The sequence below is a fragment of the Panthera onca genome, chromosome B1 (assembly GCF_046562875.1).
Source record: "Panthera onca isolate mPanOnc1 chromosome B1, mPanOnc1 haplotype 2, whole genome shotgun sequence".
In the NCBI taxonomy this organism is placed as follows: Eukaryota; Metazoa; Chordata; class Mammalia; order Carnivora; family Felidae; genus Panthera; species Panthera onca.
Window position 1 is genome coordinate 110733718 of NC_138342.1, and position 72089 is coordinate 110805806.

At 35.5% G+C, this 72089-nt stretch overlaps 1 protein-coding gene across 1 annotated transcript; it reads right to left on the reverse strand.

Annotated features, from left to right (window-relative positions):
* Positions 1-3159: 3159 nt before the first annotated feature.
* On the reverse strand, positions 3160-39910 carry LOC144616066 (uncharacterized). Its single transcript, XM_078445149.2, has 3 exons — positions 39755-39910; positions 7226-7542; positions 3160-3269 (listed from the first exon to the last, which is right to left on the reverse strand). The coding sequence occupies exons 1-2, from the start codon at positions 39908-39910 to the stop codon at positions 7243-7245; spliced, it is 456 nt and encodes a 151-aa protein (XP_078301275.2). The 3' UTR covers positions 3160-3269; positions 7226-7242.
* Between the last annotated feature and the right edge of the window lie 32179 nt (positions 39911-72089).

A 72089-nucleotide genomic window follows, 5' to 3' on the forward strand; every position in this document is an offset into this window, starting at 1 on the left:
TACTTTGGACTTCCATATCCAAATATTCCATTCTGTATGAGAGAGTGTGTGTATATGTGTGTGTGCTGAAGCGATGATTGAGAGTACTACATCAGAATGTTATCACATGCCTTTTAATAGATGAAGTTACAATTGTCAAAGGGTTTATGAAAAACAACTATTTACCAGTCCTTAATTTCAATTCTCCTGTATTAAGTTGAATATATCAAATAAAGTTTAAATGAATTTCTTCCATTTCAAGCATCAACACTAATGTTACTTTTTTAATCTTATAGAAATAATATAATAAGAATGTTTCAACACGTTGGACAGTGAGCCCAATATTGTGGGGGCAAAGGCAATCAAAATGTATAATATATGCAAAAAAATCTCAGTTAAAGGTGGGGCAGATGTTGAGAATTTTCCAATGGAGTTAGTAAAGGAAAATTAATGGTTAGTTTAATCCTGTAAAATACCATTTATGCTGCTTTATATTCCCTAAATTTGGGGATGCTTTTTTACTGTTTATCTTTATGGAATATAAAACCAAACATTAACATCGTGTGCGTGTAACATGCTTTTCTAAACTTTATCAGCTCTTCGTTGCCAGAAGAGTTTTCTTTTAGGTACCAATCCTTGTAATTTAGAATAAAGCTGAATTTAGGGACTGTATTAAGTCTGAAGTATGTTGGAATCTTTCCTAGACAAACATTTTTATTATTTAAAAATTATTTATTATAACCAATTGCACATACTTATGTAAGCTTTAAAAATAATTTTTAAAACTTGTGGCTTTAAACTTTGTGGTTCATGCTTATTTAGTATTATTTAAAAATATTTACACATTTCAAACATTTCCAGTCTAGAAACATCTGCTTCAGACACCAATGGGTTTCCATGTTTCTGATCAACATCCCTGATTCAACCACCAGGAAAAGCCAGAAAAAATATTTGTGTGTATTAAGTCTTCAGAAAGTCTTCAAAGTGAAATGTGTGCATTTCACTCTTAAAGCACATTCCATTTCAGCTGTATTTCAAGTGCTTAGTACCCATATGTGAATGGTGGCTATTGTATGAGATAGCACAACATTAAGGCATTGCCAATTCTAAAATTTCTGTAGAAAAGTATGAGATGCTGAGCAGGAAGAAGTGGCGAAAATATATTTAAAATGTTTTAAAATTCTAGCATATTCTAAAAGTGAATTAAAAAGTCCTAATTTTATGGATTTTAATAAGTGGGACAAATATTTCAATCTTCAGTGTAATATTAAAGGAAAATTAAGAAAATGTATAATAGCAAAGGAAACAACCAACAAAACTAAAAGGCAACCAATGGAATGGGAAAAGATATTTGCAAATGACATATCAGACAAAGGGCTGGTATCCAAAATCTATAAAGAGCCCACCAAACTCCACACCCGAAAAACAGATAACCCAGTGAAGAAATGGGCAGAAAACATGAATAGACACTTCTCTAAAGAAGACATCCGGATGGCCAACAGGCACATGAAAAGATGTTCAACGTCGCTCCTTATCAGGGAAATACAAATCAAAACCACACTCAGATAACACCTCACGCCAGTCAGAGTGGCCAAAATGAACAAATCAGGAGACTATAGATGCTGGAGAGGATGTGGAGAAACGGGAACCCTCTTGCACTGTTGGTGGGAATGCAGATTGGTGCAGCCACTCTGGAAAAGTGTGGAGGTTCCTCAGAAAATTAAAAATAGACCTACCCTATGACCCAGCAATAGCACTGCTAGGAATTTACCCAAGGGATACAAGAGTACTGATGCATAGTGGCACTTGTACCCCAATGTTTATAGCAGCACTCTCAACAATAGCCAAATTATGGAAAGAGCCTAAATGTCCATCAACTGATGAATGGATAAAGAAATTGTGGTTTATATACACAATGGAATACTACGTGGCAATGAGAAAAAAATGAAATATGGCCTTTTGTAGCAACGTGGATGGAACTGGAGAGTGTGATGCTAAGTGAAATAAGCCATACAGAGAAAGACAGATACCATATGGTTTCACTCTTATGTGGATCCTGAGAAACTTAACAGAAACCCATGGGGGAGGGGAAGGAAAAAAAAAAAAAGAGGTTAGAGTGGGAGAGAGCCTAAGCATAAGAGACTGTTAAAAACTGAGAACAAACTGAGGGTTGATGGGGGGTGGGAGGGAGGGGAGGGTGGGTGATGGGTATTGAGGAGGGCACCTTTTGGGATGAGCACTGGGTGTTGTATGGAAACCAATTTGACAATAAATTTCATATATTGAAAAAAAAATTTAAAAAAATAAAAGAATAAAAAAAAAGAAAATGTGTAACTAGCAAGGAAATGAGGATAAAAATGGAATAGTAAAAAAGAGAGCCATCCAAAAGAAGGCAAAAAACAAGAGATCAATATAAAATAGGTGAGGAAAATAGGAAACAGAAAAATTATAGATTTAAATTAAAAAATATAGAAACTACTAAATCCTACTAAAAACATCAATTAAATACTAAGATCGTCATTTATAAAACATACAAGCTAACCAGCTTCCAGAACTGGAAAATACATTTCTGTTGTTTAAAAGCCACCCAATCTATACTATTTTGTTATGTCAGCCCAAATGGACTAAAACAATGACCAAATTGGATTAATACCTGGAATAAAAGGTTCTTTACCATCTAAAAATCAATCAACACACTCAAATACTTGTTTCAGTTATTCAAAATGAGTAAAATACTCCATAGCAGTATACCCTGTCTGCTTGTGTGATCCTTTTCAACAGTGTCTTCTACTTTTGCTGTAAATAAACCTACATAAAAATTAAAATGTTTGTGAACTCCTTTAAAATAAAAAAGGAGTAAAACAATGTAATTATCACCAAGGATCAGGACAGGAAATACATACACCCACCATCTATTCATAATGCAAAATCATAGAAATAAGAAATAGACGTTGTCTTAGGTCAGGTTCCTGAGAAGGACCTAGAATCCCTGAGATAGAGACACATATATATATGCTTTTTTGGAAAATCTGTTCTTCCAGAAAATACTGTAAAGGAGACAGAAACAAAGGCTAGGGAAAGGACTAAGCAAAAATGAGATATTTGGCAAAAGTTAATTTTAATGTCATTAACAGGTAGCTTCTGTAATATAAATAGCAAAACCAATTTTTCTACCTTGAAACAAGATGGCTGGGCTTCAAGCTTCGTATTATTCAGTTGTCTATCACCAAAGGGAGTATAACATCTTATATTTCTCTAGGCAAGGCAGCTTCCTTGAGTCAAAGACAATGCTGTGCAGAAGATCACAGTATTTAGTCATTAGCCCCAGTACTCACAGCAAAAAAAAGGATATTTTGGCAATGCACTATTTATTCTAACAAAGGAACATCCTTTAAAAAAAACCAAACCTTTGGCAAACAGCATAATTAATGAGCAAACATTAAAAGTTTTTACTTTGGAATCAATAGTGCAACTATCACCGTATCTTTTATACTGTACAAGAATTCTTTAACAGTTATACAAGGACAAAAACTAATCTTAATTTTTGTCATAGTTGTAGAGCTGTATACAGTTGGGTGTAAGTTTACTGCAGCTACCAGATCGAATACTCTTTTTCTAAAGTAAATTTCAGAGAAATTATATCCTAAAATAATACACAGGCAGAAAATTTATTGGAAAAATCACTATCAAACTTCTTAATAATTTAAAGTAAACAGATTTAATATGATTTTTGGAAATTATAAGAAAATAATAACTTAGTAAATTATATATATTTAACTATGTATATAATATATATAAATATATATATGCACATGTATCAGAAGGTTTTAAATGCTAGTGAGAATGTGATTCTATTATTTATGATGGACTAATTCAAATAAAGTCCCATTTCTTCAATAATTTTATTTTCAATGAAGTTTTATTACATTTTATAAACTATATTAAAATTATTTTACTGTGTTTAAAAAATCTAGGGACATTTGAGAATGAATTATTTCTCCATTCAAATTCATACTGAAATATATCAACCTATTTTTCATTTTAGTCTTGTTAAAACATGCTTTGCACATATAATAATAAATTGAACCACTAGCTTGAACTTAATATTGGATTAAGCATAGATTTATGTTCAAAATTTTTTACTAAGCTGAAATGAATTCAAAAAACATAGAATTAAATTTCAAGTAATACCTGAGATTTCTCAGATCACTGAGAAATGATATACTGGAAGTCTGAGTTACAGAATATATTCAAATAAGACAATAGTTGACTAAATGAAATTTCACGTTTCTTTTTCTAGTTTTGCTATATGTGTAGCTATACATATGTAGGTGTGTATATATGTATATTTGTACATATACATAATTGCATATCAAAACATAGATGTATGTATATATACACATACATGTACACATATGGAGAGAGATGGTTGGATTTTGCTTCCAGTTATTTATGATAAAACTTATTAACAGCACATGATACAAATAATCCAGTAAGGACAGTTTAAACAGAAGATTGAAGAAGATACAGTGGACTACTTAATGGTTAAAAACAATACACATCTATTATCTCACATTTCTGCAGACTGGAAGTCAGAAATCTGTTTCAAAGGCTGAAAATCAAGGCTGATGCAAGCCCATTGCTATGGAAGCTTTAGGATCTAAACTATTTCCTTGCCTTCTCTAGCTTCTAGAGGCTGCCTGCATCCTCTGGCTCATGTCCCCTTCTTCCATTGTCAGATCCAACAGATAGCATCTTCTCTCTGACCACTGACATTCTTATGTCTCTCTCTCTATCCCTCTGCTCTCTGTTTCCATTATCATGTCACCTTCAAAGTCTGTGATCATCCTGCCTCCCTCTTATAAGGTTACTTGTGATTACATTGGTCTCACTTAGATAACATAGGATAATCTCCCTATGTCAAAATTCTTAATCATGTTTGCAAGTCCTTTGGCAATGTATGTAACTTATTCACAGGTTTGGGGATTAGGACGTAAATATTGTTGAAAGGCTATTATTCAAGCCAACACAGCTATATTATAAATACATCCCAAAAATGTAAAATCAGAGAGAGATATAATTAAGTACCAGTCCTACAAGAAAAAGTAACTTTTAAATGATGATAAAAGAAATAAATTCCCTGACAAATGGTGTCTTATCTATGCAAACTCGTTAGCTAACTTGATGTCAACTGAATGATGGAAAACTTTATAATGGTTTTTCTGCCCTTATGATGAATAAATCCAAATAAATAAATCCCAAAATTAAGATATGAAATCAATTAAACTGGGTACGGGAATTAAAAATGTGTAACATCTATAGATTTAGTACAAGTCCAGTCAAAATCTCAGCAGATAATTTTGTGGATGTCAACAAACTGATGTGAAGTTTATATGGAAACACAAAAGTTGCAGAATAGCAAACACAGTACTGAAGTAGAATAAAGTCTAAGACTGAGGGGCGCCTGGGTGGCTCAGTCGGTTAAGCGTCCGACTTCAGCTCAGGTCACGATCTCACGGTCCGTGAGTTCGAGCCCCACATAGGGCTCTGGGCTGATGGCTCAGAGCCTGGAGCCTGCTTCCGATTCTGTGTCTCCCTCTCTCTCTGCCCCTCCCCCGTTCATGCTCTGTCTCTCTATGTCTCAAAAATAAATAAACGTTAAAAAAATAAAAAAAAAAGTCTGAGACTGATACTGCTTGACTTTAGAATTTACTATAAAGCTACAGTAATTAAGGCAGTGTGGTACTGGCAAAAGAACAAAGAGATCAATGCAGAAGAGCCCAGAAAAAGACCCACTCCTTTGGCGTAGCAGCAAAGCCAATATAATGAAGAAAGGATAGTCTTCAACAAATAGTTATGAACAACTGGATATCCACATGCAAAAAACAAAAAAACAAAACACAAAAAAACTTAAAACGAAAATTAACTTAAAATGAATCCTAGACATTAATGTAAAATGCAAAACTCTAAAATTCTTAGCAGACAACATAAAAGAAAATCTAGAGCTTGGCAACAACTTTTTATATACAACCAAAAGTATGACTCACAAAATAAAAAAGTTGATAAGCTTGACTTTATTAAAATTAAAAACTTCTTCTCTGTGGGAAGACACTATTAGGGGAATGGAAGACGAGCCACACTGAGAGAAAACATTTACAACAAGCATATATGATGAAGGACTATTGTTCAAAATAACACAAAGAACTCTTAAAACACAACAGTATGAAAACAAACAAGTAGGTTAAAAAATAAGACCTGAACAGACCCATCACCAAAAATGGTATATAGATGGCAAATAAAAGTATGGAAAGATGATCCACATTATAAAGCACCAGGGAAATGAAGTTTAGAAAAACCATGAGATACACACCTATTAGAGTGAGCAAAATCCAAAACACTGACAACACCAAATGTAGACAAGGATATGTAGCAATAGGAATTCACTGCTGGCAGGAATGTAAAATGATACATCCACTCTGTAAGACAGTTTGGCAGTTTCCTATAAGTATAAATCTACAAATGGCATTGTCTTTTGGTTTTTCAGGGCTAACTGCCAATGTATGTGATTAAGTCCTCTCTGCTTCCTGTGGGAAAATGGCTAATTACTTTATATTCTCCATTAAATTTTCATTTTCTCTTCAACCACCATTTCCTTCCATAGTACACTTCAACACGAACAGACGCGTGGTCTGGAGTTTCTTCTTCACATTCTACTTATTGGACACTTTCTTGAAAATGCCCCCATATCATTTCAAATTCATTATGTATTAAACAAGATAAACACCTTTCTCTCAAAAGGAATAGCTCTATCTCATGTCCCCATTTATATACCATTATATATCCTAAAGCTAGACATTGCCAAATAAAGTTGAATTTTCCCTGGTCCTTTCTACAAGTAGCCAACCAAGACACTTAGTTTACTATTTTTTCAGAACGTCTCTCAATCAATTTTTCCCAATTCTCAATGTCATTGTGGTGCTTATCAACTCATTACTCCTTGCCTGGGTTGCTGAAAAGGCTCTTTGAATAGTCTGACTTTTGATCTTTCCTGTTCCAATTTGTATGCCTGAGAGCATCTAGATCAGTCTTTAATAACAGTTTAGTCTAACATGCTTCTTAAATTCTGTCAATGTCCCATCCTCTTTGTGGTCCTGCAGATCAATGGAATCAAATTTTCCCCAAACATGCCAAGTGTATTCTTAAAGCTAATGTGAAATTTATGTTATATTTATTCTGAAATGCCCACCTTACTGTTCTCCCCCTTCACCTGCCGCTGAGAGGGGGCACGGTGGGTGGAAAGGACGCGCCTGGAGGCGGTGGCTGCAGACTCTGGGCGGGAGGGAGCAGAGGAGCCATGAAGAAAGGAGCCCCGCCGCGGCTGTAGGAGCTGAGCGCATGCGCGGATGTGGTCTGCCGCCGCCGCCGCCGCCGCCGTCGCCGTCGCCGTCGCGGCCGCTTCCACCTCCCGCCCGCTTGGCTGCTCCGGTCTCTTCCCGCCTTGGTCCGCCCAGGCCCACGGCGTCTCTCTCGCACTGGCCAAAAGCTTTCCTTGCTTTTGACGAACTCCAAGTACGAGAAAAATATAGTGCTGCTTGGTCAGATTTGAACTTAAGATGATCTATTTTTATTGCTCACGTTTAAGTTTTCTCTTCCAATCAACAGGTAGGTTCCCACTCCCCCTCCCTAATTCAATACTCCAGATTTCATTATTCCTTTTACACTTGGTTACAAACTATTTCATGAACGTGTCTTCATTATGAATGCATGTTACATAACTGAAGCTTAAGATGAATATTTCCCTTACACAAATACTTTTATATTCTAATTTTGCAATTTAAAATAATCTAAAATAACTGCCTAGGCAGTTGATTTTAATCTTTTTTATGTCAGACAAATGAAGGAAGATTTTCGGGGAAATCAGTAATTTAACACACTTTACAAATATATATACAACAGTTTTAAAAAGCAAAATTATATTTTCAGTCAAGTGAAAATTGTGCAGCTAATCTAGATGTTAAAAAGTAGAGTGATGGGGGCGCCTGGGTGGCTCAGTCTGTTAAGCGGCCGACTTCGGCTCAGGTCCTGATCTCGCGGTCCGTGAGTTTGAGCCCCGCGTCGGGCTCTGTGCTGACAGCTCAGAGCCTGGAGCCTGTTTTCAGATACTGTGTCTCCCTCTCTCTGACCCTCCCCTGTTCATGCTCTGTCTCTCCCCGTCTCAAAAATAAATAAACGTTAAAAATAAATAAAAAAAAATAGAGTGATGGCTCACATTTAAAGAGCTTTTTACTCTGAAGACATAAAAAAATTGCTGTGAACTTTTATGTGTCATAGCAGTTCCTTTTTGAAATGATGAAGAACATCCTTGAGAAGTTCATCTTTAACTGATGCTCACTGTTTGAAAAGTTTTATGATTATAGCCAAAGGAGTATGTATTATAGCTTACAACAAATGGTATTGCTTCATAAGACAACGTAGCTGCCCAGAAATGTCAATTATGGAAAAAAAAAAAAATCTTAGCAAATATTTAAGAAATAATGTGTCTTTCAAGCATGAAATTTCTTTAAGCCTCGTGTTTTGTCTTGGCAAATAGAAGAAAGGCAGATGCATTTACTTTAATGATATTTAAATGGGGAAGTAATTTTGTAAATCTTTACCGGAGCAACATATGGACTTTTATCAGTAAATGCTATTTTACATGGGATCAAAATAATTTAAATCAGTATTGTCCTTATGCGCACTCACCTATGTACTAATAAGAGCTGAATTTTCAGTGGTATGGCATAGTCTAGGGACGGCAGAGCTTGAGTTTGGATTTAAGTGGGTAAAGCTTAAGGATGTAGGAGGGTTAAAAGACAGGGTTCCCTTCATGAAATCTATCAGGAAGGCAAAAGAGATTGAGGCATCAAGATTTCTTTTAAGAGTAGAAGTGTGACTAAGTTCTGAGGGAGAAAGTAGGAAGAAAGGAAGAAACTCAGTAGGAATAAAGGTTTTGGAATGAAGCATGAAAACTAACATTTATTTGTCTGTTGTATGCCAAATACTGGACTTTGTGTTTTGCAAAAGTTATTTTTATTTTATTTTTTAAAGTTCATTTATTTTTGAGAGCAAGAGAGCATGAGTTGAGGAGGGGCAGAGAACGAGGAGAAAGAGAATTCCAAGCAGGCTTCACTCTGTCAGCGCAGAACCCAATGTGGGGCTCTAACTCATGAACCTTGAGATCATGACTTGAGCTGAAGTCACTGTTACAATGGGAGGAGAGCAACAGCTCAGCTTCAACAATTTATTTTCTGCTCATTTTTTGTTTAATTTTACTAACATTCCCATACAACTCCACACATTGAATATGTATCTCCTTTACATGGCAGCTGTCTTTGAGTTTCCATCTTTTATGCTGATAAAGGTTCATCAGCATTTGTGGCTATTTATTTACAGATTTAAAGTACTACTACCTAGTAACTGTTTCAGTTGTTCTCCAGGCCTGAGAAATTAATGAATTAATTAATTAATAAAACAAGCACACAATATATAGGTTTCAGATATGTCACTTTTTTTTAATGTTTCTTTATTTTTGAAAGAGAGAGAGAGAAAGAGGGAGAGAGAGTGTGAGCAGGGGAGGGGCAGAGAGAGAGAGGAGACACAGAATCCAAAACAGGCTCCAAGCTCTGAGCTGTCAGCACAGAGTCTGATGCAGAGCTGGAATTTGCAGAGCTGGGAGATCATGACCTGATCTGAAGTCGGACACTTAACCGACTGAGCCACCCAGGAGTCCCTCAGATATGTCATTATTAATGTTTGGGGGCATGTAGCACTTTCCAAATGTCTTTCCTTGGGAACTTCTCTCCCTCAAGTGATTCCTGCTTTGTTTCACATTTCTTTTGTCTTCCTTTATTTCCTGCTTGTTGTTGTAGAGAATTAGCTCTGTGCTATAATTTCAGGTTTATTCTCTCATTTCCAGTGCTTCCTTCAGGAAACCAAGGGGAAAAAAAAAAAGTCGAATATTGGAAGTTGTTCTTACTGGTCAGTAACAGTTTATTGCATCTGTTCCATCAGAAGGGATCTTTCTTCTTTGAGACTCTATACTTTTTGTGTTGGCTCACTAACACTACCCACCAGGTTGCCTATCTGCCTCTGTTACATCCCTTCTCTTCAAATTGGAGAGGATATATTTAATGTATATTTTAAAGAATTTTATCTATTCAATTTTTCTCTCACTACACAACTTTTCACTGCATGTATAAGGAATATTATGATTTAGGTAAAAATTTGTAGCATCTTCTGTTTTGCGTCAGGAATAACATTGTTTGCATAAAAAATTTGCATATATAAAATGGTGAATTTATTTGATTAAATCATTTCCCCTCATGACCTTTCATCTCTTAAACCAAGAGATTTATTTCTAGGCAATAGAAGGTCTCTTTACCAAGGAATTATCTACTTTATGGTAGACAATTCTATTAAGTTTTGTCTATAGCAGTGCTATATAGTAGAACTTTCCACATTCATATAAATATTCTGTATCTTCACCATCCAATATATTAGCCACTAGTCACATGTCTACTGAACACTTAAAATGTTGTCAGTACAACTGAAGAACTAACTTTAATTTTCATTATTTTAAGTAGTCACAAATGGCTAGTGATCATTAAACTATATTGGAGAAGACAGAATTGTATACAGAAGGTTTTGGTGTCCATTGTTAAGACTTTAGCATAAATTTTGGTCATATAAAAGGTTAATAGGACATTAACAAACAAAAATTCTGAAACCAAGGATATTTTGAAGAATGTCAGTACTGTTTCTCACAGTGGCTACACTAGCTTGTATTCCTGCCAATAGTCCATGACAGTTCCTTTTTCTCCATGTCCTCACCAATACTTGTTTCTTGTGTTTTTTATTTTAGCCATTCTGAAATGGTATCTCATTGTAGTTTTGATTCTCATTTCCCTGGTGATGAGTGTGAGAAATTAACCCACTGGCCCAATCAAAGGAGGGATGTGGAGACTTGGAGCACAGTGAAGTGAGGCTTTAATCAACGTTCTTGCAAAAGTGGGTGTCTGATGGACAGGCACACTTGGGGCAGTTACAGCAGGCATTTTATCTCCTAGCATGCAAGTCACTCCCCTGATTTCTCATTGGCTAAGTATACAGAGGTTACAGCCTTACCTGGAAGTTGCCTATGCCCATGGAAGGCAAAAAGTACATTCCTTGAGGTGATGCGGAGACTTCAATTCTTTAGTGCGTGCTCATTGCAAAGCCAGTGAAAAATAAGCTGGGAAATGGAGAGGGGAAGAAGAACCATGAAGTGAAGTGTCTAAGGGCCTGGGGCTCCATTGTTGGGGGGAGCAGGTTTTGTACATATTTCCAATAGATTGTAAACCTATTAACTAGACAGCACAGCTTTTATTTGGTATTTCTGAAAATGAATCATCTCACTTACTTCTCACAATGAGTGATGTTGAATATCTTTCCATGTGTCTTTTGGCCATCTCTATGTCTTCTTTGGAGAAATGTCTGTTCATGTCTCTTCTGCCCATTTTAAGTTGGATTTTTGGGGGGGGTGTTAAATTTTGTCCCTTCTTTATATATTTTGAATACTAATCCTTTATTGGATATGCCATTTGCAAATATCTTTTCCCATTCAATAGGTTGCCTTTTAGTTTTATTGATTGTTTCCTTCACCATACAGAAACTTTCTTTTGATGTAGTACCAATAGTTTATTTTCTTTTATTTTCTTTGCTGTACTAGTGATACTTTAGGGTGAACAATTATTCATTTGTTTATTTTATGCAACTGCCCTTGTGCATGACATCATATTTTACATGCTTCTTTTAGGAACTAAATTCGTGTGTGTGTGTGTGTGTGTGTGTGTGTGTGTGTGTGTCAAGGTCCTGTTCAATCCAGAAAATAATTAGGTTATTAAATACCAGCTGTGGCATCAACTGCCAGCACACTGCCCAGCATCAAGAAGTACAGAGAACACAACCAATTGATGGTGCAAGATAATTTAACCTACTTCCCCACCCTCATTCAACCAGACAGTGTTTTTGAGAAAGACTGAAGGAGTAAGATGAAATGAATAAGAGAGGTTGTTTGTTTTCTATCAAGATAGAGCACTGAAAAAAAAAATAACATTTATTTTTGAGAGACAGAGTGCCAGCGGGGGAGGGGCAGAGAGAGAGGGAGACACAGAATCCAAAGTAGGCTCCAGGCTCTGAATTGTCAGCCGAGGGCCCAATGTGGGACTCAAACTCACGAACTGTGAGATCATGACCTGATCTGAAGGTGGAAGCTCAATGGACTGGACACTCAGGCGCCCCCAAAATAGAGGACTTTAAACTTTGAACTATATAAAACCAAAACTTACATTTCTGCTATTTGGCAAGTAAGATTTCATGATTAAGATCATTTTACTTTATTATCTATGTAGTCCAGATTAGATGTCAGCAAACTTTATCCTGGGTCATATCTGGCCCACTGCTTGTTTATGTAAATAAAGTTTTATTGAAATGCAGCTCTACTCATTTGTCCATGTACTGTGTGTGTTTAGCTTTTGTGCTAAAAAGGAAGGGTTGAGTATTTGAGAAAGAGACTGAATAGCCCACAAAATCTAAAATATTAATCATCCTGCCCCTTGTGGAAAAACTAGATTTTACTGTATACAAAACAAGGTACCCACAAAAATCAGTGGTTTAATACAACAGAAATTTACATCTTGCTAATGCCTTGTGTCTATCACAGATTAATGAAGCTATGCCTCACACAGTTGATCAAGAACCCGAATTGACAGAAGCTCAAGCTTCATTATATGTGATCCATGATGATCTTGAATTACACAACAGAAGAAGAAAGAGTTGAAGGGAAGAGGTGTTACATTATGAGTTTTACATGCTTCTGCTTAGAAATGATATAATGTTCTTTCATTCATAACCCATTTCCCAGGTTTAGACCCAGAGATTGCCTAACAATGAAGAAAGTGGGAAATGTTGGAGAGCTCATGGTTATGGAGTAAGTAGTAAATAATTCTGTAAAAATTATGTAAAAAATGATGAAGGTATATTTTTCTGCTCCTCTAGTTGGTATGTGAATGAATTTCAACCCACGTGCATGTCATATTTTCTCTGACTTCTTTCTTAACTTTAGGGTTGCTTTTATGTTTCATGTGTTGATTATATATTTGTATATACACATATATATGTATACATATACATATATATACATATGCATATACATATACATATACATACACACACACACACACACACACGTATACATATATATGCATTTTAGATGGGGATATGTTTTACTCTAACTTTTAGTTTGTTATCTTTTCCTGAGAATTCAGTTTCTTACACATTAAGGTTATATTTTATCACTTTGAGATAAATTATTATTACCTTAGTTTGTAATTTCTGTTATTTTATCCTTTTTTTTTTTCATCTATCTACTATTTACTTATAAAGACCACTTTTACTTTGGCTTTACTTTCTGATGTGGCACAGATGGTATTTGTTTAATGTATTTGTTTAATGGGAATGTTTAGTATTAAGTTTAAAAATACACATTTTAATCTAATTTTTCAAATTCCTCAAATTATCAAGAAGTGAACCCATATCATTTTAGTTTTCCCAAGTTATATTTAAATACAGCTTAATTTTAAATTCCTCCGGTTGTATATTAATCATTTTTACAATGCCACTTATATTACTTTTTTAGTACTTTCTGTGAATAGTACCTTCTGAGTCTACTAAAGTTGCCTAACAGAATTCCTACTGAAGGAAGACCAGGGGTGATGAGATGCTAAGGCTGGGGAGTGAGAAATTTTAATTACAAGCATGATTTGTTTCAAGGGTAGGGGTATTCTTGCTTAGCTGACTTCTCAGGATGCTTTCTAAAACTGTATTTTACAAGAAAGTGTACAGATGGGCCTAGGAGAAGGTTCAAGAGCCTGACTAAAATTTGATCAAGCAAAGAATATTTGTCAATGCCTACTCATTACGTGAGACCGATCCTGGGTAACATTTTTTTTGGTAAAAGTTTCCATGACCATTCTCCCATAAAGGCCAGTGCACGTTTCTATGAAAGCATACATTATACTACATTACAAAACAGTCTTTTATAAACATTTCTGTAATCTTTTTCTACAGCTAACCCATCAGTTCTTTAGAGCATTAATTTTGCTGAGTTCTCAATTCCAGGTATACCATCTCATATGTAGTAGATGCTACATACATTTTCTTTTGTTAAGAAAATGAATATTTACAGTTATATGGATGATAGCGTATGTTTTCCACTAAGTAATTTTTGATAGAAATATGATGCAGGTAAAAATTAAGGAAAAATCAGAAAGGGAAAATAATATTTACTGAAAGTAATTCTCTTCTAAATTACAATTTTACAAATAGCTCCTCTGCCTACATAACACAAATCTGTGAGCAGTGATTTTTCTTGTATTCATAATATAGTTTTGTGAATTTTTATATTACCATGACACAGTTCATGTTTCAATAGTTTGTAATGCTAATCTAATATTTAGTAGCAACAGTGGTAATGAAACATACTAATATCAGATACTTAAAATTGGTGGTTAAATATATACTACTCAGTAGATTTTCTTACCTGCGTCTTATAAATATGCTGGTGATTTGCAGTGATAGGAAAGATCTCTAAATATCTTTACACAGGGAGCCAGATGGCCTTCTACCATGACCTTTGCCCAATGCTATTAGCATCCAAGGGTGCTGAGAAGCTCTGGCTCATTATCCACAACCAGATGTTTTCTACTTCTCTATCACTATTGCTAAGTGGTGGTTAATGTCTAGCACAATGGGTATTTGCTTGAACCTATGATCCATGAAATGTTGTCTCTTAAAATACAAATACCACCCACTGGCAGAGACTGCTCCCCATGCATTTGTAATTCAATCATTCTTCTTTATTAGAAATCCTGCTATAATCTCAGAGATATTTTATTTAATATTTTCTCAACTTTCCCAGCTGGCAGCAAGTAAGAATATTCTAGCCTAAGAAAGAATAAAGTTAAAAATTGGAATAATCCAGAAATTACTTCTTGAATATTCATTGTTTCAGATAAATAACCACAATGAGTTAACTCCATAAACGTCACATAAACTTCTAATTTCTCCATCACCTTCCAGAAAGCCTGTTACTAAGAAAAGGAGTGGAAACTGTTTCAGTTACTAGAAAGCTGTATGCCCTAACAGGATTAATAGTCAGTTTTCTCTAAGTTGACTAATGAAAGTCAGTCTTTCACAGTCTGGTCTATTCTGGATGAACTGATGTAACTGAAATTATAGATAGCCTTAAACTTGGAGGAACAAAGTATGCTGACCTAATTAAGGCATGGGGTGTAGTGCATATTTATCTTACTTCGTGCCAAGCTACACAATATATGAAGTGTTATGTCTGGTGTGATTTTTCCAGGATTGTCTTTTAATTATAAAGGTTTGTCTACTTGTCTATAATGCCAGAAACAGTAGAAAGAAGGCTACTTATTACTGGTAAGGTGGATTCATATATCAGGATCCAAAAAATGGAGACCACTCTTGTGGCCTGGCCCACATCACACATCTAAGCCTATGTCAGCTTGCACTTTGTGGTAACACCTGTCAAGGAAACCTAATACAAACCAACCAATCTGTCCAATTCCTCTAATTCAACTTTAGATAGCTTACCCTAGAAAATATGACCTGCTAGCCTTGTAAGGAAATCCTTGACCTTCTAGCCAATCATGCCCTGTTTCTGCACTGTCTCTTCTCACATTCTATAAAACTCGCTCTTGCCCAGAATCCTTCAGGAAGAGTGTTTCACTGCTTGTGAGGCACTCTACTCCCTTTATTCATGGATTGTTTTCCTTTGAACTTGTTACTCAGTTGTTTTAGTTTTGTCATTTGACACTATTAGAAACTTCAACAAAGACTTTTGCAATTTTTTAAATTGGTAAGATAGGTATGCCACAAAACTAGTTCTTTTTTGTAAAAATATTGCATTATGTAGTGGACTATAGACTGATCTGTCAAATTTTATTTATTCATCCATTAAGTATTTGTTATATGGTGGACATTCTATGATAAACTGTTTATGTATTGGTAAGCATTAGAGTTAGGAATCCTTTTATGGAGAATTCTAAAACCACATTTTGATGAGAGGATCTCTCTCTTTCATTCTTCTTACTAAAGTATGTGGCTACATTCTTCAATAACAAGTTATTTCCATTTCATTTGACTATCTTATAAATATATTAGATCAAATTTTAATGACATGATGAGATTACAAGACTTTTTTTCCCTTTGGAATTGTTTTTCACAGTGATTTTAAGTTTAATTTTTCATATAACAATACAGATAGATAAAAGGTGAACCTGTAGATAGGGCTGTGAATAACCCATATCAAGTGCATTTCATAAAATATATCTGAGAAGATACAGCTCCAAATCAGGGCTAATGGCTTATTGAGAAAATATGATTGAGGCTGGATTTTATACAGTACTTGTGCTTAATTCCTAAATTGGGAGACTGCAAAATACAACCTTATAGCTATATGCAGAGATACTGCCCTCAATGGGATTTGTTCCATAATTGAGCCCTACTAGATATGCTGTTTGAATGTGGCTTACTTTGATTTTATAAGAATGAGATTCTTCTTTGGATTAAAAATGATGCCAATATTGTAACACTTTTTTTTAATGTAGCTTTTAGGCAAGCTACAGGTTAGCTTCTTACATCATAAAACCATGATTGTCCTTAAGCAAAATTAACCATGTGTATTGTCCTAGGTGTTCCAGAAACAGAGCCAGAGACACAGTTTCAAGTGTTAATAGTTTGTTTGAGAAATGCAGTGTGAGGGTGGTAGAGATGAAGAGAAAAAAGGCAAGGAAATGCAGCAACATGGTGCTATAACCTTACCTGCCTGCTTGGTATGAACTGCAGAAAGGAACAGGAGGCTGGTCCCCAGCAGCTCAGCATGTTTGCTTAGCATGGGAGCTTATCCGGGAAAGTTTGTAAGGAGAATGTATACCTAGCTGTATGCCACGGACGAGAAAAAGGCAGAGGGATGTATAATCAGCCCCTGTATACTCTTTCTTTTGTGTTAGTGAAAGTAGGACACAGGTAGCTAACACTCCAGATTGCATCATCTTCCATCTCAGAGTTTGGACAAAAAACCAAATTGCATACCCTGCAGTAGGACATTTCATCCAGATCTAAACGTGGAAGGGTGATTTGTTTCAAGTAAGTAGTAAGGAGGAAAAAGGCAGAGGCAGTTGATAGAGGGAATCTGAGAATGTGCACAATATGTGCATCCAGTAACCATTCTTCCTGAGCATTTCCATAGTACTGAATTCTAGTGGCTAAAGGCTATATTCAGTAGGTCTTAGTTTTTGAAATGTCTGTTTCTCACAGTAGCCTTCAGGGTCCTTGAAAACCTATATTGTTCTTCATTCATGTTTAGGGTATTGCCTAATACATAATAAGTATAGAGTATATAATTGTTTAATGAATGGTTGGTTATATGAGGTAAAAAGTGAAGAGAGATAGTAATTCTCACACAAGGAGTAGTTTTAAATAGCAATAGATCTAGCTATTGTGTTTAAGAGCAGAAAAGGAGAGAACATTAATTCCTCATGCCTTAGGGCAGACCTTTGGTGCCAGTTTGTCTACACTCTAAAGGATTTTCACTCTTTAGAATATTTTCCCTCTTCTATTTTACTCAGGATAGACACTAAGTAGAATGAAGGGAATAAAATTGTCAAAAGCCTATTTATTAACACTTGTGGAATTTGTGTAGGGTTTTAGAGTGTCCTTGAAAGTAGGGGAAGGATTCAGACTGTGTTTAGGATCTCAGGGAGCTAGGCTAATGTCAGTGTCCTCTAATTAGAATTGAATAAATCATCTATTTCTGAAAAGTCTGCCAACCAACAAATATTCTATATACACCAACATGAAAACCATACTAGGTTCACCGATCATTAAAAAATAGTATATAGTGTTCCTGTATTACTTAATAACTTTTCCTTCTATTTGTGAATCATCTATACAAATTTTAGGAATCTAAGAACCAGTGAGGATGGGTCCATTTTAGAGTATAGGTTGGAAAAAAAAACCTAAATAGAACATGGAGTGATTTTTAGAAGCATATGACTTATGACAAAAACCTATGTTTATTTGCCTATTGAGAGCTCCACTTACATATCTAATAAATATTGCAAATTTAACATGTTGGTTACTTGCAGCCAAACCTAATCTTAAATTTTATAAACCTCAATATAATATGGAAGATAGAATTTTACTATCAGAAAACTTCTTAAACTTATATATTTAACTTTATAAAAATAAAGCCTCATTTTTTTTACCTTCCTAAATTTGTCACAGGTAGATTTAAAACTTTATAAGAGCCCTTTCCATTCTTTAGTTTTGGAAACTACTAAATTCATCCAACCTTAATATTTACTATTGAAGAGACAGTAACTAAATTGTGTATGTGATGTTAAAAGATAACATAACTAGTGAGCAATAAAACTGGAATAGAAACCTGACCTTCTAATGCTTTTTTTAGCATTTTCGTGGAAACCAAAGCAAATTAATTGTAATTTCGGGTAACTATGAATCAGTAAATGCTTCCTTGCTTGTGCGTTGTTGTTATTGTTTTTATTAGAATATTCTCTGTACACTATTGGATTCCTTCCTTCTTTTAGTTGTTCTTTTTCTTTTCTTTTCTATAGTTAAATGTCTCTGTTTTTTCCTGTCCTTTCTCACAACAGAGACCTTTGGGCTCTTAGCTAATAACAAACATTTGTTGAGGTAACAAAGAAATCATATTTGAATGGTTTAATATACACCTTCAGTGTTGGTAAGTAGAATACAAACTCTGTTTGTATACTAAAGCAAATTTTGAGAAAATACTGGTAGGAAATGAGTCAAAATGATGAGACTCTTCCAGGCAAACCATGTGAAAAATCTGTAACAATCAGTTCCAAAGCAGACTGACCTTTAGTGCATGAATCTAAGGGTCATCATTTTGATATTTCCCCATGGCTAGGAAATTTTAGGAGTTGGAAAGACTCTTCTGATACCTGAGATTGAAAAAAGTATCCAGGTATGCTGAAAACTATAGAAAGCTTATGAAGAAAATTGAAGAAGATAAAAAGAAATGGAAAAACATTCTGTGCTCATGGATTGGAAGAATAAATATTGTTAAAATGTCAATACTACCCAAAGCTATCTACACATTCAATGCAATCCCAATCAAAATTGCACCAGCATTCTTCTCGAAGCTAGAATAGTCAATCCTAAAATTTGTATGGAACCACAAAAGACCCCGAATAGCTAAGAAATATTGAAGAAGAAGACCAAAGAGGGAGGCCTCACAATCTCAGACTTTAGCCTCTACTACAAAGCTATAATCATCAAGATGGCATGGTATTGGCACAAAAACAGACACAGAGACCAATGGAATAGATAGAGACTCCAGAATTGGACCCAGAAATATATGGCCAACTAATCTTTGACAAAGCAGGAAAGAATATCCAATGGAAAAAAAAGACAGTCTCTTTAACAAATGGTGCTGGGAGAACTGGACAGCAACATGCAGAAGAATGAAACTAGACCACTTTCTTACACCATTCACAAAAATAAACTCAAAATGGATAAATGACCTGAATGTCAGACAGGAAACCATCAAAACCCTAGAAGAAAGCAGGAAAAAAACCTCTCTGACATCAGCCACAGCAATTTCTTACTTGCCACATCTCCAAAGGCAAGGGAATTAAAAGCAAAAATGAACTATTGGGACCTCATGAAGATAAAAAGCTTCTGCACTGCAAGGGAAACATCAACAAAACTAAAAGGCAACCAACAGAGTGGGAAAATATATTTGCAAATGACATATCGGACAAAGGGCTAGTATCCAAAATCTATAAAGAACTCACCAAACTCCACACCCAAAAAACAAATAATCTAGTGAAGAAATGGGCAGAAGACATGAATAGACACTTCTCTAAAGAAGACATCCGGATGGCCAACAGGCACATGGAAAGATGCTCAACAGCACTCCTCATGGGGGAAATACAAATCAAAGCCACACTGAGATATCACCTCACGCCAGTCAGAGTGGCTAATATGAACAAATCAGGAGACTGTAGATGTTGGCGAGGATGTGGAGAAATGGGAACCCTCTCGCAGTGTTGGTGGGAATGCAAACTGGTGCAGCCGCTCTGGAAAACAGTGTGGAGGTTCCTCAAAAAATTAAAAATAGATCTACCCTATGACCCAGCAATCATACTGCTAGGAATTTACCCAAGGGATACAAGAGTGCTGATGCATAGGGGCACTTGTACCCCAATGTTTATAGCAGCACTTTCAACAATAGCCAAATTATGGAAAGAGCCTAAATGTCCATCAACTGATGAATGGATAAACAAATTGTGGTTTATATACTTAATGGAATATCACTTGGCAATGAGAAAGAATGAAATATGGCCTTTTGTAGCAACGTGGATGGAACTGGAGAGTGTTATGCTAAGTGAAATAAGTCATACAGAGAAAGACAGATACCATGTTTTCACTCTTATGTGGATTCTGAGAAACTTGACAGAAGACCATGGGGGAGGGGAAGGGAAAACAAAAAGAGAGGGAGGGAGGCAAACCATAAGAGACTCTTAAAAACTGAGAATAAACTGAGGGTTGATGGGGGGTGGGAGGGAGGGGAAAGTGGGTGATGGGCATTGAGGAGGGCACCTGTTGGGATGAGCCCTGGGTGTTGTATGGAAACCAATATGACAATAACCTTCATAATAAAAGAAAGAAAGAAAGAAAAGGATCCAGTAGCTTACCTTATTGCTTAATTTGTGTTTGGCAGAAAAGGAAATTGCTATTAATAGACATCAATAGACTGACAATGGTTCATTGTATTTCCCTGTGTAAGGCATTCTGTATTGGAAAGAGAAATAGTTCCCAATGGAGATATGAGTGTGATACAAGTGGAAGGGATTTCTTTTCCTTCCAACTTTTTTTGCTGCTCAGCACTAGCTTTCAAGCATATCTTTAACCTTTTCTGTCCACTCTGTTCACAAATGTTCTTTTCTTCACAGTTGCTACATGTGGTAGAACTATTATGAACTCTCATTATATTGTATTTATCTGTTTTACATAACTAAAGGCTATTAGAGTTCATTTCTATTTATTCAACTATTTGTGTTTAATTTTCAGGGAACCAATAAATAAAACTCAAGGGATCTAAAAGCTGCCAGTTACTGGAATATACTCTGTCTCTTTGCATGCATGTTAAGTACTGACATAAGTGTTCATACTTTGTTTTCCATCCTTGCTTTTGTACAGGAATTTCATACATAAGATGACCCTTTAAATATATTAAAAAGATAAGACTGTTATATATTCAGAAACTGTTCTGACCCATTTAAAATGGTCCCAAAAAGACATTAAAAGATAATTTTTTTAAAAAAAGGTAAAATCATGACTTACATATAGTATAATAGTGAACTCACATTATCTAGTTTATTTTGCTCATATAATATGAGGGAATAGACAGATGTTATAACTAACTTAAAAAGTGAAAAATGCGCAAATTTATATGAAGTAAAAGAATGTTGTGGCAAATTGCAAATGGGGACAAAATTCATTTTCACATAGGGGAGAGAAATTCAGTTGAAATCACTACCCAAAGAACAGGATAGAATTTACATATCTATCAGAAAAGAAATTTAAATGGCTAAAATAGAAGTTAAAAGGTTTATTTAGCCAGTGTGCATCTGGAAGCACCTGAAGACCCAGAGATGCCCTACTAAGGCAGACTCAGGGTTGTCACAGCTTAAGAGAAATTAAGTACCTGTCATTATGGTTTTGGTTTAAGTGCCAGTTTTCAGCTTTAGTCAAAACTTGCAGTTTGAAATTGGTCCTATTTTCATGCCCTTTGCTTGAGATCTCCGGTATAATGCTGACAGCCATCAAAACAATATTTCTATAAACTATTTTTGTCAGCTTCAGAGGATTATCAGCTAGTAAAGGTTCACAGGATGGGGGTGTGGGTAACTTGCAATAAAGAAAAGGTAGCAATAGTGGAAATATGGGAGGAAAACTGGGAATCCTCTAGCATGTCCATTTTCATCTTTCTGCAAATCCTGTATTTACTTGAATTCGTTGGTATTATTATCCTCTTCTACACAAGAAAGTAAAAGAAATGAACTGTTAATGACTTTAATATAGTGTGCATTCAGAGCTAGACACAATGCAATACTGTTACTAGAGAAGAATGCTTAAAAACCTGGATGAGAATCTGCCTGCCACGATAGCCACCCCACTGCATAAGGACCACTATGACTATGACAGTTTGACCACGCGTGTGCACACACACACACACACACACACACACAATTTAGAATATAATAAACTCTTTAGGAGTCAGAAGAATGAGCAATTATTTAGACAAAAACTCTAAGTTTAAAATTAGGATAAAATGGCTTGATTGAAAAATTCATATTTCATAAATCATGTTCAACCAGTTCTAAGGTATTTTTTCTTTTGAACTTCCTTTACTATTTATTTTTCACATAATTTTAAATATTAAGCAATGGTTCCTAAATCAATAGCTTAAATTTTAAAATAAACATCCTGTCGTTTTTTCATTCTATAGAATTTTTTGTATTATGTGTCCATTTGGCTATTTCAGATATTCACAGTTCCTCTAATACAAAAAAAACCTTCTGAATCATTTCTATTCCAGCAATGTGTAAGTTGTAGAAAAGCTACTGGCAACTGAAATTGCATGATTCTTTTTTTATTGCTCATTAGTTTATGGACAGTCTAACTTAATCCTTTAAAGAGAATTATGATTGTGTTATTGCTTACATTTGTATGCTAATAACAGCAAGCTATGGATCAGAATTAGTATAAAATGCTTAATTACAAATAAATGTGACAGTAATGTGATAACTTAGAAGTTAAATTCAGATCATTTCTAATAGATGAAATAGGAACTAATTATCTGCTTTCTACCTAACAATTCTTAAATAGTGGTGTTGGCCATAGCAGAATTCACAGGGTGGAGGGTAAGATTGTCTACTGAATTTTATAGAATAAAATGATAAATTAATTACTCTTTATAAAACACTATTTTGGGATTTTTGCTTTGATACTTCTCTAAAAGAAACCTGGGTGAAAATATTCCTTTCACGTGAATAGATCTGAATCTGACAAATGACTAAATCAAATGTCCAATTCAATTATTTAAAGATCAAGATTATAGCACAAAAACATTTTTTTTTCATTTAATTCAGGTTTCTAACTGCAAAATGCTCAAAAAGTAAAAACAAACAAACAAACAAAAGCATACAGTGATTCTAGGAATGAACTAGACGATATAAGGTGATAGATTGTTGTCAGTAAAATTTGAAATTACATTTCTCTACAATAACCATAAAAGTAAACAAGGCAACTAAGGAAAATTAAAGTAATTGTATATTCATACATATGCTTTAACTTTTTTGACCTATTTACCAAAGAGAATTGCATGCAAATTTCTATTAGAAAAAAATGCATTCAAATCCAATAATTCAGAGCTTGAGCCAGTTCATCCAATATTTGGCTGAAATTTATACTTTCAGATTGTCGACATGGTTATGTACCTTAAAATAGTGAATTGTCTTTAGGTATTTCAGTTTTGCAAAAATCTATAAAAAGCTATTTTATGCATATAAGAAATTCATATTAAATCATTAAAACAAATCTAATAATCTTCATTAGTTTTTTTCCAGTTATAATCATAAAAATAAGTCACAATGAAACATTTAATATTGCATATCTGCAATAATACATTTATGCTTTTTGCTAGAACATTCCTCATGGATAGTGACCATTACATATCCTATCCTATCCATTCCTATCACAATTTAAAAAGAAAAAAAATGCTTTATGAAGCAAAAATATAAATACTAAGTAATTAGGTGTTCATGGAAAGAATGTGATCAATAAATGGGACATTTGATGCTATTTTTATTTCTAACCTTCACTTATCATATTTTATTGGTTTAGTTTGCAAATCATTGGTTATAGAAGTTTCTAATGATATTCTGATTCTTAACTGTTTCCCAGAAGAAGCTACTATAAATCATAATAATATTGACATTAAAAACACATTAAGTACAGATATCATGTTTTATTTTTTAGAGTCTATTTCCAATTATTGATGTTCTTCAGTAAGCTCTCCATTTCTTATACACACTGGACCTATATAATTCACATGTGTCTTTCTAACCAATTTTTATTTCTTTATTTATTAAATTTATTATAGATAGAGAGTGTGTGAGCAGAGGAGGGGCAGAGAGAGAGGGAGATAGAGGATCAAAGCAGGCTTCATGCTGACAGCAGTGAGCCTGATATGGGGCTCGAACTCATGGACCATGAGATCATGACCTGAGCTGAAGTCAGATGCTCAACCAACTGAGCCACCCAGGTGCCGTTTTAACCAATATTTAAATGAAAATTCCATGTTAAGTACCACCAGGTCATCCCTCATAATAGTGTCAGTGGTAAAGGACACTGTCAGCAATGGAAAATGTGATTATTCTTTGAAAAAGACATAGGATTATTCTTCTGGCAAATCCTCTGGTAAGATTTAAATTGACATAAGACAGATCAACAGGAAAAATTCTAATTTAATGTTGCATGCATGGGAACCTCACATACATGACAGGTTCAAACACAAAAAGGTAAAATGAGGTATATATGCCATCTTAAGCTAAGGAATGGGATAGGGATTCTCAAAAGAACGAGGGCAATTCATAAGGCAATAGGAAGAAGAGCATATGTTTGGGAATTAAATGTTAGTTCTGCCTTACAGATGGGTCACAAATAAAATTTATCTCTGGTAATAACTCTTATTATAGGAAACATCACAATTTAGATTTTTCTAGGGTGTTAAGGCATGGGCAAAATTTCTCTGGAGCCTGCATGATGTTGATTGCCTTCAGCTCAAAATCGTCCATGTGCCAAAGTGACGCATTTTAGGGGGGATTTGTTCTGAGTCCCTTCATTGTGCTAATTCTACTAAGAATGGTAGGCTTATAAATATAAATTCACAAGTTGTAAAGTATCTTAAGTTTTGTTTTTTTTCTACACTGAAATTTATTGTTATTCCCTGGGGGGGAAAACAACTTTTATACATATATTAAAGAGTTTTAGCTCTGGAAATATTTTTTTAGCAAACATATTGCTTACAAAAATCTTCTAAAAAGAAGTTCAGCTGATACCTTTTTCCCTCCTTTTTTATACATTTAACAAATATGTTTTTACCAATGAACAATGAGCAGGACACAATTCTAGGATTTGAATTGATAAAATATGTATCAACACCATTTGTGCAGAAATTTCTTTATCAGAATTTTCTTAAGTGTACATATTTTTTAAATATGGTACACAGAGCTGTATAATTTTTTTCACTAAAAACACTCTTCAGAAAGGTCAGAGGTCTGTGTACTTAGATGTGCATATCATATATTTCATATAATTTGTCTCAATCACTAAATTTCATAATTACAGCTTATTGAGAAATTACCTACTTATATTTGTTAATTGTAATCCATGTTTGTAACCTTAATCTTACAGTGTACTGGCAAGGATTATGGCACTTTAATAAGTATGTCATTGGGAATGAGCATATTCAATTATTTGCTCATTCAGTCATTCGATAATTTTTTTATTTAAAGCATGTTTGGAAACGTATCTTTTATCGCATACTTTGCTCTGGAGGACAAAGAAATGGAACAGACGTGATAATTTTCATAAAGTTATTTATAATCTAACAGTAAGTTAAGCAGATGAAAAAAAGTTTGTCAGCGTTAATAAAATTTAGAGAAGAGTGAGAACACAAGAGAGACTATTGTCAATTCAAATGGAAGGGGCCATAAACATTGTTTTTTTAAAGAAAGAACTATGTGTTAAGTAATTAGGAAATCCAGGTTGTGGGAAGATACTTATATTGGCAATGAAGGAAGAAGCACAAGATAAAGCCTGAAATAGGCTACGATGTTCAAACTACAAGTATATTGCTATTACTGAACATAGAGCATTATGTGTGCAAAGGACAATAATGAAAGAATAAAATATCAGGTTGGAGAAACATGAAGACAAAGATAAAGGTGGGAAGAATTGGTCAGTATTGGGTAGGAAAATGACAGTATGTATGGGAAGACTCGACTTTGAGGAACTTGAAATAATAGAATATATCTTAAGTCATAAATAGTGTAGCTTTGATAGTTCCTTTTAGTGGATAGTAGAAAGGAACTAAATAAAACTGGTCATATATGAAGTAGACATAAACAGAGCCTCCTGTTTCCAAGGTGGAGTAAAATAACTAGATTCATTCCTCTGCTTTAAAAAAATGAATACTGGATAAAAAAAATAGAAAACACCTTTCTTTTCAAATATCCAATAACAGCTAACAGAAGACATTGGGCAGTGATAGAAGGTAAAGCAAATGAAGGGATCCCTTGAATTGGCCTAGGATTCTGCCTGTGGGTTTTCCAGGTCACGGCACTTGGAGGGGGAACACTAGTGAAACTCAGAAGTTCACTTTAAGTTGAAATGACCAAGTTGAGATTTTAGGAGAGACAAGGAATCTAGTGTTTGCCAGGCAGCGAAGAGACAAGGGAGAGCTGTACTAATAGAAGTAGTGGAGATCTGCAGCAATTGGAAAAGTTAAGAAATTGGATTCTCCCTTAATGCCTCCAGAAGGGAATGCAGCTCTGCTGATGCTCTGATTTTTGGCCAGTGATACTTGCTTTAGACTTCTGACCTCTAAAACGTTAAGACATGAAATGTGTGTTGTTTTAAGACAGAGTTTGTGGTAATAATGTGGCAGCAGTAATGCAAGAGGCTAACATCTGATTTCAAGATGCATGATAAATCAACATAGAGTGGTATTGGCATCAAAAAAATGAATAATGAAACAGAAACAAATTCATGAAGTATACCATAAGTCTGACCATAACTCACTTTTTAACAAAAGTTCTAAGAGGATTCACTGGTGGACAAATAGTATTTTCAACAAATTGTGTGGAAACATTTAGCTGTCTGGATGGAAAGGAAGTGAAATATAGAAGTAAAAACTTTTTTTTTTATAATTTATAAAATTTATTTATAATTTTAAATATAAAGTATAAAATTTATAAAAAAATTTTATACTTTAAATATATGCAGTTCATTGTATGTCAGTATCTCAATAAACATTGAAACAATCTTGTCCTCAGTAACTGTCTAATTTTTCATAATCTGTGCTTATTAGTGGTATTAATTCAAGGTTATATATTTCCTATTTCCTCTGCCTGGAATGTTTTTCCTCTGAGATAGTTGCATGTCTTACTCTGTCACTTTATGCAGGTCCTCTAGTCAAATGGCATCTTCAGTAAGAGCCTGTCCCTGTCTGGCAGGCCACTGTGTCTGGAGCAGAATGCCACAGTGGAACAAGATAAAATATATTAGAGAAATAGCAGGTACTAGATGATCTAGGTTCTTCTTATCACTTCAGTGACTTTTGTTTTTTCCTTGTGGTGAAATGAGCCTTTGGAGGATTTCATGAATGGCTTCCTATCTCCAAGGGAAAACAAAACAATACAAAACAAAACAAAATAAAACAAAACACATTACTGACATAAATTTTAATAGGATCATTTTGGCTGCCATGTTGTATGGGATTAAAAGTGGGAAAAGATAGAAGCAGGAGACCAGATAGAGATGATAGCTATTGGAACAAGCTGTTAGATTTATCTTTATTAATTTTTTTTGGTGATATGAGTAATTCACCACCAGAATATTAACTACTTAATAAATGACATAACAGAAGTGCTAATTGGTGTTGACTAAACCTTGCAGAGAATGCTCTCTTCAACATATTATAGACCATTACTTGTCAAGAATCTCTACCAGTTTTGTTTAAAATAGCCTAAATAAAAACAAAATCAATTTAAAGAATCATACATTTTTGAGTTTATAAGCATGTGTTGCTTTTGTTTCCATTGTTTTTAGACTATAATGCGTTTGCTTACATTACTTTGGCTAGTAATAGTGATGTCTAATATGTAAACAGATATGAGTAGATGCTATGTGAGTCTGATGCGTGTGCTTGACAGTGAATTGTAGATGGTGTCTCTGTTTATTCATGATATTCCTGTCACTGATTTTTTTTTATGTACAAATTGAGCTAGCTGGACATATGGTCTCCTCTAAGCTCTAGGGACCAATTGCCAAAATTCAAGGCAATTTCATTTTGAAGAATATCTTTTGAGAAAACCTGCAAGGGCTAGTTGAAAGAGTTTCTTCCATAAATTATTTTAGAGAACACCTCAATATAAATGACTTCCTGACTTGGGCTCTTTACCAATTCACCTTCAGAATTTTATGTTTATAACAGAAAAAAAATCAAGCTTGAAAAAGGTTTTTGAAAATTAAGATAATAATTTAATACCTATGTGTAATCTAATTACATTTATGTAATAACATACAAATGTTTCTCCCTGTCTTACATTCAGAGTTTCACTGGAAGCCAATCTAAGGTAGCCAAACCATTATGGTAGTCTCTAAGATGGCCCCAGTGATTCCCAGTGCTTGGCATTCATGCTGGTGTGTGCAGACTGGACCTGGTGGCTTACTTCTCACAAATAGAGTACTGCAAAACTCTTGGAATGTCACTCCCAGATTAGGTTACAGAGAGAATGTGTGGCTACCTTCCTGTACTTCCTTGCTAGTTCATTCTGAGGGAGCCAGCTGGCATGTCGTGAGCTGGCTGAAGTAGAGGCTCATATGCCAGGGAAATGAAGGTGGCCTCCAGCCACTAGCCAGCAAGAAACTGAGGTCCAAAGTTCAACAGCCCACGTGGATCTGAATTCTGCTAACAGTCATATGAAATATTGTAAGCTGAGCCTCCTCTAGTTGAGCTTTGAGATGACTGCAGTCCCAGCAAACACGTTGATTACAGCCTTGTGAAAGACACTAAGCTGGAGGGCCCACACAAGCTCTGCCCAGACTCCTGGCCTATAGAAAGGGTACGACAATAAAAGTTTGTTGTTTTAAACTGTTAGTTTTGAGGTAACCCTTCTTGCACAGCACTTTACCACTAACATAATCTCCAATTTGCTGTGTTATTTAACACGTTTAAAATTCTTCATCTAAGGTACACCTGCTTATGGCATAATATAGCATTGCTCTAATGATTTTTTAAGCATTTATTTTTTTAATGTTTATTTTTGAGAGAGAGAGAGAGAGAGAGAGAGAGCAAGCAGGGGAGGGCAGAGAGAGAGGGAGACACAGAATCCAACGCAGGCTCCAGGCTCTGAGCTATCAGCACAGAGTCAATGCAGGGCTTAAACTCAGGAACTGCTAGATCATGACCTGAGCTGAAGTCAGACACTCAACTGACTGAGCCACCCAGGTGCCCCTAAATATTTCTTTCTTTAATTATCCATTAAAAAAGTAGGTCCTTTGAGCACTCTGTAGTTTCACTTAAGTATAAAATGTTGAACGAACATGGATATAAAATTCTCTTAGACATTATAGATTATTATATTGACAGTTTTAGGCAGTCAGTCTTGTCATAATAAATAAATACAGCACCAGAGAATATAGTAAAATTCAGGGGTCATGGGGGTCATAGATGTGATTATTTTATTAGAGCTAGGGTTCATGGTAGCAGATTATTTTTGTAATTATATCATTATCTGGATGCTAACATCTTGTCCACTTTGTGTCCAACGTTTCTCCGTCTACTAAATATAATTGTTAATTTAAAATGACACTAATTTCCATACCAAAAGCTCTATTTCAAAGATGTTCCCCTTTCTGTTTGTATGCTTTAATCTGCCAAACACTTTCCTAAACTTGTGCCCCACAGGACATTAAAACTCCTTCTTAGCTGCCTGGTTGTGCAGTACCAGCATCTCTGAATTTGGTATTTGGCTAATAGCTCTATTACCTTTCATGCTGAGTCCAAAGCTTTACCTCCCTCAATCTTTACTTCTGCCAACTGGAAAATTTTCCATCACGTCAAGAAAACCTACTGTGCAGTGTGCTTGGGGAATGGGCCCTCTCTTGCTGACTGACAGCTATTCAATAGAGAAAAGAGCCGCAGAGAGATGCCGATACGTATTAAGCTCACTGAAGAGAATAAGCTTTGTATTTCAAAATGTCACTTTTCTTAGAGTTCAGTGGGAGTGAGTAGCTATAATAAGGTAATTTCTAGAGGGAACCATACTGTAGTTCATTGTATAAATAATTGATTTGATCAGCTGAAATTATTGTGCCTAGTCCTGAATGACCTTTCAGATGAATTGCTGGGTTCTCACTACAAAAGCAACCAGAGCTTATAGTAAGATGTCAAAGAAAATCCATATACAGTAGTTTTCTATAAAAAGAAAGGGTATTTACATGGCATTATTTCCTTAGAATAGCTAAATATGATCAGTTGTTTCCCTGTGTACAAGTAGAGACAGCATATCTTGGCTTTATTCTTATGTTCAAGGTCAAACACTAAAATGAATTATTTCAACCATGTCTTAAATATGAATGTTTTAGAGAATATTTTACAAAATAAAACAGAAACAAAAGTATAAATATGATTATACCACAGGGAAAGTTTTTCTCTTTACAAGATGAAAATTTGTCATTATAATATATTAAGAGAGTAGTTTCTATTAGAAAATTAACAAACACACTTGAAATTCTACGCAATGATAGAGTTTAAGTAGTCTCACCACAGTCTCTTCCTTTACTTCTTTATGTTCCAATACTTATTATAGTGTATCGTTGATGTTTGTTCAAATAGATTCCATATTCTCTTTCAACTCAGAAATTTTACATAATTAATCACATTATACCGTTCCTTCATGTGCTTGTTTAACACATTTGCTTATTTTAAATTGTAGAACATTTATTGGGGCACCTGGGTAGCTCAGTCGATTAAGCTTCCAACTCTTGTTTTTGGCTCAGATCTTGATCTCAGTGTTTATGGGTTTGAGCCCTGCATCAGGCTCCACGCTGACAGCAGGGAGCCTGCTTGGGATTTTCTCTCTGTCCTTCTCTCCCTGTCCCTCCCCAGCTTGCCCTGTCTCTCTATCAAAAATAAATAACAACATAAAATAATATTTTGCTTAAATTGTAGAACATTATTGATCACTGTTAAATATTATCCAAATAATAGAGATTTGAAAATTTAAAAATTATCCATTCTCAGTTCTCATACTCCCTCTTTCATACATCCACTCGCCATGTGTAACCATAATCCAGTTGTTTGTGCATTTTTCCAGACCTTTTTGAGTGCACACTTAAGCATATATCTGTATCCGTTTATCTATATACATTTTCAAAATGTTTATATGAATATATTCAATTATATATATGCAAAGCTATCTTTTACATGTTTACATTTTTATCTATTTTGACACAAAACAGATCATTCTGTGCATACTTTTCAGAATTAGCATATTAGCACTTAAATACCTTTCAAACATGATATTTTTCTCTTTTCATAATGCGGCTTTAATTATGAAAGTTATATATGTACAAAGTAAAACTTTGTAATTATACCAGTATAGAGTGAAAATATAATTTGACTGCCCATAGACTTCTGTCCGAAATACCACAAATTCCTGTTCCATAATTTTTAAATATTGGTACCTAATTCTTACAAGTAATTACCCTTATGTCATTGGTGGTTATACTGACTTTGGTTATATATTTTTTTGTTTTCTTATTTTTTTCCATTTCCGATCTGTGAGGTTTTCATTATTTTTTTTAAAGTTTATTTATTTATTTTTGAAATAGAAAGTGCCAGTCAGGGAGAAGCAGAGAGGGAGGGAGAGAGAGAGAGAATCCCTAACAGGCTCCACACTGTCAGGACAGAGCCCGACAGACACAGGGCTCGAACCCACAAGCTTTGAGATCATGACCTGAGCCTAAATCAAGAGTCGGATTCTCAACTGACTGAGCCACCCAGGCCTTTCTCATTAATTTTTTTAAAAGTGCTCTACCCACATCCTGAAGTACTGTATTCATAGTTAAAATCAAGCTGTAACAGGCACACTTCCAGAACTGAAGTGGCCTAACTAGTAGACAGAACGTGGATTTTAGCTATTGAATGATCAGGACTTATTACCACATGATTACAGTTCCATATAAGCCTATTTCCCACCATCCTGATCATGTAAAAGTATAAGTCTACTTTATACAATAATGTAGTGTTTGCTTACCATTTTGGGCTCCAGCAGCTCAAAGTGTTGGCTGTGATGGAGGGCACAAGTATTTTGGTGAAATATGGGTAAAATCAGGAATAGAATTATGCAGTGTTGGAATCCCAGGAAGGTTCCATAGACAAATCTTCGGCATTATCTTGGGAAAATATATATTTTTGTCAATTCTTACATTTCTGGTCCAAATTTTTAACTTTATAGAAAATGATTCTGCCATTTGAATTTGAGAAAGGGTATGTAACCTGCACAATTAACAACTACTGATTATTCTTCACTGCAGGGGAATGCCATTTAGCTAGGCAGAATCTGAATGTGAGCCCTTTTTAAAGATTTCCATCTGTTTTAGATAGCTAATTCTTTAAATTCTCCACAAATACATTCTCATTTTATTTTTTATTTTTATTTTTGAAAGTTTATTTATATTGAGAGAGAGTGAGAATGAGAATATGAGTGGGGGAGGGGCAGAGAGAAGGGGAGAGAGAGAGAGAGAGAGAGAGAGAGAGAGAGAGAGAGAGAGAACGCATCCCAATTAGCTCTCAGCTGTCAGATCTTATGAACCATGAGATCATGACCTCAGCTGAAATCAGAAGTAAGACATTTAACTGACTGAGCCATTCAGGTGCCCCTCAATATCCTCATTTTAAGCCAGCGCATGCTACCTATACTAGTGACCTAACATTGACTCCAGCGAACAAATTTCTAATTGCAGACCTTCAAATAGGCTGCTGTCTGTTCAGAGGACTTCCCATTGGGCAAGTGCCTTTCACTTGGCTAAATGTGTTGCATCTTTAGCCTCCAGTTATGAGGTCAAACAGGAGTCTATACTGCTAATGTCCTCCCCCCATGTCTGTCTGGCTGAAACAAAATGCACACTATTCATGTCAACTATAAGCTGTATGAAATGAGGGCTGTCATTATATGGCCACTGCCTGACACAGTGCTATATAAATATTTGTTGGTTGAAGGAAGGAAATGAATGTTGGAAGGGGGAGATAAGAAAGGAAGAAAAACAACCAGATATTAGAGCATGTAATTATGACAGTGAGAGACTGAATATACAAATAGACAATAGCCAAATAATCTATGACAATAGAATTCTGACCCAGAAGCCGAGGAAACCAAATAACAACTTATGCAGTGATGTGCTCAGAGACGTCAGGACTTGGTCAACAGCTGCCAAATTTTATATTTTTGCCCCCATGTTCAACTCAGAAAATAAGCAAACAAACAAACAAACAGAAAGTTAAGTGTTTGCTTTCTTTCTTGTCTCAACAACCTCCAATCTCAACACACCCAGAGCCTTCCAGTTTTTTCACTATAAAGCTTTCCTACTCCCTGCCTGCCTTTGAGCCTTTGCCAAACTCAGTGATGGTGGCAGACCCCCTTGCTATAGTAATCACTGAAGAAATAGCCTCCGTTTGTTCTCATTGGGTTGACATTTTAAAATTTTCCACAATAGATATGAGTATAACATGTAATTCTTTAGGAATATAAAATACGGGAACATGACTTACTTGGATATACCACATAAGAGTCATGTATTTTGTGACCATGAGGATAAGTTAGTGGAAATTTGTTCTTAAATTCCACTTTGAAAAATCCATGATGACTAGTTGGTAGTATGAAAATATTTGAGAATTGTTATTTTTAAATTAAAAAAAAAATCTTACTAAACATTAAAATTTATTTCTTTCATTAATAACTTTCTAGATTATTTAGTTGTGATGGTCATGATCTAAATAATAAGTGTCTCCTATTGTTTTAAAAGTTTAGCCTAAAGTATTTTGAATACTCAGAAATATTAAAGTATTCACTAGCATATGTCATAAGTTGTTTAACTTTATAAATGTTGAACTTTTATAAATGTGTTCACTTAATAAAGCAAATAAAGTTAATGCATCCTCAAGATAGCCAGTTGCTAATAATTTTTATAAATTGATTCAACAAACATATTCATAGATACTTTTTAATAAATTTACTCTCTATTAAGGAAGATGAGATCTGTATGAGAAATGTATATATGATAAATTATATTAATGGGGTGTAAACAATCTGCACAACTTGAGGTAATATAATATTTTCTATTGGGACAATTAAATAAATTATGGATGATGTTTTCATTTATTATCTTAAAAGTAAGTATTTTTAAGTTGGTTAGTAGAGTCTGAGTGGAAGGAATTAACAGAAAATTGTGTAACCAAGAACAGAATTACAAAGATAGGAAATAGGTAGTCTAGAGAACTCTGAGTGAATATGTGCAGAGTATTTAAAAGACAGTTTAACTAGAATATAGGTCTCATAAAGGGAAATGTGCAGATAAAAGCCAGGAAACATAGGTTAGATTCAGATTGTAAAAGTAAGCACTTATTATAAATTATTGTAATGGACTGAGCGGGCAGATGTAGAGTGGGTTTTTCATCTCTATTCTACCTTTATTGTATCTTGTACTTCTTCATGGTATAGGTTATAAAGCTAAAGACTACATTTCGTAGACTCACATTTAATTCATTGCCAATGTTGACCTGGCTTCCCCTAAGCAGAAACAGCCATTGCATTTGAAGGTTGTTGGTTTGGATCCTTGAGAGCACCCAGAGGGACTCTGAAATTTGCCCCCATACTGAGAGGGCAGGAAAGAGCAACAAAAGGGACAGACCAATGCACATTTGTAGGGGACAGTTTTACTAAGCAAGGGAACTTAAATATGAAGTTTGTTTTGGGCAGCCACAAGATAAGTAGATCTCCACACCGCCTGCCTAAATTTTAAGAGTTTGTATTGATTCCTTAACAGGGTTTACTGTTGTATACCATCCAGATAGTCTCAGTATCACATTACTATCTCAAGGCTGCATCCTTGAAATGGCAGTTTATATGGGAATAGTCGGTACAATGTACATTCCAAGGGGAGGAAAGGGGATAAGGAGCCTCCAATTGCCTAGGTACAGCTTGAAGGTCATCTGGAAGTCATTCTCCCCATGACTTCCCCCAAATTCCATCTCTCATGTTGTTACATCTTACATGTTTGTCGTCTTTCACAGTGTGCCCTAAGTGGTTAGCAAGGGGTTCTATTAGCATGGAGATGACTTGGTTGGTGGCTGTCTGCCTGAACTAGAGGCAGGTATTATGGCAACAATATAGGCACATGCAAGAGAAAAAGTAGAGGAAAATAATGATTTCCAAATTAAGTAACAAGTTTTTTCTACCAAGAGCACCTTGATTCAAATCACTGATTTATTAAGTCCCCTAAGCTAGGGTTCAGATTTCTCCAGGCATTCACTTATGGCCTCATGTTAATAAAGATGATACATTAACAGACTCATCAGGTATGGACACAACATTCTGCTTGGATAATAGCACAGGTGCCTCCTTGCAAGGCAGTGATAATGTCCAAAGAAGGCCACACTATTTTGGAACACAGCTTTTCTCATTAGAGACATTTCAGGGTTCAGTTAGGGCAGGCTTTGTCAGCTATCATTTAATGCTTGCCGAGTGACTTCAGTAAAGGCTTCTTTGTGTTCTATAATATCCTTCAGGCCAATGGAGGGAACAAAGGAACAAAAACTGTAATAGTAGAAAAGAGAACATGCCCATTTGGCTTTGGGAATAAGGAGGCAACCATGATGAACTAGAGAGGTGCAGTTGCCTACATACACCCACCAGCTGGATTGATTCCTTTGTTGGACATATGAGTGGGCCCACTGTAGAAAAGGCATTTCCATCAGGTGTCCAACTTATGACCAGACACCGCAAAAGTAGCAGAAGTCTAAAGTAAAAAAGACAGATATTTATTAGAAACTTGTATGGGAAAGTCTTCCCCTTCTATAAGAATTATGCTTGTGGCCTGATCCTGACATGTTAGTGTGGCTGCAGCTTGACCTGGTTGTTTATACCATACATGTTGGCTGGGGGAGGCAGTGCAATTAGGTATGAGAAGGTGAACTAGGGACAGGGTATGCCAGACCAGGAATATTACCCTCTCCCCTCTTAGTGGTGTGCATTCCATTCCAGGTATAGTGTCAACAGGTCTGGCTTATAGCAGGACAGTGGATCCCTGTGGAGAGTGAGAAGTTCTCCCTTACCCAAGGATATAAAGTAACTCATCCATCACAGTGGGCCATCCCATTGCAAATTCTGGTACATAAAACCTCTCCCAGGAATGATGGGGCTTGGTATTCTCAGCAGCATAGCATGTTAGTCCACAGTGAGAGGGTAATGGCTATCCCATGATTTCCATACCTTCATGATATTGGGTGCCTCAGCAGGGGTCCCCAGTCTGGCATATGGGGCACCAGGCCCTAAGCTTGATAATTCAAATACTATATTAAATCCTGAATAGTACTTTAGTCCACCTGACCAAAGTGGTTGTACTTGCTACTAAGTTAACTTTCTGCTTTAATATTTCATTCTTCCTTTCTACTAATCCTGCTACCTGCTGGTCATAGGAGAGACAGAACCTCCAGTAAATGGCATATTCTTTTGCCTAGTCTTGCATATCATAGCAATTAAAATGTGATCCCGGATCACTTTCTTTTCAACAATTGTATCCATACATTATATTAAATTTTTCTAATCCCCTAGTGGCAGTAGGCTGGTTTGCACAATGACAGGGGAAAGCTTGTGTAGGCCAGATACAGTGCCTACACAAACCAAAGCATATTTAGAACACTCACTTGTAGGGAAGGTGCCATTATACTCAATTTGCCAATCTCTTACTGGTCAGGAACTTTGGTGGATAGCCCCAGGCTCCTTTGGCAGTTGTCTTGGGCATTGTTTAAAACATGTAGGACATGCTGTTAACACAGTAACTGTCACCGTATTTCAAGGGTAATATCGCATCCTTGGCAATACACCATCCCACTCAGGCACTAAAGTCGCCTCTCTTCCTATGCTGCTGTGTGTTTATTCCTGTTGCCATCTAGATTGTATCAGTATTGTGCTGAATTGCAACTGCAGTCCAGACGGACAAATTGCCATACGGCCAAATTGTTCCAACTAGACCCAACTATATAACAGTCATCAGCAGGGATTTCCCCATTCCCTTTCCACAGGCTGCAGGGGCCACGACAGGAATGGGGGAAGGAACTTTTGGAGAATCTATGTATTCCACAGAGCCTGGTAGTGCTTGTATTTCTAGAGACAGTGGGCTGGCAGACAGGGTGCTGCTCCTGTGCTGTGAAGATGCATGCCACTTAGAGTGGGAATTTGAGCCATGGTAGAAGTGGGTCATATTCCCAGCCCACCCCTTGATGGAAGGGAAGTTCTTATCATTGTCTGTTGTTTCTTCATGAGAGGCTCTTCCTGGAGGAATGTGGTGTACATTTCTAGGAACGATTGCTTTCTGTGGGGTGGTGTGTCTGCCTCCTTCCAAAGTGAGGACCAAAATCGAAGGGTACCCTCTGTTGTTTCTGCCTGTGTCCTACCTATAACTTCTGAAGTCACAGGTATATCTAACTCAAATGGTGGCCCTACTTGGATGATGCCCAAAACTTTAATCTGCTTCACTGGTATTTTTGCATTTTCAAAGGCAACTTGCTCTCATCCCCAGTCCCACACGTGCCCTTTCTTTACCAGGTGGTATAAGGGACAGAGGCATTGTGCTAGGTGGGAAACAAAAGTCCTCCAAAACTCCAAAATTTCCACAAAAGCTTGCACCTTTTTCATGTTTTTAGGGGTTGGATAGGCTTATGCTTTGTTGACAAGAGCTTTTGGGTCAACAAACACTTTATCTGACCATACAACTCCCAGAGACTTTACGGTGGTACAGAGCCTTGAATTTTCTACAGGTTCACCAGTCATCTTCTCTCTTGCAGGTGTTCCAGCAATGTTTCATGGCAGAGTCAAGCCTTCTTATGTCAGTATTATATCACCAATACAATGGGCCCATTTCACTGATGTGGGGGAGGAAAATAAGGAAATATTTTGGGCTCCCATCCTATGAAATATTGTCTGGCTGTGGGTATCTTGAAACAGCACTTGAAAAGGTCTATTATTATCCTTCCCACATGAAGGCAAATTAATTTTCTGACTTAGTAACTAGAGGTATACTGAGAAAAGCGTTTGCTAAGCCCAGTATATCATGGCACACTCCTAGGACCATGGACAGGGTATCTAAGATGGTAGCGGTGTGCAGCATAGGCACATGGATGAGGGCAAAGATCTTGTTTGGTTCTCGGTGGTTCATGGTCATCCACCATGAGCCAGCTGGCTTTTTTATAGACTATTGAAAGCACTATGAACAGGGAATACAGTGCCTACTCAGTTCAGTTCTTGGATAGGTTATTTCCATATGCTTCCCAGGTAATTTATATTGTTTGACAGTTACCACTTTTTCCAGGAATGATAAGCCTACTAGTTCCCAGTTGGTGTTTCCCCTCCATACTTGTTTGATTACTCTAACCTAGAGGCAAAATTTGTTGATAGACGTTTTCAGTGTTTGACTTTGTAGAATGCCCTATTTGTTTTCTGGTATTGGAGAAATAAAAACTTCTTATTCCCATAGGGGAGAATGCCCGATCTGCTGCAGCGAAGAGACCTTCCTGACCATAACCATTTGACTTCCATAACTGTAGTTATGGAAATAACTTCTGGCTACTTATGGTCCTAAGAGGGCCAGAAAACCCAGGGAATTCCAGGGTTACCATGTATTAGAATACATTTGGCTCCAGTACCACCATCACCTTTTTTTTATTTCTGAGGGGTACCAGTGAATAGTGAACTCAGTGTGAGGCCTCCGATCACCTACGGTGACCTTTACCTGGAAGCAGTCTTGTCCTGCATTCTATGCGTGGACATGGGGGGCACCCACCCAAAATAGAACTGTATCCATGAGGCCTCTGCTGGAGTAGGTGGGGCACTAGCAGTAGTAGGGGCAGGTCTAAAGTGTTCCATTTTTAGAGCTTTCCACAAGCCAACCAACACAGCACTGAGTTGCTGGTCTATCTTTCTAGGTGCGGTCCTGGCAGCTGTGAGGTCAAACCACATTTGTTTTAAGGTTATTTTTTCCTGACTCTTTGTAGCCCTATTGCGATAGCTGGCTTCTCGAGTTCCCTGTCTGTCTTGAGTCTTTGCCACAGCCCACATCCATTCCCAGGACTTTTAAGTTTTCCACAGGTCAGCAATGAAATGCCCAACATCATAAATGTCTTATTCAATAACTGGGATCATCATGGATATCAGCATTTTATACCTGAATTCTGTACTAGAGTATCTTTACTTTCATTCCTGCAGTGAATGTGGCCTGATCTGGGCCTTCAAAGACAGGGGCATAGATGGCTTATCTCATTCCCAATTCCCTAAAAATTTGTTGTATCTCCTCTATTGATTTCCAGGGTCCCACATACCCAGGGGGACCCTCCTCATTGAGCCAAACCTCTGTGTAGGCTACAATAATTCAATCTATAAGAGAGTGCCATGCAGGCATTGCTGGAGGGCAGGGTATGTCGTGATGTTGCTCACTTTATTATTTTTTTCTTCTTGCCTGGTCAGAGAAACACCATCACCCCTGTAGCCCATACCCACACTAGCGATGCCAGGATGTTTTTCCTGGCCTTCTGCTGGAACTTGGCAGCTATGTCAATATTCTGAGTGAGAGTATATTCTCCCAGCACAAACATTTCCTGAAACAGGGATGACTTATTGGCTGGATTTGTTGCTGTGTTTTTGCTTTCCATTGTAGGGGTTTGATGGCATGCTAGGGGTTGGGCAGCTTGAGGCACTTATCTGTTTCACTCTCAATTACCACAACATCTTCCTCTTTACTCTCATCACATTACAGCTCTTAGTGTACTAGTCAGGCTTTTGCACAAACACTAGGACCTTATTCTACAGCAGCTTGCACACTCTTAGCTTTGCAAAATGACATGCTAAGGTCTCTAACTTATCATCTTGTTTTTCCACCTTGTCTGCTAGCCTCAAAGTTGGCAGAGTGGTAGACAACTGCATGTTCTTCTCTAATGTCAGCTTTTCTCCTAACTTCCTGACTCGAGTTCCAGCCTGTAGTTGGACATCTGTGGCCGGCTGAACTGCCCACAGCCCACTGTGGAAACCATTTGTTTTCTTTGGCCACAGTGCACAAATGCAGTTCCTCAAACAAGTGTATTAGTCCAGCTGCTATTTTTAGGATTTCCCCATACCTACACAGGATCCACAAATATCTAACACATGGCTCATCCCTTTTCACATGGAGGTTGATAGCCAACTCAGGATTTCCCTTATGGATGCCTCTTTTCCAAGACCTGTTTATTGGTCTCCCGAGTAAAATTTGAAATCAGCCCCCATACATGAGGGACAAGGAGAGACCAAAGAAACAGGCAGACCCCTCTAGATTGGTAGGTGGCAATTTTAATAAGCAAAGCACCTTCCTTCCTTCCTTCCTTCCTTCCTTCCTTCCTTCCTTCCCTCCCTCCTTCCCTCCTTCCCTCCTTCTTCATTTATTAACTTATTTATTTTAAGTTTATTTATTTATTTTGAGAGAGAGTGCATGCATGCACACACATGTCTGCAATTGGGGTAAGGGCAGAGAGTGAGAGAGAATCCTAAGCAGGCTCTGCACTGTCAGCACAGAGCCTGACATGGAGCTCAGTCTCATGACCATGAGATCATGACCTGAGTGGAAATCAAGAGCAGACGCTCAACTGACTGAGCCTCCTAGGTACCCCAGCAAGAGAACTTACAGACAAGGTTTGTCTTGGCCACAAGACAAGTAGACTCCACAACTGCCCACTAGAATCTGCAAAGTTTATGTAGAAGTCTTACTGGAGTTCAGTCATATATACAGTCCATATTGTCTCAATAACACATTACTTTCTCAAGGCTGCATCCTTGATGTAGCTCCTACTCCAGAAGCAGTGAGTAGAACATATAATCCAAGGACAGGGGAGGGAGTGAGGAGCCTGGGATTGCCTGGGTCTAACTTGTGGGTCAACTGGCAGTCATGCCATGAAGACCTCTTCCAACAAGGGTTAAAATGGGACGGAAACAGTTACCTTCTCTTTCTGCTGGTAAGGTCATCTGTGGAGACATCTGATTTTTTTCTCTTCATTGGTACAAGAGAGATACCTGGAGATACATTTGAGTTGTCACAACTGGGAAGGCTGCTAGTGGTGTCTAGTGGATATTGGTCAGGATGCTGTTATTGAATATTGAATAATGTACAAGACAGCCTCCCTTCCCCCCACCTGCAAGTGAATTATCTGTCTCAAAATGTCAATCGTACCAAGATTGATAAACCCTGGCTTAGATAAAGCTCTAGGACTTTGACAATAAGAGTAGAAAGAAGAGTAGCATGAAAGAATTATATTAGAACTAAAATTGATGATGCAGTTAACATGAAATATGGATCCCAAGTGAACAGGTTTTTGAAAAGCATATAATGAGTTAAACTGGGATGACTTAATGTTCTATGTTTAATTTATAAAACAAATGCATATAACAGAGATTTGCATGTGCCTCACTCATTTAAGTACATTATAATTATTGTTTAATTTTCACAATAAGTCTATGGGATAAGTGATATTATTGTCCACAAATAAGTTAGGTGCTATTCTAAACCACACCAAAGATCAGTGTTTTAAAAATTAAGGTTTTTTTTCACTTATGTTTACATCCAATGTGAATTAGCATAAACTAGGTTCTCTTCATTATAAGACTTCTCCATCCCTTTTAGAGAAAAGATCATCTCCACAGTGCCCTGTTTTGATTCCTTAGCCAAAGAATCATATGTATGTTTATTTTTTTATTTATTTATTTTTAACGTTTATTTATTTTTGAGACAGAGAGAGACAGAGCATGAACAGGGGAGGGTCAGAGAGAGGGAGACACAGAATCTGAAACAGGCTCCAGGCTCTGAGCTGTCAGCACAGAGCCTGATGCGGGGCTCGAACTCACAGACTGAGAGATCATGACCTGAGCCGAAGTCGGACGCTTAACCGACTGAGCCACCCAGGCGCCCCTCATATGTATGTTTAAATGGTTATTTTATTCCACGAAGTTTTTGTGGTTTGTTATTCAGTAATAGACTATTAGAATACAGGAATACAATACCAGGAATATAAAATTGGTTTATTATTCAAAATCAATTAATATAATTCACCGTATTAACATATAAGAGAAAAATATATTCATCTTAATTCATGAACACACATTCAGCAAAGTAGAAAGAGAAGTAAATTTCTGTTACTTACTTGTAAATAGAAAATTTCATAGACACTATTTATGGAAAATTCAGTTATCATCATACTCAAAGGTGAAATGCTGAATACTTATTTACATAAAGTAAAGAACAAGGATATGTGCTCCTATCATTTCTCTCCAGTTCTTTATTGGAGGTTCTAGCTGATGCAATAAGGCAAGAAAGGTAACAAAGATTGACAGGACAGAAATAAAACCTATTTTACATGCAGATGTTATGGTTGTACACATATAATCATATGTAAAACACAGAAGGGCTAACAAATATTATAAGTCAATATAGGAAGGACATAAGACATAGTATTTTAAAGAAAATAGTGAATTTCTATGTACTTGTATTTCTACATATTTTTGTATTTAAAAAGCAGTTTAAAATATTGACTGTCTTTCCATTTCTTTGTGTCATCTTGAATTTCTTTCATCAGTGATTTATAATTTTCAGAGTACAGGTCTTTTATCTCTTCAGTTAAGTTTATCCCTGGATATTTTATTGTTTTGATGCAGTTGTAAATGGGATTGTTTTCTTAATTTCACTTTTTTCTGCTTTGTTATTACTGCCTAGGAGTGCAACAGATTTCTGTACATTGACTTTGTATTCTGTGAATTTACTGAGTTCATTTATCAGTTCTAATAGTTTTTTGGTGGTCTTTAGGGTTTTCTACACATAACATCATGTAATCTGCAAATATGAGAGTTATTTGCAAACTTACCAGTTTGTATGCCTTTTATTTCTTTATGGTATCTAATTGCTGTGGCTAGGGCTTCCAGTACTATGTTGAATAAAAGTGGTGAAGTGAATATCTTTGTCTTGTTCCTGACCTTAAAGGAAAATCTCTCAGGTTTTTACCATTGAGTATGATGTTGGCTGTGGTTTTTCATATAATGCCTTTATTAAACCCTCTAGACCTACTTTGCAGAGAGTTTTTATCATGAATGGATGTTATACCTTGCCAAATGCTTTTTCTTCATCTATTGAAATGATCATGTGGTTTTTATACTTTCTCTTATTAATGTGACATATCATGTTGATTGTTCTGTGACTATTGTACCTCCCTTGCATTCTGGGAATAAATTCCATTTGGTGTGTGATTTTTTTAATGTATTGCTAGATTCAGTTTGCTAATATTTTTGTGAGGATTTTTGCATCTACATTCACAAGAGATATTGGCTTGTAGTTCTTTTTTTGTGATATCTTTATCTGGCTTTGGTATCAGGGTGATAATAGCCTTATAGAATGGATTTAGAAGTTTCGCTTCTATCTATTTTTTTGGAATAGTTTGAGAAGAATAGGTATTAACTTTTCTTTAAATGTTTGGTAGAATTTGCCTGTGAAGCCATCTGGTCCTGAACTTTTGGTTTTTGGGAATTCTTTGATTACTGATTCAGTTTCATTGCTGTTAATTCATCTGTTCAAATTTTATATTTCTTCCTGCTTCAATTTTGGTAGGTTATGTTTCCAGGACTTTATCCATTTCTTCTAAGTTGTCTAATTTGGGGGTGTATGGCTGGCTCAGTCAGGAGAACATGTGACTCTTGATCTTAGGGCTGGAGCCCCATATAGGACATAGAGCCTACTTTAAAAAAAAGAAATAAATAAAATAAATAAGTTGTCCAATTTGTTGGCATATAAGTTTCTATAACATTCTGTTACAGTTGTTTGTATTTCTGTGGTGTTGGTTTTTAAGTCTCTTTCAAGAATGATTTTGTTTCGTTGGATTTGGGTTCTCTCTCTCTCTTGCTTTCTCTCTCTCTCTCTCCCTCTTTTTTTTTTTTTTTTTTTTGATCAATCTGACTAGAGGTTTATTAATTTTGTTGATCTCTCAAAGAACCAGCTCCTGTTTTCATTGAGATGTTCTATTTTTTATTTTTTTTTTAGTTTCTATATCATTTATTTCTGCTCTAATCTTTATTATTTATTTTTACTAGTTTTGGGTTTTGTTTTTTTCTCCTTTTCCTAGCTCCTTTAGGTATACGTTTAAGTTGTTTATTTGAGGTTTTCTTGCTTCTTGAGGTAGGCCTGTATTGCCATAAACGTTTCTCTTAGGACCACTTTTGCTGTATCCCCAAAATTTTAGACCATTGTATTTTCATTTTCATTCGTTTCCATGTAAGTTTTTAATTTTTTCTTTGATTTCTTGGTTGACATTGTTTGGCAACATGTTATTTAACCTCCATGTATTTGTGCTCTTTCCAGATTTTCTTCTTGTGTAATTTTTGTTTCATAGTGTTGTGGTCACAAAAGGTACATGGTGTGACTTCGATTTTTTGGAATTTGTTGAGAATTGTTTTGTGGCCTAATATGCGATAATACATAAACTATTTATACTGTTTACAATAACATAAAACCATGTGAGACTTTCATACGGAAAAGTACATTTTCGGGAAGATATAAAGGAGACTTAAATGAAAAGCTATATTGTGTTGATGTGTCAGAAGATTCAAGTGTATTGTGTCAGTTTTGCCCAAATTGATATATGTAATCAAAATAATTTCTATGAACATCTTTTCAGTATGTTAAAAAGCTGATTCTAAAATTCACTTGGAAATGCAACCCCTTCCAAACATTGAAATAGTTAGAATAATTAGGAAAAAAATAAAACAAGTACAAGTATTCACACTATCAGAGTTCAAGACTTAATATGAATTTACTGTAATCAGTACATTGTAGTATTGGTGTAAAGATAAAAATAAATTTCATTGAAACAGGATAGTCCACAAATAGATCCACATATGTATGGTCTCTGAAAAATGTGTCAATTTAATTCAATGGGGAAATAAAAAATTTTAAACTCAGAATTCCCAGTCTTTAATTCTAAGAAATCATAGCTGGAAAACACAATCCCTGCCTATATTTTTATTTAATTACTGTTTTTGTCTCATTACCCAATAATGAAGCCTTCTGGTCTGACTGTTTCCTTCACATTCCAAATTACAGACCCAAATAGAAAACAATATAATCTAAATTTAATTCATTTGTTCTCTATTTAATTATTTGAATTATTGAACTCTGAAGTTCTAAATCTTTAATTTATACAATGTCTTTTCTCAAATATCTTTGAAGTGTCTTGTAAAGAGAACTCCAAAAATGTCCTCTCATCTTTGTCTAGCTGTATTTATAATTTAAACATCTAGTAAATGATGCAAATATTGTACCAAATGGAATGTTTAAAGAAAGGGATAAATTTATTCTCCATAGGTTTTTACTGATTTGTCTATATAAGTTATATCAGATTTTGAAACTTTCTTTATCTTTGAAATATTATTTTCTTGTTTTTGATCCACCTATGTATTGCTATCTTAAGAGTGCTTGGTCTACCTATTCCCTGACTTGGCTTTATTAAAAAAAAGTCTTTTAGATTTAACTAAACTCAATAGGTAATGCCAATTCTGTGAAGCAAGACCTCTAAAAATATCTGTAACATTTTGATATTGTAACTGAGCAATGGATTCTACTCAGAACAAAAATGATAAAATTATAATCATTTGTTTTAGGAAAAGAGGATAATTTTTCAGTATAGAAAAGTTGAGAAAACTGTTTTTGAGAGATAGATATACTGTGTAATTTTAGGAATAATAAGAATAACAAGTGAGGTTTCTGATTGACCATGATTGTTATTTTGTTATATAATTAAGACACTGTTAATGTAATTGAATATTTCCAAAAAACAATAGTCTCTGCTTGCAAGATCACTGCCAATGTGACACAAAAGCACTTATTGAAAATAAGTATCATATTAAAACCAAGATGATTTTCAAAACATGGGATAATGTTCTCATATACAGACTTCATTTTTATAATAAAAGGACGTTATATCACAAGATAGTATAATCCTGTGTGAAGCAGGTGGTTAAGAAGCAAATAAATTACTAGCAGATTTCTAATTATAATATACTTTTAGTCTTTCATGATAAACAACAGATGTGTGTTTATGAAAATACATTATAGTAGAATCAGGTCAATAGAGTCTAAATGAAAAAGGCTTAATTTATCTGTACTCCCATTTGAATTCAAGGGGATGGCCTATTTAAAAGAGTCACCATTTAGTGTAACATGAGTTCAAAACAGATTTATTTAAATGGACCAATGAATACCTTTTTCATTAATTGTTCACAAAGAAAGGAAGACAATTTCATAATGCAAATAGAAATTGGAGAAAATAATAAATCAAAACAAAACATGCAAAGCAGATGCAAAAAGAGAATATTACAAAATAATGGAGAGCCAAATCAAATCATCCTATATCCTAATTATTGATAGTATATTGAAATCTTTCACTACTTAACTTTCTTTCTAACATTTAGTGATATTAATTCTTTGAATTTCAACACTTTTGATAAAGAATGAAAATAACATTTATTTTAAGTGCAAATAAAGTAACCAACATAGTTTAAGCATTGGGATATTTTCTGTATATAATTTGACAAAATTAAAAGGATGAATTTGGAGTTCAAAGATGGATTACAAATCCATTTCTGCCATTTATGAGCTATGAAACACAGCAATATTTTAAATAGCTGTGTTTTCAAAAACTAAGTACATACAATTTTAAACCATATAATGTGCCATAAAAAAGGAAACAATGTTGAAAATCGTCTCAGGCCTTAATTCATTCTTCTCTGTTATTTATATATTATTAATATGTATTTTAAAGAACTGCATTAATGCTATCAAATATGTGATTAATGCATTGAACTGCTCAGTTACTAAAGGTTAACTTAGATCATATTTTTATATACACTTTAAATTTTTCTACCTCCATTTTTCCATGTAGTATTTTCTATGCATTATTTAGTCTTTTCATTTGAATTAACTTATTGTTCTGTTACAGTTTAGTGTTGGTACAGTTCAGTGTAACTGTTTGATACAGTTTTCCCTTTGAAAATTTATAATGTAAAGAGATATTTGGCATTTGCACATGCAAAACAGCAACTATAATAGTGGATGATGGTTTTGAAGTCACGCTTAAATGCTTTAGAAGTTTAAAAGCCATTAAAAACACATTTGAAGGGAATTCTTATGCAAAGCTTCATGAAAGAGATTGAATTTAATGTAGATCATTTTTTCCTAGTTATCTGTTGCTACCTAACATGCTACCTCATGTTGGTGAGGTTGGTGAATTAAAACAACCATTTTATGATACAGATTCTGTGAAACAAGTGTTCTGACAAGCACAATGGAGATGCCTCGTCCACCCCTCATGATATGATTTATGAGACCACACCTTAGAACACTCAAATGGCAAGGAGTAGATAATTTGGGGTCTACTTCATTCATGTGTTGGCTGCATGGACTGCCATGCCTCAAAATCAGAACTCACTTGGAACTGCCATCCAGAGTACCTACATAAGGCTTCTCCACTTGGTTTGAGCTTCTCACAGTGTAGAGACTGGTTCTGGGAAGAAGATCCTGAGTGGGAGTGTCAGCAGAGCAAGTTTTCCAAGAGACCAAAGGAGAAATTATATGGTTTTTTAGAGTCCAATATCTGAAGTCCCATGGCATCACTTTTGCTGTTTTCTATTGGTCAAAGCAGACCCAGGTTTAAGTTAAGGATATGTTAAGTCAGAAACTGTGTGTGTGTGTGTGTGTGTGTGTGTGTGTGTGTGTGTGTGTGTGTTTGGGGGCACGCAGTCTGAGATGTTACATAAGCTAGTCAAAGATGATCCCTGTATACTGGCCTTAATATTTACCTCACGGGAAGCTGGCAGTCATTAGTTCAAAAGTCTGCCAGTCCCAAATTCAAAATTTTATACATCTGGTTGTTTTAAGTATAGCCCAAGTACGCAGCTCTTTTAGGCATTTTGAAACTGCCTACTTTGCATACACCATGAAACTGTGCCCAACATCTGCTAGCCATAGAAATAACAAACTCTGGGGCTATAAATGACCTCAAGCAACTGCTGCCTTTTAGAATTCTCTGACATAGAGACTCCCCATCATGCTGTTAAGAGAGATCATGTAGACAGGCAAGTCCCTTCTCTGATTTCCTTTGCTCCTGGGAGGTCTTTACTTTCTTCTCTCTCTTTTCCCTTCCCTGGTGGCCCCCATGCTATTGCCTCTGGATGCCTGATGCTGAGAGTACCCAGGCCCCAATGCAAACCCATCAAAACCTTATTTAAATAAAGTTTGTTGTGTGTTACCGCCACCTCGTGGTCATATATTTTTCATCACTCAGGTCCCAGATGGCTCAAACTCACTGTTTATTTGAATATAAGCCTGCCACAGTGTGTGTGTGTGTGTGTGTGTGTGTGTGTGTGTGTGTATGCGTATTGGCATGAGACCCAAGGATTTCTGGGTCAGAGAAACAGACTCACAGCAAAATGCAGCAGCCAGAGCCCCAATCCCCACAAAGTAATGTGATGAGAGCCAAATGTTATTTGCATAAGAAATAGATTTGTGTCACAAGGGAGAAACCCCAAAATTTTGCTTCAGTGACTGAAGCACCTACCCATCTGCCCTCCAGAAAGAGAGAATTTGGTTATTAAGCAATACTCTTTGTAAGGAGGATGGGAAGGGGGTTCATTACTTTGGAATATAATCATGTCTCTAGGAAGGAGAAAGTAAGGACATTATGCCTACAGATGTCTCAGGCGGTTTCTATTTTTAGACTGCAACTTCTAAGGATTTTATGCAAACATCTTTGCAGTGCCCTTTGCTCACAACACCTGGACCATACAAAAACATGAAAATATTTAGGGGTAGTTGTCCTCTAAGAGAGTAGGAGTCCACTTCTTAAGATGGAGGTATAGGAGAAGGATAGCTTGTCTGAGGTCTTGGCTAAGAAGACAGAAAGCGCTTTGGATGAGTCCTTTGTCTTGGCCTGAAATCACTTAGAGACTTCACTCACATGTCTGGTGCATGGAATGTTAGGGCTTTAAAGTTCTGCTGTCCTTGGATTGTTGACCTATATGTGGCTTCTCCATCTGTATTGGACAATAGGCTCATGGGTCTAAGAGGGACCATCTCAATAGAGAGTTTGCCATAAGCAAAAGTTTCAAGTTAACCGTATGGAAGCTGCGTGACTTTTTATGACCAATCTTGGAAATGACATAGAATCACTTCTAAACTGAACTGATTGAGAAATCACAAGGTTGACTAATATATTACTGAATGAGACAGACATAAACCTCACTCACCAATGAGAAGAGTGTCAAAGTATTAGGCTCATGTTTTAAAATTGCCATAGTCTTGAGAGATGTTGGAAGCATATCTCAAGGGGAGCATGTGAACAAGGTCCAAAGGTGTATAGGCAAAGCTAGGAGAAAATCACAGGTGTGTTAATTTGTTATAGTCACATCTGATGAGAGACCAACTATTAGGGTGGGAACTTTAGGTAATAAAATACTAAGTGTAGATTGGGCAAGAATTCAGTACTCCTGAATGCTTGGATAAGTCATTGTATTTGTTTTTTAGAGAATGAAATTTGATGTGACAAGAATTAATTTGGTTATTCGAGGAAAAATGAGAACTTTGTCAGACACTTGTATAATGGTGTACTTATTTACTCATTTATTTTTTATTAATGTCAAGTTTTAACATAATGGGTACACCGTCTCTCTTGGTTTTACCATGTCTGGGCTTTTAATAATTTTTTAAATAATTAAAATATACATTTTAATTAGAAAAAGAACAATTTTGAAGAAAATATTCTAGAGCAAACTTTTTTTTCAGAAAAAAAAGTAGTCAATTCAAAGGGATAAAATTATAACTGGCCATTTATGTATAATTTAATTGCTTAATAATTCAAAAGACTCAGAAAAGCTGTTCTTATTACAGGAATTCATAGTAAATAATTTATAATAATCTTCCCAGTCAAGAAAGGGATGATCATACTAACATTATTTTGGTGCCACAAACCAAGTGTGACACTTCACATAACTCTAAACCTATCCCACATATTATTTCCCTAATTTTAAAAATTGAGAAAATAATCTTATGTGCAGAAATCTTGAGGGCCTTACACTTGGTCCCATTGCCAGTTAGAGGTAGGTTCAGAATTCAAACTCAGGCCTCCCTAGGCTAAAGCCCAAGCTTTTCTCACACCATTTGTCTATCTGCTACATATCATTAGGTGATTCATTTGTCTCACATTATTTCTTTTATATTTTGGTATGTATTGTCACAAATCAAGTCCAAGATACAGAGTTAGATGTTAAACTTGTTAGTTCAAAGAAATAGAACTTATTATGTCATTTTTTTAAGGTGTATAATTTAGTGATTCCTCACTTACACTCAATGCCTGGTGCTTATCACAAGTACCGTTCTTAATACCCATCACTTACTTAACCCATCTCCCTGCCCACATCCCCTCCAGCAACCTTCAGTTTCTTATCTATAGTTAAGAGTCTGTTTTCTGGTTTGCAGAAGATGTTGTGTGTATATATGTATATGTGTATATGTGTATGTATATGTATATGTATATGTATATGTATATGTACATATATACACACACAATGGAATATTACTCAACAATAAAAAATAAAAAAATATCTTACCCTGTTCTTTCTTATGGTGAAAAGTTATATTTTTTAGAAAAATTTTATCTTTTAAAAATGTTTTTATTTTTGAGAGAGAGAGAGAGAGAGAGGGAGAGAGAGAGAGAGAACAAGTGGAGAGGAGCAGAGAGAGAGGGAGGCAGAGGATCTGAAGTGGGCTCTGTGCTGACAGCTGAGACCCTGATGCAGGGCTCGAACTCATGAACTGTGAGTTCATGACCTGAGCCAAAGTTGGACGCTTAACTGACTGAGCTACCCAGGCACTCCAAAAATTTCATCTTTTGAAAAGATCAACTAGCCTGGGTGGCTCAGTGGTTAAGCATCTGTCTCTTGATTTGGGCTCAGGTTATGATCTCACAGTTTGTGAATTCGGGCTACATGTTGGACTCTGCACTGACAGCGTGGAGCCTGCTTGAGATTCTCCTTCTCTGCCCCCTCTCTCACTCAAAATAAGTAAACTTAAAAAAGAGATACCAACTAAACACAAAATGATCTAATTTCCTCCAGATTATCTTCCTATAAATCAGGTCTGTAAAGATGAGGCAAAGAAATATTTTCAAGTAGAGGTATTAAAATATACATATATGGCTTATATTCAGAAATTTTAAAGGGATTTAATAATGAAGTATTTCTATTTTGCAACATTTACTTCAGAGAAGGAAGGTTAGAGAGAGAAATTCACATAAAGTTGCAAATTGAAATAATAGCCATAACTAAATTGTTTAAAAAACAAAGTCAATAAGATCCAGTCTCACCAGCATCTTATCATACAATTAAACTTAAGATATTCCTCATTTTAATTTTTACAGTCAGCGTTCCAGCTCTTTTTCTTCTTCTTCTTTTCTCTCTATGGTAAAGAAGCCAAAGCTTGGGGCACCTGGGTGGCTCAGCCGGTTAAGCAGCCGACTTCGGCTCAGGTCATGATCTCGAGGTCAGTGAGTTCGAGCCCCGCATCAGGCTCTGTGCTGACAGCTCAGAGCCTGGAGCCTGTTTCAGATTCTGTGTCTCCCTCTCTCTGACCCTCCCCTGTTCATGCTCTGTCTCTCTCTGTCTCAAAAATAAATAAACTTTAAAAAAAAATTAAAAAAAAAAAGAAGCCAAAGCTTATGAGTGCCCAGGGAGACTGTTAAAAAAATCACTCTTTTACTTCTTTATCCATAATATAGAAAGTATAATATATGCATGTAAATAAATAGACTTGCATCTGATTTCCTTATTCATGAAGTTGATGCAGTCCTGGGGTAGGATATATTTTGCTTTGTTACAAAAGACATTTTTTCCTGTGATTACAGAATGATCCATTAGGGCTTGTTCACTCTTCTTCCATTACTTGGTGGTGTTGTGTGGCTTGGTATCATTCAGCCAAAGTGCAGACACTTGGAATGAATGTATATGATGGTTCAGTGAAAAAGAACAAAAAAAGGGAGTGCTCTCTGTAATCCTAGGGAAGATGTAACAACAGGATTAACACATGTAAAACTAGTAAGAGAAATTAAATTTGTCAGGGTCTCAGCAAAACCACTGTATTTAAGGGATGTGCCAGGAAAGAAAATGCATATAAATCTGTGAATGACTTGGAGGAAGGAAAAAGTCACTACTTAAGTACCCTTACCCTCAGGACCCACTTTCTACTTGAAAGAGGAAACCACTTTAGAGCAGAACTATGTTTCCTATTCCCACTATTGTACCTATAGAAAGGTTAGATAAGTAAGTATATGCACAAAGGAATGGAACAGATGAAAGTGCACAGTTTTAGATATGTGAATAAAACATTTCACAGAAATCTGATTTAGAAACTTCAGGGTTTAATGTGGCATATTGATACATAGAATTTTTTTTGCAGATTTTAGAAACAAAATGACTCATCTCTCTCTTCTCCCTCTTTGAAGGAAAAATAAGACACTTTTCAATTTCTTCTTCATGGTGCTAAAATAAAATCACTTAAAAAAGAGCAAAATCCATGAAGAAAGAAGTATATGGAAGAAGATGAGACACAATATATTAGTTTATGCTTTAAGCTTTCAAAGTTTTTCATTTTGCCCTGTGACTCGTTTTACTTTAAGATAGATGATCAGGGGCACCTGGGTGGCTCAGTCGGTTAAGCGTCCGACTTCGGCTCAGGTCATGATCTTGCGGTCCATGAGTTCGAGCCCCTCATCAGGCTCTGTGCTGACAGCTCAGAGCCTGGAGCCTGTTTCAGATTCTATGTCTCCCTCTCTCTCTGACCCTCCCCCCCGTTCATGCCCTGTCTCTCTCTGTCTCAAAAATAAATAAACGTTAAAAAAATTTAAAAAAAAAAGACGATCAACGATATAAGAAGTGGCCGTTTTGTCTGATGCAGAATTTCTAACTTTAAGGAAGGGTGAGGAGGCTTTCTCATTTGGTAACAAGCACATTAACAGAAAAGAACAGCTTCTACCATAATAGGATATATTTGTATTTAGGCATAACATCTAACATTTTTGAGATTATTCATCTTCTAGTAACTGAAGAATTGGCTAATTGTAATCTCAAATAAAGTCATCCAACAGGTAAAAAAATATAAAAAATATTTTTGTTTAGTCTTTATAAATGAAAAATAATAAAATTAAAATATAGTTAAATTATATTTCCATATATTTCACTTCCTGTGAATATTTTAATAATTTGCTTACTTGTTAAAAGATTATTTGAGTATACAAATATTTGATACTGAAAATTTAGTAATGGTATGCATTTAATAGCTTTAAATAAATCTACATCTCTTCATCCCCTGTTTCTTGCTTAGTCCAGGCCATCATCATCTCTGGCCTGGAATGTTGCAGAGCCTTTTTATCTATTTACCATACCACAGAGTACACCTCTAATATTGAAGAACAGTGACTTCAGTCTCTTACCGCTTGCTTAAAGACATTTACTGACTTCCTATTGGCTCCTGGATTAAGTGTATAAACTCCTTTTAGCATGGATTACAAGATCTTGTTCTTCATTGTCCAATACTGGTTGCTGTCTAGGGTTCTCTCTTTTCTCTACTCTTCCCACTGGACAGTCCAGTTTCATCAGAGTACCTGCTGCTGTTAGTATGTTCAACATACCAGTGATGCCTGCTGCTTTGGAGTCTTTATTTAGGTAAATTCTCATTCTTGAAACTTTAGATACACTTTCTCTATGAAGCCTCCATGAACTCTCTCATCTGTTCTGGACTGGGATCCTTTCTCTGTGCTGCTCTAGCACTTTAGTTGCTTATAGACCTGTCCATATTTTTTACTGAATTTTGTGCCCTAGGAAGATTGGGATTGTGTCTGTCATGTACCCCACATGCATATCAGGTGACTAGCATAACATAATGAAACTACCTCTCATGCTATAGATGCTTAGTGAATATTTATGAGACTAGAGACAGTTATTGAAGTTGAGTATAGAAAAATACATTAGGTTTTTTTTTCAATTTAATGATATTAAATTCTAGAGTGCTTAATTTATCTGCATTTAAAATGACATTTTTTTCCTTAAAAATTTAGATCTTAAGTTTCTTGCACACACAAGTCATTTAAAAATTTCTCCGGTGCTCTAAATAATCCCCTTTCCAATCCCGAGTAGGAATAGGTACCCAGATTTTGGCCATATTAAAAAATATATATGATATATGATATCAGTAAATCATATATATATATATATATATATATATATATAAAATCTGTATCTATATCTATATATCTATATCTATATCTATATCTATATCTATATCTATATCTATATCTATATCTATCAGTAAATTATATCTGTCCTCATGCACTGAAAGGACTTCATTCTATTTTACATAGTTTTTATTGTTGACTTCCCATCTTTATCTTTTTGGTATGCTTCTTTTTTATATGACAAAGTACTTTGAATTGTTTTGCTGTTTTTTTATGTTTGTTTATTTGTTTTGATGGAGAGAGAGAGAGAAAGCACGAGTGAGAGTGGGGAAGAGAGAGTGAAAATCCCAAGCAGGCTCCATATTGTCAGTGAAGAGAGCCTGACGTGGGGCTTGACTGTGAGATCATGACCTGAGCCAAAATCAAGAATCATTCACTTAACTGACTGAGCAACCTAAGAGCCCCAGTTTTGTTATATTTCTTTAAAAATTTTTCCATGCTTATTTATTTATTTTGAGAGAGAGGAGGAGAGTGCATGCAAGTGGGGGAAGAATACAGAGAGAGGGAGAGAGTCCCAAGCAGTCTCCATGCTATCATTGTGGATCACAAGACAAGGACCTGTGCTGAAATCAAGAGTCAGATGCTCGGGGCGCCTGGGTGGCGCAGTCGGTTAAGCCTCCGACTTCAGCCAGGTCACGATCTCGCGGTCCGTGAGTTCGAGCCCCGCGTCGGGCTCTGGGCTGATGGCTCGGAGCCTGGAGCCTGTTTCCGATTCTGTGTCTCCCTCTCTCTCTGCCCCTCCCCCTTTCATGCTCTGTCTCTCTCTGTCCCAAAAATAAATTTAAAAAAAAAAAAAAAAGAGTCAGATGCTTAACCACCTGAGCCACCCATTTGCCCCTGCCCTAGTTTTGCTATATTTTTAAAAACAGTTTTACATAGAGTAGAAATGGTTCTTCATTTATAGTCATTTCAATTAATTCCCTCACATGAATTTATTTTTAGACATATTGGATTAATGATTTTCTGCTTGGATATGTGTTTTAAGATACAGAAATTGTTTATGGAACATACAGATTTTTCATAATGATAATGGAGAATTAATAACAAAATTAACTCCAAAAATTCTATAGCGATAAAAAATGGTGAATGTTTATAAAAGTTCATGAAATCATAAATAGCATACATTTAAATGTAATATAGTGGGATCCATGTTTTCGATTAGTGTGATTGGTGAGATGAACTCAAGAGTATAAAGTTTAGGGACAATTTAATACATTATTAGGAACTTTCTATTGGAGTTTCTTATCCTTTTTGATAAATATCATCAACCAAAATAATGTTATTTTGCTATAACATTTCTACAGATTCATCAGGTGACTTCATAAATAATTTATAATCTAAATACTTATACAATTATGATAAAAGGGAATCAATTATATTTTCAAAATTATTACGATGAAACATTATTTTGCCTGAATAGCTCAAACATATGAAAGAACTATGGTCACTTTGCAATGATTCCTGACTTTAAACATAAATGGAATGAAAATGGAATGTATGTAAATCAAAACATCTTCCCATACCTGTGTGGTCTAATTTAAAGTTTATTTATTTATTGAGAGAGAGAGAGAGAAAGGGAGAGAGGGAAGAGAGAGAGGGAGAGACAGAATCTCTAACTTGACAGAGCACAGCCTGACGTGGGGCTCAAACTCACAAATCGTGAGATCATGACCTGAGCCAAAATCAAGAATCAGTCGCTCAACCGAGGCAGCCATTCAGGCGCCCCATGTGTGGTCTAAGTTAGTAGTCATTTGGAGATGTCTTTTAATTTTCAGTTGTCTGATGAATGTGATATGTATTACATATATATGACTTTAAAACTTAAAAGATTCTTTATCACATATCACATACTGATCATTGGATTCTTAATAAAGCCTTATTTAGTAACTCCTATTAATATAACTCCAATTAAGAACAAGTTCGTATTGTCTCTATAAGCGAGTTCTTTGCATAGGTGGGTACCTATAGTGAAGACCCTTTTCTCATTCTGTATGTAAATATATGTAAGTATAAGTATACATTTAAGTACATATATACAGGGGGACCTGGGCGGCTCAGTTGGTTAAGCATCTGATTTCGGCTCAGGTCATGATCTCATTGGCTTGTGAGTTCAAGCCCTGCATCCAGCTCTGTGCTGACAGTGCAGAGCCTGGAGCCTGCTTCAGATTCTGTGCCTTCCTCTCTCTCTGCCCCTCCCCCGCTCCTGCTGTCTGTCTCTCAAAAATAAATAAAAACATTAAAAGTTTTAAAATAAATACATAGGTACATATGTATGCATGTATATATGTATGCATGTATGTATGTATGCTACATATATATGAATGTACATATATATATGCATGCATACATATATACATTCATATATATATGAATTCCGGTGTGTCAGGGGAAAAACCAAAATTAAAGTAAATTATAGTGTTTTTCCTGCAAAAAATTACCTGTTGCCATTATTTGCAGTTTTAGAAGCAACATGTTGGAGTTTATGAAGTAATGTTTGCATATTTATAAGCATGAAATGTTAAAAAATGGAATTGTAATTTTTGCTTTTATAAAGGAATTGTATTTATCTATTCATTTCTTGGAAGAAGTTCGCCTCTTTTTACACAGTATAGTTTATTGTAGGCAGTAGTAATGGTACATATAATGATCAATTATATTTCATTATCCCTCTTTGTTTATATTTTCATGAAAATTGAAATATGCAATTGTGAGAATTAGGTATGTATGGCATATGGTGTTCAGTAAAGAGAGAACAAATACCTTTTTAAATTACTCACCCATGACTTTTGCAGCTCTGCTTTATGAATACATTTATAAATCAATGGTCTTATTTCTTAAGATGATGAATAGCAAATGTTTACTTAAACCCTGGGCTATTTACCAATACATACATCAAAAGTTAGGCATTAAACAATTATAGAATATGACTTTCATAACTGCACAAACCAGAGAACCATTTCTTTACTGCTGATATGCAAATTGCAAGGAAAAGTATAAAAATTTATGAATTTCAAAAATAGTAATCACTTTTAGTTTATTTTGAATCTTTGAAAACATGTTTTTAAAACGCTTATAAATTTATATGTACTTGTTTAAGCCAAAATACAGTTAGTTTTATTTTACACTTGGATATTAACAATATTCTGAAAGGTTCCAAAATTTTTTATTGTCTCATGGACAGTTTTATCTCTTGATTAAATTAACCAGTGTTCCTCTAGTCTTGTTTACTCAATTAACTTGATTAACAGGCCTATTTATATTGATAATACAAAGATAAAACTTCAGTTTAGTTTGTGGCTGTCTGAAATAACTTAAACTCTGCATATGTGCATTTTATTGTGTAGATATGACATTACATAAATTGTAGGATTATGTGGTACTTAGATGTGAGACTGAACCATCATAACTCTAAAAATTAAACAATTTTAATGCCAATGCATTAGATTGGTTTTATATATTAAAAGAATTCAACACATATTCATTAAGTGTCTTTTATGTAATGATATTTTTCTAGCACAGTCATGAATAAAAGTTATTTTGCTCCAAAGTTATTGGAGCTCACAGTCTAGTAGAATTGAAATAAATATGGTGGATTAAATTTTCTTTCAAATTCTGTCACTCCTTCCCATGGAGAGACAAAGTGCCTATTTCTTTGTCCTTGACTCTGGTTAGGCCCTGTGACTTGTTTGGCCCAAGAGAATGCAGGGGAAATGCCATGGTGTAACTTCTGGTACTGCGTCCTAAGATATCTGTAGTTTCTATCTTTGCTGTTAGGGGTAACCCTTCTTGGAACCCACCTGCATAGCTGGGAGAAAGCCTATCCAAAGGAGAGGTGTGGGTTAAAAGACCACAGGGACACTCCAGGAGAAAGACCCTGAGCTCCTGACAGGTGCCGGTTTTGTAGGAGTCACCTTAAATGTTCCACATAGTTGAGTCTCCAGATGAATGCAGTTCTAGCCAATACCACATAAGAAAAAACAGCCTCTTGTCAGCACCTAGAATCATAAGAAATGATGAATAGTTATGCCATGTTAAACCATAACATTTTGGGGTGCAAAGGAAAGTTCAAAACCGAAGGCATGTTAAAAGTTTTAAATTATGTTTGTTAGAAGATGAAAAGTAAGTGCTAATTGTAAGCATAATAGTGTCTTTTATCCCAATGAAGTTTGAAAAGAAGTTAAAATAAATTATACTCACAGCTTCATGTTTTTCACAAGGAAACCAGAAACAGCTGCTGAAAATCATTTTGCACTTGTAATACATTCATTTATTTTATTGTTAGTTTACATTAATGGAAATATCCGAGAATTGGCACTTACCTGAGGTTGGGACAAGCAGACAGGTGACAAATGTGCTAATGAAAGTAGAACTAGCTGACTAGCTGTGATGCTCATTAAAAGTAGAGCTTGTCTAATTGATACAGAAATTTTCATTTTATTTTTTTTAGGTTTACTTGTTTATTTTGAGACAGAGATGGCACGAGTTGGGGAGAGGCAGACAGAGAGGGAGAGAGAGAGAGAATCCCAAGCAGGCTCTGTGCTGCCAGTGCAGAGCCCTATATGGGGCTTGAACCAATGAAACCATGAGATCATGACTGGAGCCCAAACCAAGAATCAGACGCTTAACCGACTGAGCCACTCAGGCACTCTGATACAGAAATTTTTGAAGTGAAATCTAATAAATTGATACATTGGTCAATATATATGTTTCTTGTGAGTTTAGCTGATAAAAACCACTACCAGTAAATTCAGAAGGTATTCCTAAAAATGAATTTATGCTCCTGTAGATCTCAGCTAGCCATAGGTCAGGAACTCCCAATCCTGCTGCCTAACAAAGGCATCTGGGGAATAATCAACAAGTCTGTCTAAATCCCACTCAGACCAATCGTTACAGAATTTCTCAGCATGGATTTTAAGCATAATTTCTTTTAAAGCACCCTCGTTAATTTTACATTGTAGTCATAGTTATGAACTACTGCCCTAGTCAACTCTGATTCTGCTAAAACAGTGTTGCCCAGTGAATTACACTGAAGTATATTGGGTCAGACTCTCTAAGAATCATCTCTCTTTATCATATCCTCAAATTATGAAATAATTCTTGTATAAAAAAAGATTTTGCTATGGTAATTCTGCATTGTTAACAACCCCAAACGTGTAGCTTTTAGCACATGGCCTTTTGCTTTCTTGCTCACGAATCTGTATTATCTGTGGCTTTAAGGTGCCCTGTGGGGTCAGCTTGGATTTTCTCCAGACTGCAGGCCACAGGTTATGCCCGGGACTTCTCCACATATCTCTTAGTCTGTGACCCATGCTGCAAGGTCAATGGTTCTTTATGGCATAGATTTCTTATGATAGATGGCAGAAGAGAGAAAGGGCTGGTAGAACTTGCCATGTGTTTTAAGACTTATGCTCAGAAATGGTGCTCTGTCACTTTTGTCTGCATTCCACTGGACAAATAAGTCTCATGAACAAACTCAATGGTCTGTGAGGCAAGGGCATATACTCCATCTCAGGGAAGACATGGCAAGGAAAGAGAGTAGAGGAGGGGTTTGGAATAAATACTGCTCCTTACCACAGCGCTCATGTATATACTCATAACACAGTGTACTTGGAGCATCTAGAAAAAGAATGGAGAAATAATTTTATTCTGCAAGTAGCTTTCGATAGCTGCAAGTAGTCTGTCGAGGCTACTGATGGCTTCTTTGTATTTTATTCCTTTTGCCTAAAGTGAACTTACTGTTTAATGTTCGCCTGAAGGGAGAATATTTTGATTCATTTTCTCACTTGAATATGTGATCTTGAATAAGCTTTTATTTTATAATTTTCGTGTTTTATGCTGACACTTCAATTGTAATGTAAAAAATGTGTTTTATAAATCTTTTGGTATGATATTGAAGATTTTGAAAATGCAAATATCACTGAAATAAATGCAATAATAATTCATGTAATAGGTATTTAAAAGTATGTATTTTATAGATTCTATAGAAAAGTTGATTATATTGTAGTTTTCTATGTATTATTGTTCTACATAATTGTCAAAATTGTGAACAATCTCATGATATCCTCATGTAGAAAAGTGTATGTAAAAAACATTACTGCCATATTTTTATTAGAGTGAAAAATGGCAGGCATATTTTTCTCTATTAAATTTTGAAAACAGGGAAATCAGAATTAAAGTCTGTTGAGAACAATTTTTTTAAATTATGTTAGAACTTGAATAGCTTATTTGTTCTACTGGCTAGATGTATACATTCCCTCTTTCAGTGTGCTATGAAGATACTGTGCTAAATCCTCTATTGATATTATTTTAAAGGTTCACCACCAAAACAAAGTATTAAACAAATTTTGCAGAAAAGAAAGAGACTTAGAGCTTAATTGTGAAATAAAATAGGGATTTATATAATTCTAAGATCATTCAGTGAGATATTCTCTTTCTCTTTGAATTTAAACATAGTAACTACCACTGAAAGAAGAGTTCCATCAATTTCACCTTGATTCAGTTTTACCTATTTAGACCTACTGAAGATAACATGAAACTTAACATTTTAATTTCCAATTTCCTTGAAAAATGTATAATTCAGATATCAACAAAAGATAAAATAATTTGATATTGCCAACAAAGCACTTATTACCAATTGTTACTAATGATCTACAACTAACTTCCAAGATATCACACCACATAAATTAACAAAAAGAACTGTCTTAGGTGAACAGATTACCAGAACATTGTAGGAAACTAAAATTTTATGTGCATTTTAGTGGCCAAATTTTTCAATCTTGATTCTGATTTGGCAATTACTCTAAATTGAAATAGGAAATAAATTTAAGTAAACATTTATTCAATAAAGAATGTTAGAGGCTCCTGGGTGGCTCAGTCAGTTAAGCATCCAACTCTTGATTCCTCCTCAAGTAGTGATCTTGTGGTTGTGAGATCAACTGCTGCATCAGGCTCTGCACTGGGCCTAGAGCATGCTTGAGATTTTGTCTCTCCCTCTTCTTCTGTCCCTACCCTTCTCGCACTCTTGCTCTTTATCTCCAAAAAAAAATGTTAGCAGGTACAAAGAGTTCATTTTTATACAACGACAGATTTGGAATAACACAAAAATCTATAACTAAACTATTGTTTGAGTTAAAACTTAAGTTGAAAAGTAGACTGATAGCCAAAAAAAGATAATAGGACATAATAAGTTCATGTACATGGATGAGCTAATGACTTTTTTATAATTATGTCTTGCAATTACATAGCACATTACAGTGAATAAAAGATATTCATATACATTATTTTGAGGGTCATTTGGTAAGACCTCAAAATATCAAGGTGACATAGATTTGCTAGGGTTATTCCCATTTAATAAATCACCCATCTGGGTTTAAAAAGTTAAATAAATTATTCAAATTAGACTATAATTAAGTGTGAGAGCCATGAATCTAAGCCAGACATCATGATGTAGGTCAAGCATTCTGTTTACTATTTTAAAGATACTAGACACATATTGGATATCTATAGTACATTGGTTTTGGTTTAGTTGTTGTTGTTGTTGTTGTTGTTTTTAATCACGTAGCAATCCTACAGGACATTTATCTTTAAAAAAAATCAGAAAATGGGATTTCAGAACTTAAGTAACTTGTCAGTATTTGGTGAAAAGAATTTTAATTTGAAGCCATATTGCTCTCTTCACTGTATCTTCCTTTGTGCCTAAGAAGATCCAGAGTTTAAAAATTATAAGAACATAAAATACGCAAACAGCAAGGTATAATGCAAACTTTTTCTTTGTTTTTGTCCTTTTATCTTTTCCTTCTTTTCTCATTTTTCTTCAATTTACTTTTCATTTTTATTTTATATTTCTCTCTTTTCCTTCTTATATGTTCCATTTTTCTCATTTATTGGTAAAGCCATTTTAAAAATTAAATCTCCTGTAAGAACAGAATTGCTATGCTAAATAAGGAATAATCAGCGTTGACAAACCTCCCTTTCCTCCCTGAAGCAATCTCTGAGGTTTCCTTATAAACTACTGAAAATAAAATGGTAAAAATGTCTGACAAAGAGACATGTTATATTTCAGTTGCTTCTCTATATAGCATAGCTGGGAAATACGGAAAATAAGCAAATGTCACAGACAGTAATTTGGCATACCATGAATAGTAGATTTAGGGGCAAAGTGGGAACAAATTATTAAGAAAAGAGCATTAAAATACAATTCCTAATAATTCCAAAAAGGACTTTAACATTGTATGGTTTAATTACAATAATTTAACAGATCAGAACAAATGGTCAGAGAAGGTGCCTTGCTAAAATCATATAGTAGAAGGGGCTCACAATAACCACCTTGACCTCAGTTTCAAGCACAGGTTTTAGATAAATGTTATTTATTTTTTTAAATATTTGTTGATTTTTGAGGGGGGTGGGCAGAGTGAGAGGGGACAGAGGATCCAGAGAGAGCTCTGTGCTGATAGCAGCGAGCCCGATGTGGGGCTCCAACTCACAAACCGAGATCTCCAAAGTCAGACACTCAACCAACTGAGACACCCAGGGACCCCTATATAGATGTTATTTTAAAAAAACTTCCTTATGTTGGGGTGCCTGGGTGACTCTGTTACGCATCAACTCTTGATTTTGGTTCAGGTCATGAGCTCATGGTGGTTAGTGGTTCAAGCCACACGTCGGCCTCTGTGCTGACAGCAGAGCCTGCTTGATATTCTTTCTCCCTCTCTCTCTGCCCCTCCCTCACATATGCTTACTCTCATTCTAAAAAATAAACAATTAAAAAATAATAAAATAAAAAGCTTTCTTATGTCATATTATGAATATAAAAAATTATTATATACAGATGCCACTGCAAAATTAAATGTCTATATTTAGATATTACATTGAGATTAAATGGGTATACCATCTCTAGGATCTTTTTAAAAAAATGTTTATTTATTTTGAGAGAGAGAGACACAAAGAGAGAATGAGCGGGAGAGGGACAGAGAAAAAGAGAGAGAGAGAGAGAGACAATCCCAAGCAGGCTCCGCACTCAGCGTGGAGCCCAACACTGGGCTTGATCTCATGACTGTGAGATCATGACATGAGTTGAAATCAAGAGTTGGATGCTTAATTGACTGAGCCACCCAGGTGCCTCAAGACTACATGGCTATACCATTTCTAGGATCCTGAAGTCATCTGTCAGATTCTCTTTTCTAACTATTCAACAATCTCAGAGAAACTATGTAGGGAGTTAAATGTTTTAAGATCATTTTAAAAACTGGACTAGAAGTTGCACCCATTATTTTTATCCATGTTTCCATGTTTTAGAACAAGTCACATGGATCCATCTGTTTGCGAGGAGCCTGGGGAGTTTATGCTTCCTGATTCCTCATAGGAAAACAAATTGATTAGTGAACACATAGAACTAAGAAGTCAAGAAAAATGAGCACCTAGCCTTGATTGAGTGCCTCGATTAGGCACTCAACAAATAACTTTTGATAAAAAGGTTGAAAATAAAGGGATAAAAAAACTATGTACCATGCAAACACTAACAAAAGAAAAATGGAATAACTATATTAATCTAAAACAAAACACATTTCAGAACAATGAAAATTATCAGGGATGAAGAAGGGCAAAACATAATGATAAAGTGGCCAATTCTCTAAGAAGACAAAACAATCATAAATAGTTATGCATCTAACAACACAGCACCAAAATACATAAAGAAAAAAACTGATAAAACTGATGAGAGAAATAGACAAGCTCACTTTATAGTTGGAGACTTCAAAATGATTATGCCAGCTTCATATACATCAAGTAAGTAGACAATTAGTAAGGCTATAGATGCCCTGAACAGCACTATCAATCAATTTGTTTTAATTGACATTTTACAAAATACTCCTGGAAAAAAGGAGCAGAGTGCACATTGTTCTCAAGCTTCACCCAGATATACCACATTTAGAATGATGAAACACACACTAAAAAATTTTAAAGTTATAGAAATTTTACAAAGTATGCTCTCAGACTATAATAGAATTAAACATAAATTAATGATAAAGAGAAGAAATTATCAAATACTTGAAGATTAAACTTCAGATGTTTAACACATGAGCCAAAGATGTCTCAAGACATATTAAAAAATAAATTTAAACCAAATAAATATGAAAATGCAACTTATCCAAATTTGTTGAATGCAGCTAAAGCAACACTTAGAGAAAAACTTATTGCATTAAATGCATATATTATAAATGAATAAAGACCTAAAATCAATAACATAAGCTTCTACTTTAGGAAACTAGAAAAATAACAAATTAACTTGAAGCAAACAGAAGAAAATTAAAATGAAGTAAGCAGAAAGAAAAGAAAATAAATGAGAATTAGGGCACGTGGGTGGCTCAGTTGTTGAGCGTCATACTTTGGTTCAGGTCATGATTTCTTGTTCATGGGTTCAAGCCCCGCATGGGGCTGACAGTTCAGAACCCAGAGCCTGCTTTGGAGTCTGTGTCTACCTCTCTCTCTGCGCCTCCCCTACTCACATTCTGTCTGTCAAAAAATAAAATAAAATGTTCAAAATTTTTTAATAAAATTAAAATTGGTTCTTTGAAAAAAAAATAGGTAATATTGATGAACTTCCAGACGGGCTAATTTAAACAAAAAAGGAGCAAAGACACAAACTACCAATTTAAGAAATGAAGCAGGGTTCATCACTACTGACACCCATGAACATTGAAAGGATAATAAAGGAACAATTCCTGTGAACTTCATAGCTTAGATAAAACATACCAATTCCTTGAAAGACAGGAACTACAAAAAATGACTCAGAGAAATCGATTACCTGAATAACTTTATGTCTACTAAAATAATGGAATCAATAATTTCAAAATTACTAAAAAGCAAATAAAGCAAGGTTGAGGGATACAAGGTCCATATACAAAATTTAAGTGCATTCCTATATATCTGCAGTGAGTGCTGATGAGGTATGAATGTCATTTTATCTGTGTAGTCTTCCTCCTGAAAACATGTAATCATTAGAAAAAATATCAGACAAAACCCAATTGAGAAAAATTCTACCAAGTCCCTGACTAGTAGTCCTCAAAACTGTAAAGATCGTCAAAAGTAAAAAATGTCTGAGAAACTGTCCCAAACCAAAAGAGTCTAACAGTCTAAAATTCTAAGAGCCTAGAATTTTAGGAGTCTAAAAAGTTTGCCAAAATAAAAAGTGTGTTACCTAATGAATCTATATGTTCCTGTTCTTCTTACCTAAAGGTAAAATAGCATTTTGATTTTCTGCTAATAGCCATTCCAAGAATTGCATCCTGTTTAGTTGACTGCTCTCTTTCCAAGGAACTGTTCTGTGTCCTTAGCTCATAGCCATTGGTTGTGCTCTTATTTGATACTGACAGACTACACTAGAATTGTGATTTTACTTGTTAAATTACTAATGTATTGTTACTGCTCCTGAGGAGTCCTGCTGTGCTTGTCTAGGACATTGAACCTTCTGTTTAATGACACGGGTATGAATGGAATCTGAAGTCATTACCTTCCCTTGTGTATTATGGCCATTCCTGCTGTCCATACCCACCTAGTGCATTTCTGGGGTACTTTCTATTCTTACCCTCTGCCTTCTCCTACTGTTGTTCTTCAGTAAAATCACCCAGATTATACCTCTATCTCTATACATATGCATTACACATGTGTGTATATTTCTGTTTATAATCTTATGTCTTTAATTTTAAAGGTATTTTTGAGATTGTGATTCTAAATGTATCACAATTATTAATGTAATCTTATTTCAACACTTTCCACATTATATTCATTGAGAGGTATTCTTTGATATAAATTTTTATTTTTATTAACTTGCCCAAATCATCTATATTTCTTTACCTAAACAGTTTATGAAAGTTTTGACAGGTAAAATTTATCTTTATTGGCTGCCAACTGTCTATACTGTCACCCAGCATATTTTCAGATCTAAAGATCCAAAAAACAAACTTCTGATTGTCATGAACCTCTGCCAAAGAGAACTTTGTGAAATAAAAGAGAAAATGATGCTGGGATGTCATTCTCATGTTGAAGACTGTCTTTTCCTTGCAGTCTTTGAAAAGAGTTCTACAGTTGAAACATAGTATCTGTCACTTTTCCAGGATAAGGAGAAAGCAGGGAAGAGTACATGGGTTGTATAACCATCACTTCTGCTATACAATAGATTAGAAAACCTAGACAACTTTGTTAGTCTTCTGGTTAAGAAACACTTGAGAATCTCATATATAGTACATTGACCAGAATAATAAATGTACATGAATTAAATTCTGATGTAGTTCTTTCAGAGATACATGTTTAGCTATTAACTAACAATAATATAAAAGAAATACTTTTCTTCCAGAGAGATGACACTGTATTTTACCTGATTAGCTGAAAGAATAATATTTGAGAACTGTTCTATAAGGGTTGATATGTCTCTTATACCACCAGAATTTATGAATGAGGATATGGTCTATGTAATGATTTTGAATGTATTTGGATTTGAACAAGAATATTCACAGTATATTAATTCATTCATCAAATGTTATTGATGGCTTATTATGTGTCCAGTACTTTGTTAGGCTTTAATGGGCTGCTATGTGAACAAGACAGATATGGCCTCTGCCCTCAAGTATACCACATCATATGCATTTATATGCAGTAAATATATTAAGACTGAGAAAGGAAACAAAATGTATAAATGAGATAGAATGCTGAGATAGAGAAAATCAAGATGGATGGGCTTTTCTCATTGAGGAAATTAGAGAAAGTCCGTGCTATATGAAAAGTATTAAGGATGAGAATAAGATAACCATGAATAATAATAATAATAATAATAATAATAATAGATCATTATAGACTTACTGGCATGATTGAAAGTTATTCATCCCTGTTTACATAGCTTCTAAGATGACCAAGTTTGAAGCAGTACTTTCCTTGAAATTCTACTGGCTACTGACATTTATTTATTCTGCTTCCTGAAGTATATTGGTCAAAATTATGGCTAACGTTGAAGTTGTTGTGAAGATATTTTTTATTAATATTTTCTACAGAAATTATTTGCCACATCAGAAGCACACACCGTAGAAGGAATTATTTTCTAACAAATCCTTAAATACTAGGATACTTATCACAGGCATCGGAATTCAAACGTGTAATTTTGCTGCCATTGCTTAGAGGAAAATGGCTCAGGTAAAATAACCTACCATTAGACATCAACTAAGGTTTGGTTGCTTGATCATTGTATTTTAGTTTTACTTAGTTATTAGCTTTACATCCATTTTCTTTTTGATGGGGTAAGTTTAATTCTTTGAATCCAAAAATATAGTCATAGGGAAACATCTCGTCTTCCTGTATTTTGATTGTTGCCTGCTAATTCCACAGATAATCTAGAGCTGTATAAAGTCTGACTCTCAATAAGAATAATCAGGATACTTGTCTCCAAAGAAAAAAACAACAATGATTTCCTGTGCTGTGTCATGTCTCTCTTCTGATGATTAAAGTATAGGAAAGGAGTTTTCAGTATCTGTCAGTAGAATCACAACTGACTGAGGAACTCACCAAAGATTTTATCAGAATGAATTACAGGAAGCTATACCAGTCTAAGTTGATGTGTACAGTCAGTAGTAACAAAGTAACAACTGAATAGTGGGTCACATCACACATGGCCTAAGTATTATTTCAGTATTCTTTGTTTAGTATTCTCCACTAGTGTGATGTCCCTTTTTGCTTGTTTGAAGTATAAGAAAAGTGTAAAGTTTTGAAGAATGTTAGAATTAGTCATTCTGAGTTTTTTTTCTAAAAAATCTTTAATTTTAATGGGAATTATTTAATACATTGTACACAGATAGTCTTTTTTTTAAAACGTTTATTTATTTTTGAGACAGAGAGAGACAGAGCATGAACAGGGGAGGGGCAGAGAGAAAGGGAGACACAGAATCTGAAACAGGCTCCAGGCTCTGAGCTGTCAGCACAGAGCCCGACGAGCGGCTCACACTCACAGACCGTGAGATCATGACCTGAGCCGAAGTCAGACGCTTAACCGACTGAGCCACCCAGGCTCCCCGATTGTACACAGATAGTCTTAACTTTAGGGCGGTCTTGTGTATAATTCTTTGTTAGACTTTTGACTAAACTTCAAGGGAAGACAATTTATTGAGATATGACAAAAGTGCAATTTAAAACATCATTAATATCGGGCACCTAGGTGGCTCAGTTGATTAAGCATCTGACTCTTGATTTCCGCTCAGGGCATGATCTCACAGTGAGTTCGAGCGTTGCAATGGGCTCTGCAATCATGGTGTGGAGTCTGCTTGGGATTCTCTCTTTCTTTCTCTCTCTCTGCCCCTCCCCCATCTGCTCTCTCTAAATAGTAAGTAAATAAATTAAATTAATGAATAAAGAAAAAATGTTAAATATCATATGCACTGAATTCTGACACTTCAACTAAATCTTACAAATTTTAAAGAGTCTGGACTATTATTATTTTATTTTTATTCACATGATAGAAACCAAATGTGTTCAAATCTTTGTTTTCTGTTGAAGTGCATTTTCTGATGGTTAAAGGCTGCTGTCAGTATAAATTGTAACAACTTAGGCAACTCTGTTCCAAAGTGTAGTTTCTTATGTTGTATACTTTTTGAATAGCAAAAGATTTGAATAGTTTCTTACGTTGTATACTTTTTGGATAGCAAAAATTTCCAAAATCTCCCTCTCTAACACACATGCATGCACACACACACACACGCACACACACACGTGTGTGTGTGTGCGTGTGTGTGTGTGTGTGTTAGGAAGAGAGAGTGAGAAAAGGAAGGGAGTGAGGGAGGGAGGAAGGGATAAAGAATATGAGAGAATGAGAGAGATTTTGAGAGAGAACCCTGTTCCCATTCTTTTCCTGGTTTGTAAAATTCTCTGCAGTGGGTTGTAATTTCATAAGTTCTTCACTTAATGAACCTGCTGGATTTGGGGATTCATTGGACAATAGTGCTATTCTAAGTGCTCCAGAGAATTGGGACTTTCAGATACCACATTGTTTCATCCAGACTACAATATTTATTTTTCAATGTAGGTCCTCTGAAATGGATATAGTTCTAGTTGAAAATGTTTTGGGAAGTTGCTAATTACAATTTCTTGTATTTGACCATAGAGACTTCAAAGACCTCAACTAACTGCTTCCTCCTGGACTCTGCATCATTAGATATGTCACTGCTTTGATTGGCAAACCACCATTATTTGAAGGTTGGATATCCCAAGTCCTAAACAACTACATCATTATGAGTCTGATACTGGTTAGTAGAAGATGCTGTGTTCAAAAAAGTCATTCAGGGAACCCATGGTTCTTCAGTTAGGAGCTCTGCTAACTTCTATGACATGATCCTCTCCTACATTTAACCTAAAATGGTGGAAAATAAGAGTCCATGTGTCTCTTGTAGGTTTCCATTAGCTAAGCCTGGAAGTGGTAGATATCATTTCTGCTGACATTTCATTTGCACAATTTGGTCATACGAGGTCACCAAACTGCAAGAATGATTGGGAAATGCACTTTGTGCATGTGTGTGTGTGTGTCCAAATACAGAAAGAAACTGAGAATGTTAAATATGTAGTAATCTCTGACTCAGAGTTGACTAACACCTCATAAACTTTACCATCTCTGAGTAACTTTAACCTTAACAAATACTGCGTATGGTTAGATTCAGAGAGATTAATAGGAGACATACATCTCGTCCATGCTATATCTACAAGAGATTAATTGCAACTGCTTTTAAAGAAAGATCACGTCGAAAAAGAATAACCGTATTTATATTAAATTTCATTTTTGGCATTTTCTAGCATTTTCATGTTTCATCAGCATTTGTCTCATAAAGTTCATCGTGTTCATTTGCTTCTTCCACTTTCTGTAAAGCCTCTTCTTCCAGGTTTCACTTCATCCCTGTCCTGTGATTCAGAGTCTAGCCCTTTCTTAGCCCTTTGTTTATGTTCAGGTGCCTCTTTTTATCAGTAAATGGGAGAAATGTTGCATTTTCTACTCACATTGACATCTTATGCACAGTGATTTTGTCTTTCTAAAAGCTGTTTCTGTCTCTTCCATTTTCTTTCATTTCTTCTGCCAACAATTAATTCTTTACATTTGCATATCCATTTCAGTCATTGGTTTTGAAGCTACCAGTTTTGTCATAAAAATAAAACTGACTACCCTCGTGTTCATCACGAAGAGTGCATACACATACACATGCACATACATAATTAACACACATATGTGAACAATTGAATGACATAAACATTCTGGGGTCCAATATTAGATATATTATCTCTGAAGTTTTTATAATACTTCATAACACTAACTCAATATTTATATTTTTCTCAGCCTTGAAACTTTTGGTATATTTGGCTTTATTTTGACCATTTTTGGCATGTAAAATATCAGTGAAAACATTCTTTAAGAACACAGTAGTTATTTCTTTAAGAAAACAATATACTCAGGCTTTATCTTTCTTATGGGATATAAACCTAATAACTTCTAAGAAATATTTTCAAATGACTGTCTTTTCTAAGATACATCTGGAATTACTGCCAAATATTCCATGAAGACGTTTGGGTCAGTGTTGGCAAACATATTTATTTATAGATAATTTTAAAGAAAGAAATGACCTCTCAAAAAATCTTTGATGTCCACAGAATTCACTTTCATAGTAATTATCCTGGAGGAGTGAAACAGCCAACTGATATTTAGGCCTTGCAGGCTTTAAAACACAAGTTTCCCCTAGATATATATGAACCACATCTCCATACTTAATCTCCAGATTTTGAAAAAAAAAATCTTTTCAGAAACAGCAACATGTGTGAGTGAACCTCCTGACATCATCCACCAACTGCTTGAAGTATTCTAATAAATAATGTGACTGTTGTCTCAATTAGGGTATGAAATTGTTACTGTTCAGATAGTTGCTATTGGAAATAGTGTTGTGCTTCAGTTTCCAGCAGTTAAAACATTGGAGGGAAAGAGTTGTTCATTTCTCTTCTTGAAAAATTGTTCCAGCTGATGTAGTATATAGAAAATCTTTGTAGTTGGAGAGTCTGGGTGGCTCAGTCAGTTGAACAACTGACTGTTGATTTTGGCTCAGGTCATGGGATTGAGCCCCCATCGGTCTCTGCACTGAGCATGGAGCCTGCTTAAGAATCTCTCTCTCTCTCTCTCTCTCTCTCTGCCTCTGCCCTGGGCCCCTACTTGAGCAAACTCTCTCTCTCGCTCTAAAATAAAATTTAAATTTTTTAAAAAAAACACTCTCGAGAGGTTCCGGAAGATGGCGGTGTAGGAGGACGCGGGGCTCACAGCGCGTCCTGCTGATCACTTAGATTCCACCTACACCTGCCTAAAGAACCCAGAAAACTGCCAGAGGATTAGCAGAAGGGAGTCTCCGGAGTCAAGCGCAGACTAGAGGCCCACGGAAGAGGGGCTCCTCCTGAAGTGGATCACCTAAGGAGAAGCGAGCTAAGCCTGCCC

What these genes read in the sequence shown, in the direction of transcription:
- LOC144616066 (XM_078445149.2), bottom strand. Translation starts at nt 39,910, where the DNA reads ATGGAAAGCAAAAACACAGCAACAAATCCAGCCAATAAGTCATCCCTG. An exon ending in TCCTGGCATCGCTAGTGTGG is followed by an intron (nt 7,543 to 39,754) that starts GTATGGGCTACA and finishes TCGTACTTGGAG; the next exon opens with TTCGTCAAAAGCAAGGAAAG.